The sequence below is a fragment of the Castor canadensis genome, chromosome 3 (assembly GCF_047511655.1).
Source record: "Castor canadensis chromosome 3, mCasCan1.hap1v2, whole genome shotgun sequence".
Classification (NCBI taxonomy): domain Eukaryota; kingdom Metazoa; phylum Chordata; class Mammalia; order Rodentia; family Castoridae; genus Castor; species Castor canadensis.
Window position 1 is genome coordinate 1,174,927 of NC_133388.1, and position 72,089 is coordinate 1,247,015.

Sequence of the window (72,089 nt, forward strand, 5' to 3'; positions counted from 1 at the left end):
GGCTTGTTTATTTACAGTCCCGGGAAGGATTCCCTTCCCCCAATCTTCAGCGCTCAGGGTGCCCCACCCTCTTTCCAGCGTGTCTTAACTGTTCTTATTGCTTAGTACTCAGTTTCTCTTTTTTCCTGGGTGGAGGTCAGTCTGTTCAGGGGGCTATGCTGCTCTGGCCCAGGCTTGTCTGTGGGGCTACCGCGGTACCGCGAAGCTCACCTGGTCCGCGTCTTCCCACGCCCTATGGGCGCCGGCCACTGGCGGCCCCGGGGGCCCTCCTTGTTTCTCCGTTTAACGTGAAGTGGAGAGTCTCTGCACAGACTGGAGATGTGGAGGGGTCAAAGTTATGCCTTTTCTCGGTGATTATGCCTGCAAAGTGTGTCTCCAGCATCTCTCCAAGATTTCACTATAGGAGGGTCGCTTTCTGCTTCCTACCTCTAGCCACCATCTTGGAATCTCTCTGTGTTTTTCTTTTTTCTCCAAAGTCTTTATAGATATCCAAGCACAGAAGTTTCTAAAATTGTAAGAATTCAGAAAAATAAAGCCTCTTCCTGCTCATGTAACTAAGCCCAGCCCTGACACAGCAGCTCTCAGACATAAGATGAGCCCTGGATTCCCAGCTAACCCATTCAATGATCAGCACTGAACAAAGAACACTTACCAAGGTGTAGGATATAAGATGGGTTTTCCTTGTCCCTATTTTTAAAGTGATTTATGCAGAACAAGGGACACTGAATGTCTATGAAAAAATGAGAGGAATAGTGGGGTTTTCTGACCATCATTCTCTGTTTGCTCCTGTCCTGAGTGAGGTGCAGCTAATGAATTCTTACAGAGGCTTGTTGCATCCTAGGGGTCCCTGAGACTTACCTGGATTCACCTTCAGTAACTACGTTGATGTACTGTGTCTGTTTCTCCAGGGAAGAGGCTAGAGTGTGTTGGAGTAATTAGTTACAATTGTGCTAACACAAACTGGGCAGACTCTGTGAAGGGCAGATCCACCATCTTCAGAGACAATCCCAATAACCAGCTGTACCTGCAAATGAACAGCCTGAGAACTGAGGACATGGTCAGGTATTACTCTGCAAGGAACACCATGAGTTTTCTTCAGTGGGAGCCCAGACATGAATATTTCTGCAGGGGTGCTCATGACTAGCAGTGGGTGATGAAGTCCAGAGAGGGTGATGCAATAGCAGAGAGTTCAGAGTCAGCTGCTGAGCAGGTGCACATGGAGTTTAAACTCTGGATTCCTGTCAGGCTCTGACAGATTATTGGATTCAATCATCTATTGTTGTGTTGGATGGAACTAATTGTTTTTGTTATCAACTCCTTACCTTGTTATCCTAACATATTGGGCCAGTATTTCTTTCTGTTGACTCAGCTTATCCATGTGAATTTCACAATGATGAATACTATCCCTCATGTTTACAAATGATAATGTAGCACAGCATACTAGCACTTGTCATTAATGCAGATAAAACACCCTCAAGATTCCTGGCAACATGTGTAAAACTCTCTCATTTTTTCCTGACAGGAACCCATGTCTTGGGACATGGAAAGTATTTGTGCTGTGTGTGTCCTCTAGAACCATTGCAGCTCCCAAAGCTCCCAAAGCTGTGACTAGGTCCATCAACAGCAGAGTCAGCAGGTGCTGGGGCTTCCTCAGCTCAGCACTTTCTCTGTGCATGTGAGGAAGTTGGTTTGCGAGTAGAATGAATATCTCAGGAATCCTGTGCCCCTGATCTGTGATGATTTCTGTGCATTTTACTGCCCTGATATTTTAATTGATACAGGGTGAGCCTGGGGACTTGGAAGTGATGCTTCAGTGTTGATACCACATATAGACTTATGAAAATGTGACATCTGCATCATCATAGGATGTGATTTCATTTGTTTCATTCTGTAAGGAAAAAAGTATTAATTTTCTGACACCACTAGTCTGTCAAGTGGTATTGTCCCAAATTTAAAGAAGGTTATACAAAATGTTTTCCATATGGGAGAAGGAGGAAAGTGTAGGAACTATAATATTTAAAACAAAAACAAATCTTGGATAGCTTGTGACATCTGAAGAACTCACACATTAATAAAATTTACTTGGGAATTCCTAATTAAAGGTGAACAGAAAGTAAAATGGACATCAAAGACATCCCTGGAAAAGAGAAATGTGAAGGGGGGTAGTCCTGTGGTTATCTCTAGGACAGAGCTGTTCCTGCTGGAGCCAGGAGGATGCTACTTTGAAAGTTTTGCTAGAGTTATATTCCTGGAAGAATACCAGCTATTGCAGGTTCCAAAGCCAAGAGGAAAGGAGGGTTGCAGAAGGGAAAGACATACTTAGCCAAGGGACTGCAAGGGTGGGGAGAAAAGTAGAGAACTATGGCAATTGGTTTGTATACTGGAAGAAACAGACTGTGCTGTAGAGTACTTGAACTGAAAAACAAATTTCCTAATCTTCATTATTTTTTAAATAAGAAAAAAATAAACCCAAATCAAAGAACAAAACCAGAAAGCAATCCTGGTAGAAGCCAATAAAAAGGACATAAACACACACACAATATTTAAGCACAGGGCAGATGACAATTCTCAAAGCCCAGCTACAAATTCCCAAAAGTAGGTTCCATCCTGGGACACCCGAGTCCTTTTAACTATACATATAAAATAAAAGCACCTGTTGAGTAAAATAATAATTTCAGACAAATCCAAACATTCTCCAGCTCTTCCCCTCTTTCCCCAAAACAGCCCTCAGGTATCTGTTCTCCTATTGCATGACCAACAGTCAATCTTCCTGGAGTTCCCTCAAAGCGTCTTGACAAGGATCCTTATGTATGAATGTAGCATCTAAAAACATCATGTTTTCTGGGCTTCCTGGTCCATGGGTGCCCATGTCAGCAGCCATGCCCTGTGTCCTCAACTGTGGGGAATCTTCATGGATATCATATTGCCTGAAAAGCCCAGAGGCCAAAGGTGGGTTTAGAGCCAGGCAGGCTCTTGCAGCATATCATGCACATGGGACAAGCTGGGTTGATTCTCAGGATGGGCTGCCCAGTCATGGTAGATTGTGGTGTTGATGTCGTATGCTACTGAGGGTCTATATTGCTTTGCTGGAGAAAGGCTTATGGTCTCATTGGGTTGTGCCACGTCATGGATGGAGTTGTACCATGGGGCATCTTCACAGTTCTGGCTGGTCCTGGACCACCCATGCCAGGTAATGCTAATCCTGTTGGTCACCCATCATTCCTTGCAGGTGCAAAAATCCAGGTCCAAGACCTAGGATAATGGTGTGAACCATCTCCTTCTGTCTAGCTTCTCAGATGGAGTAATGTAGGGCTGATAAAATTCAGGTATTCTGGTCACTCCAGGTCAGATGTCCTCCCACAGATTTGGGTCTACAAACACCAAGGACATACTGCTCCCCAGCACAGTTAAGGCATCATGACCCCTGGGCCTCCAGACTTGCATAGTGCTGCACCTGCTGAACTTTGGGGCAGGATGGTGGGAGAGGCCAAGTGTGTCTTTGCTTGGGAAATATGTCCCTACTGGGAAGTTGTGTTGTCTCCCACAGGGGCCTCTGTGAGGGAATGGAAACTGCACAGGAGGAGACTGTGCTGGAGGTAAGCCTGGGGTAAATCTATCCCTCCCTAAGGTGCCACCAGAGGCTCCTGGGACCTATGCCTCATGATAGAATTGTATGACATCAAGAGAGGCCCCATTGGGACCCCAAGAAGAGGCATGTTGGGTCCCATGGTATTCAGAGAAAGCATCTGAATGGAATGAGAAAGTGGTTAGGTCATCCCCATTGGGCAGTGAGTTGGCATCTGAACCATGGAGTTTGGACCTAAAATTCAAAGACTCTGTATTGATTCCCATTATTCATTGATGGTAATTCAGGAGAATAAGCTGGAGGGGAGTTGTCATTGAAGCTGGCCACAGTCTTGAGAGCCTCATGGTACAATGGAATGGGTTAGAACTGGGCATTGCAAACATGGACATCATAACTGAGAGAGAGTTCTGGGAAAAGGTGAATCTGGAGGCTTAGTGTAAGGTGAAAGATGTACTAGAGGGAACACTTCCAGAGATATTCACAGAGTCATGCTGGTAGGCTGTAGGAGGTCAGGGGCCACTTGACTCCATACTTCCCAGCATGGCGTTGGGGCCATGGTGTAGAAGGCTTTGTAGTTTGGAGACATCCCAGGAGTCCGGAGGGGAGGCTTGGGAGAGGATGTCCAAACAGGTGATGGGGCAGGAAGTGACAGATATTTGAGGTGAACAGGAAAAACAGCATCAGACCCCAGTACTGGGGGTGATTTAATGGAACAGCAGCTGCTGGTCCTGCCAGCATACATGACAGTTGTGAGGGGGTGAGAGACGGCCTTGAGATTCCCCAAGGGTGAGCACAGCATGGGGGACTGGACTTGGTGCATCATGGGCAATTTCAGAAGATTAATGATTTTGCCCACTGTTTGATGAGGCAGGGGCCAGCCCTGTTGAAAGTTTCACCGCCCTCTAAGAGGTTGCCCATTGATATCTGTTTTGGAGTGGCATTCATTTGCTCAATGTTTTCCCCTCTGACACCAAGAACAAACCCCAGGGGTCAAACCCTCGGCACATTGGTGCCAGTCAGTAGCCTTGTGACAGCCTATGAAATACCTACCTGTTTTTGGGGCCTATTCCTACACATCCTAGCAAAACATTCCTCTCTTCCACAGAAAATACATATTCCTTTTTTGCTTCCCCAAGGGAAAAAACAACACTTCCTTTAAGGCAGCATCTAAAGCTGTACCCTGGATATGATTGGCCCAACATCTACACAGATTCTAATCATTTCCTGCTGAGAAGCTCTTTGTCTATTTGGGTGGAAGGCTGCTTTACAAGCCTTATTAGCATTCTTGAAAGCCTTCCATTCTACCAGTATGTTTCCGGCTTTGGTATCAACCACTCTCCTGCCTACATTTTGCAGTAGGCATGCCACAAACTCTTGATATGGCTCAGCAGGACTTTCAAGAATGCTAGTTAATTCCCAAACTTTCTCTCCTTTCCTGTGTAGTTCTCTCCATGCCCCTGAAGGGGATATTGTAATTGCTTATCTACGTCTTCAAAAGGTCCTCTTCCCATTAACACATCTGCAGTTATTTGAAGTCCATGAGCCAAATTTCGTTTAGCCTGCTCCTGACATAAATCTACAAAATCTGTTTGCCACAGCAAATAATCACCTAGAGAGAGGCATGCATTAGCAAGCCCTGTCTTTTCCTCTGGAGACACAGCAGTGTCTCCTATCACACTGTAATAGCCCTGTGTAAATGGCTCTATAGAGCTATACATTGTTCAGCCTTGTTTCACCTCCTTTAAATTTTAAATGGAATCTTTTCATGAAATCTCTGTTGCATGCCAGAGTTGTTAGCATCTGGCCTTCTGAGCACAGGGTAACATTTAAAACCAGCTGTATCCTCTCCCTGACCTGTGAGGTTCCTGCCAGGCAGCCTGCAGGGGACACTTAGCAAGAATAGAAAAAATTTTTGCCTGTGGAAGTACCCCCAAATGCATGGTTCCCTATGCTTGGTGTGCCTCATTTGACATTAAATCAGAATCTGAATCATTGTTGGATTGAATTGTAATGTTATGGGAAACCTATTCTCATAAGGTGGGGTGGATTGCTCAGTGGCTTCACTGCCCACATGTTTTTCCTTTATGGGATACTGCCTTGGTGATTGTAAGGGGTGAGCCCCACATGCCAGTTCAAATACTGAGGAAGCTTTGTGTGAGGGAGTAGGCCCCAAACAATCTCTAATCATAGACCACAAACCAAAAGTAAAAATGGGCATGCATTTGGGACTTTCAGCAGCATACGTGCCTTCAGCCTGACTCCTACCTTGTTCCATGTTTCTAAATTTATGGTACCTCTTCAGGAAACCATGGGCAAGTATCCTATACAATATCTAAAAACTGCAAAAGTTGCATCGACTTGACTCTGCTTCCTCTCATCTTTAACATAGCTTTTAAAGCCTGTATGGAGCACTCTCAGTCCTTAGACACACCCAGTCCTATGGCTTTATACTTGGCTGTACTCATCTCACCCTCCACCCCCTCTTTACTTCTCTTATGTGTACACTTGATGGAGAGTGTCTCCTCATCTCAGGCTTCAAGTTCCCCAGTAGTTAGTTTCCCATCCAGCTGTCACTTCCCTCTCAGGTCCCTGTTTGGGATGCTACCTCTAGCATCACACACAGGCTTGTCCTAGATATCTAACTTGTGGTGACTGGAGATGCAGAAAGGACAACAGAGAAGACAAAATGTGTATAAAGCTGGGGCCAAGTAGGCTGTGTGCTCAGATGGACACACACCACCACCGCCCATCTCCAGTGTGTTTATTAAATCAATAGCAAGACTGGGTGGAGAGGCATTTCTTGGGGAAGGGGACGTGACCCGTGATCCCCTTGGCAACAGGAGGGACCTATGACAGCTTCTCTCCAAACATAAACTTTAAAGGAAAAAACGGTTGTACTGCATCTTGCCCACTTCTGCAGCTGAGACTGTGAAAATTAAGCGTGCAATTTTACTGGGCATAACTATACTCGTTCCCTGCTGCGGTTTTGGGCTATGCCAAACTCAAACTTGCAGCTTGTTCAATACACCTGTCTGCTCCCTTGACACTAACTTCATTTTAAGTGAAATTAGACAGGATCAGATACACAAAAGAGACATGTTTTCTCTCATACATGGAAGATAGGTCCAATGATAAACATGTATACAAAAACAAGCATGACCATATAGAAACTCAGTTATGGACCCTGTTTGTAACAGTGGAACCCAGGGAAAGAGAGAAAGGAAAAGAAAATCATAGAGCCTCAGTAATACTGCAGGAGATATAAGGATGTGTATTGAAAGCTGTTGAAAAACAGGGTGGGAGGTAAAGGGGTAAGGGAGAATATTCTAAGGGATTGAATGAACCAAGGTAAAGCACACCCAGAAGTTTGCATACATTGTAAAACCCCTTTGAACATCAACTCAAATATTAAGTATGAAAACCAGGATTGTAAAACATTCACAGTGTGTGGGGATTACTAGGGGGAAGGGGGTGGGTAAGGATAGAGATTAAGGTGATGTTATATGATTAATGAAACAGAACTAAAATACCTCCAGCAATAATTTTATGTGGGGTGGGGATTGGGATGAGAGGGAGGAATGATGGGGACAATGTAAATAATATACAATATAAGAATAATTGGAACAGTCACTATAAATTCCACCTATAATGAATATAATAAAAAAAATTTGGAATTGAAGAAAAATACGTACTATGGATTTCTAAATGTTATATGGGTTAACTTCAGCTTACTATTCACTTTGAGGCAAGTTTCCTGGAGACATCCACTCTGAGAATTATGAAAAATAACTACTTACAAATTATAATGCTGGCAGTTACAAAATGCAGGAGAAAGAGAGAAATTGGGTAACTGGTTCAAGAAAGTGCAAGATTAGACAGTATAAGCAATGTGGAATCATAGATTTGAGACTGATATGCTCTTACTGCAGTTCTTAAGCACACTTGGCAGTAGTGAGGCCCAAGGGCTCAGGCTTCCCAGTTCCTTGGGTTTGCTGGGCTCAGCCCATGCTGAATTCAAGCAGGTTGGACTCGAACACATACTGCTTTCCCAGACAGGCTATGCACACTGACAGACTTACATTTCTGGGGTGTTGGAAAAAACCTTGCTCCCTTCGTTACATGAGTCACTATTGAAGGAGACTCAGTGTTGGCTCCTCACTCTGACAAACCTCTGTTTAAATTCCAGGACTGTGTGTTGCATCCTCCATAGTTCTTTCACTCATTGTCCTTGCAGAACTAGAACTGTGTGGATTCTGAAAATGTTGGCCAGTTTCCTCTTACAGAGCAGTGGATCAGACTTCCCCTGCAATTGCCTTCAGTATCTTCTTGAGACTGACAAGTGTAGATTCAGAGAGCAGAGAGAGCAGAGATTGGCAGCAGATGTGGGCAATGAAGGCTGAGGAACCAGGGGCCTTCTGGGCTTCTCCCTCAAGGCTTTATACTTAGAAGATCCTAGCACCCTAAGCCTATGAAGGGAGGGACATCTTTGTCCATCTCCACAATTCATTTGGCCCAATTCTATTGAACAATAGTACTTGGCTTCTTTCTTTATATACAAATCTATCCCTCAAGTCATTGCTTGGAGACACTTTTAGTTCCACTTGACTTCATTCCACAGAAGGAGAGACTGGTAGACAAGAAGTGAATGAATGAAGATTCTGATAATAGTCTAGAGAGGTCTTGCACATCACTATTTTACAGTACACTGTTCTAGGAAGAAATAGCATCAGAATGTCAAAATCAAAATATGTTGTAAGATGCTTGTGACATCTATGATACTGCCTGTGCCTCCAATCAATGACAATTTAAACACACTTTTCTTTACTCTCAGGTGTATTTTAGCCTACAATACCTGGTAAAAGAAGGAACAATTTATCTGTTCTTATCTGTGGAGCAACAGGAATTTTCTTCTCCTCTCCACCATCATACAGGCTTTGATGACTGAGAGGATCAGGTTCTCATGGTTCCAGGTTCCAGAACTTTTTCACTGTTCTCATGGCAGTGATGTTTGCACAAGCGGGCATATTTTTCGTTATGTGTGCAATATAATGGTAAAATACATAAATTTAATATGTCAATGCATCAATAAAGCTGTTGCAAATAAACACAGGTGCAGAGGTGGAGAAAACATCCACAGGCAAAAAGAGTGTTGTGGACAGGGGACAAACCACAGTCATGCAATTGTCCCATAATTCCTTTACATTTTCCTAAGTTAAATCCTGAAATGAAGCAATAAATAAGTGGATTGTACCAGCATAAGTAGGCAGGTGAAGTTCTGTCCAAGGGATAGAATCAGGAAAACTATGTCCCAGTGATGAGAATCAGAGTTCATCACACTGGGTTCAATCTTACCAAAGTGATATCTTGGTCACATTTAATCCCCCCTCCATGTTTCTGAGCTTATAGATGCATTCTAAAGTGCTATGGACACTCCAGGACATTCACATCTATTTGCGTCTCTGACACTTCTAACAAATCTTGCTATATAGCAGGAGGACATGAAAATAAGTCCTCCGTCTGATCATGAAAACCAGCACAGCACTGACACTGCAGATCTGAGAGAAGCCCAGCCCTGGATTCCTGCTGATCCCACTCAGTGATCAACATGGAAGACAGACCATTCACACTGATGTTTTACAGTGTGATATTTTTGAAGAACAGGAGATACTGAGTAGGGGAAGCGATATGAGTGAGGGAAACAGTGTGTATGTATGACAGTTTCTGACCAGGATACTCTGTGTTTTCAGGTGTGCAATATAAGGACAGATTTCTGAACAGGATTCTATATGATTGCAGGCGTCCAATATAAGTTGCAGCTGATGTAATATGAGAGGGGCCTGGTACAGCCTTGGGGTTCTCTGAGACACCCCTGTGCAGCCTCTGGATTCACCTTCTTGGATTTGGGGAAATACAAAACCTGCCAGGTACTTGGAAGGGAATAGAGTTGGTTGGACGTATCAACTCAAATGGTGAAAACCCATACTACACAGACTCCATGAAGGGTAGATTCACCATCTACAGAGACAACAAGAACACATTCTCTCTGAAATGAGCAGCTTGAGAGGTGAGAATATGGCCACATTTTACTGTGTTAAAGACACAGTGACGGGATCTCTGTGTGAGACGGAATGCTAACCTCCAGTCAAGGGCATTGAGGACTAGCAAGGGGCATTCAGCATACATGAAGCATAGGGTTGGCATCATAAGCAGGTGCAGAAATGAGTCAAGGACTGTTCCTGTGTGCTTTGGCTACATCACCATTTAAATATCTCAGGGAGTCATAGTAGATTTATGATCTATTGTAGACTTTAGTTCTGTTTTGGCCCTGTTGTGATTTTCAAATACTAGATGTATTCTCAAATAAACATAATTCAGAATGTCAATTTGGGGCTCAGAAGTAAATTTGCTGTGGTCAAGGCTCTCTGGTGAGACTTTTCCTATGACAGCACAGAGACTAAGAGGGAGTCCCTGATTTGGACACATTTTGGGATTAAGAAAGCAAAATGGGATTGAGCTCAGTGCAATTGATGCATAAAACCTAACAATTTTCAATTTTCCCCTGCTATGAGGTACTTTGATGAATGGTCTCAGAACAAGCCAATTTATAATATTTTACACAATTTATTTTGCTTTTGATTATAATCTTTCATACATCTCCCTTTATATCTTTGGTGACCCCTGAGTTCTAAATCCCAGACAGCAGTGTACCTTCCTGAGCTCAGGTATGCTTTTGTCCATGGGGTCCAGGGAAAGGCTGGTGTACCTTGTCAGTCACCATATCCCAGGACTCTCCTACTTTCTTATGTGTAAAGATTCTTGTGGGAAATGGAAGTGGACATTTCGAGTCCACAACATGAGAGGTGGAAATTGAGATGATCTTGAACTGCTCAGTCTGTCATGGAGTCACCTCCATCCCAATGCCTTTGGGGAGACTTGAAGATGGAATTTGCCATTGTGCTGTTAGCTCTGGGGACAGCATCTTGTTCTCTTTTTGCTGTGTCCTCATGGCTCCACAATAATGGGTTTCTTCATACTTTCAGTGAATGTTTCATCTATACAAAGTACATACAGTTTCCCACTCCAGGTGCTCATGAACTCCAATCCCTGTGCAATAACCTGTGGGCATCTATGCAGTGACTGTAGAGTAGGACAATCAGTAATGCATGAGCGACATGGGTGATTTGAAATGAAGGTGGCCATCATGCATTGGGAGAGCACAAAAATGGGGTCCATTGACTGAGTCCACAAGACCTAGGGCAAATCGACTAATGTCTGTTCATTAAACATGTCTTCTCCACATGATCTTCTGTTCAAGATTTTGTGATTAATGAGTAGTACAAAGTTCAGGGGGTTTCATCCTTATGATCCATATGAGAGAGGGAAAGGAAACTGTTACTGAATGTGGATAACAGGTTTTCCACATGTTACTTATGGAAGATACTGTTGATTTCTCACTGTCATGTTTTGCTAACTTTGTAGAAAATCAGTCACTGGAAAAGGTGGGATTCTTCCTGGTCCTTATGTTTCACGTGACAGCTGTTCACTGGAGCCATGCTGCGTTTTTCTGCAAGACTCTATGGCATGTGTTGACATCAGGGAGTGTGACCACTCTAACTTCAATCTTCTGGAGCATTGCTGTGTTGGTCTCAGAGCTATCTTTCATGTGCTGATGTCAGGTAGTCTGATCACACTGGCTTTCTTCTTTTCCCTTATGATTGCCTTCAGTATTCAGCATCTTTTGTGGCTGCAAAAGTTTATTGCTATCAATTTTTATACTGTTGAAAATATTGTCGTTTGCATTGTAAAAGAGTAATAAAAATGTTTATCCTTTTTGAAAAAATGCACATTATCCATATTAATTACTCTATTCATAAATATGTGAGAAATTTCCACATCCCTGTGTCTTCTGCAGTTTATTTCATGCAAGTTTTATGAATTTCCATGTAGAACACACCTCCTCAGTTTAAATTATCCCCAAGTGTTTTGTATCTCACAGCATTTCAGATAGAATTTTTTCAATTTCTATTTCAGATAGTTGCCCGTTGGTGTATTACTGATATTACAAATATTACTGTGTTACAAATATTACTTATTTGTGTAAGATAATTTTTGTATAATTTATTAAAATTATGTATTATTCATAAAATTTCATGTTTTCTCTATATATGATTATATTTAACAGAGTACTATATATAATGTATAAAAAGTGGAATCAACCAGATACCATTCAATGGATGAAATTTGAAGTAAATGAGATATTACAGAAGTGAGATATTGATCACCCCAAAAATCGAATTCTGATCTTCTGCAGACACATGATAGAACTGGAGACCATTGTTTCTAGTGAAATATGTCAAACATACAAAGACAAATACCACATATTCTCACGCATTTGTAGATTCTAATAAATAAAGAGTGCAGCAATGAAAGGGAAAATTGGTCACATGAGTCTAGGAAAGGCAGGTGAGAGGGAAAAGAGAATGTGATCAATAAAAAGTGGCCAAAATGGTTAGAATGGAGAAATTACTGCTGATTCTTGTTTAGCACAGTAAGCAATCAAAGGTTAAAATGATCTAAGATATATTTCAATAGGACCAGAAAGCAAGGTCACAAAATTCCAAAACTTAAAAATTATTGATATTTGAAGAGATTGTTTTTATTACATTAGTTTGAATTAAGTTTTCAATTATTCATTCATATCCCCATAAAGATTTACAAAATTAGGCAAGGTGATGTATTTCAATCCTGTAATCCCAGTTACTCAGGAGGCAGAGATTGGGAGGATAAGAGATTGAGGCCAATGCGAAAAGCTTGGTGTGGTGGTGTATGCCTAGAATAACAATTGTCACAGGACCATAGACAGAAGGATCAATATTCAGACAACCTGGGCAAAAACACTAACTTATAACAAAAAAAAGTGGCTCCTCTGGAAAGGCACTCTCATACTAAATGTAAGGCCTTGAGTTTGAACCCTGGAATCTCAAATCTACCAGGAGATACACATACTATGACTAAATTAAAATTAAAAAGTTAACTATGTTCTGCCATATAGATGTGGATCATTTTGCCAAACATGGCAGTGTTTCTTTGTGTGAATGCTGAACACTAACCTATTCTGCAAAACCACCACGTTTCCATTATATGTTTCTTGTTCCAAAAAACACTGAAGTTAATTCCATATTTGGCTGCTGTAAATTATCTGTGCAGTTATTGTGTACATGACTTTGACAAAATTGCTTCCTATCCACCAGACTTGTACTCATTAGTGGATTTGTGGGAGCTTAGTGATGGTATCTTTTCCTTGGTCAAACAGTTTAACAGCATATATTAGTTGTACATGGTATTTTATTGTGTTACCATGTACCATGGTTAGGTTCATCTCCCATTCCTCCATTCTGTGTAAAATGATTTCCAATGTTTAATTGCTCTCTTTTTAGGCAGGTATATAAAGTGACTCAATCATATTTACCCTACTTTACCTCTATATTCACCCCCACATTTTCCTATTACTTACCCCAATAAAAGATTTTTAAGAAATTTGTACTTCATTTTCATATTGCGTATACATTGTCAAAAGTGTATTTGCCATGGAATTTCATGTGTGAATATATTGAACTTCTATCAGATAAGCACTTCATTATTCTCCTTTACTCCTTCCTCCCTCCCCAGCTTCAGTGAGTTTCATTATGACTTCACAAACACAGACACAATGTAAAATCACAGTTTGCTTTCACTTGGCATTTTCCTGATGGTTAGAAAATTTGAGGATGGTGTATGTGTGATTTGCCCATATGAATGTGAAATATCTATTTAATTTTGTTGCCCATTGAGTAAGTTTTTTCCTTGCTCTTAAATAGTTGGAGCACTCTATATGTTTGGTCAGAGACTCCTAATGAGGAGAAGGCTTTTCAACAATTTCCTCACAATCTGTGAGTGGTCTTCACTTCATAATACCTCCCTGGGCTGTGAAGAAGCTGGGCATCAGGATGCAATGCCATTTGACCGTTTTGACATTTCTCCCTGTGCATTTGGGTTCTGACAATTATTGCCAGTGTTGAAGGATGGGGTGCCTCAGAGACAGAGAACTCCACCAGAGTCACCAGGTTATTATCACTGGCAGAGAAAGAATTCAGAGATGACACATAATAAGGAATTATGGGGAAGTTTCATTACAGAGGAAAGTACACCCTTGAGAGGGAGTGAGTACTTTAAGGGAGACTTTCTTGTTACAGGTTTTACTGACTGGAATTTACATGAAGATAGGGGATGTGGTAGAAGGTTGCATGGGTTATGTTATGATTAACACAGCTTGATAAACAATACTCATTTCTTTGGCATTTCAACATGTGTGTTAGAAAGGCAGAAAGGATGTTGACAGATGTAGCTATTATTTAATTAAATAAGTTCCACAAATATAGGAGTTCAGAATGGCCAGCCTTGGCTTTCATGTGTGTGTGTGTGTGTGTGTGTGTGTGTGTGTTTCTGTGTGAGTTGCTGAGCATATGGGTTGTGTATGTATATGTGTGTGTGTGTGTGAGTGCAAGTATGAGTGTGACTGAGTGTGTGGGTGGTGTGTGCACATATTCATTCATGATTAGCATCTTCAGCACATTTCACTCCTGACAGATCAGATGAGGCTAACAAGAGAGAGAGAGAGAGAGAGAGTTGAGCTCTCCAAAAGATCAGCAAGCAGCGTTCTCCCAGGAGACAGGGCTCCCCATTGTGTACATCCCACATGCAATTCCCCAATCACATCATTGATGAAGCTGCACCTTCACTTAAATTCAGGCTCTTCTACACACTGGAAATATTTTCTGGGAGTAAAGGACATCCTCCCTAAGAACATGACACACTCTGGGGTCTTTGTTTTCCTGCTGGCAGCTCCCAGATGTGAGTGTCTCAGGGTTTCAGGCAGGATAACATGGGAATGCTTCCTCTGAGCTCATGACTCACTCTACTCTCTGTCTCCAGGTGTCCTGTCCTAGGTGCAGCTGCAGGAGAGGGACCCTTGCCTGTTGAAACCCCCACAGACTCTGTCCCTCACCTTTTCTACCTCTGGTTACTCCACCTCAAGTGATCACTTGTGGAGTTGGATCCCACAGCCCACAGAGAAAGAGCTGCACTGGGTAGTGCACGACTATAGAGATGAGGACATCTACTACAACCCTTCCCTTAAGAGTTCAGTCACCATGGCAGTGGATATAGTCCAAACCTGTTCACCTTGCATCTGAGCTCAATGACCATGGAGAACAAAACCGTGTATTACTGTGACATACAGTGACAGGATTTCACTAACCTGCCTGCAGCGGACAGAAGGCCTGGACTTTATGATTCTCTCAAGTCTCACCCAGCCCTGGATTCCAGAACAGAATCAGTCACAGGAGGGAACAGCCAGACACTTTCTATTTAGTTCAGTGGTTTTCTTTCATCTCCAAAGTCTCAGCAGCCTCTAGGGATGACTTTCTTTGTTTTGGCTCATGTCTCTCACTGTGGCAGTAAATTAGTAAGTGACTCTATTTAAGGATTCACTGGGACCATTCACTAGGAACATATCCTTCATAAATTCAGCTTTTCCTCCGTGACAAGCAAAATAGCCCAAGAATTCTCACTATCCCTGAACTGCTGTTTTGGGTCAAACTTGTCCCTGAAAATTCAAATGGAGATACCTAAATGACAGTAGAATCTAATTTGAACTGTGTCATTTGAAGAGGTAAATATGATTGAGTAAAAGCTTGGATCCAAAAGGACTATGGACTTAATTGGAAGAGAATCTAACAATAGACCTCCCTAGTTATTTGTCTCTGTCTCTACCTCTACAATTCCCTGTTCTTCCCTCTCACCCTCACTCCATTCCTCTCTCCTCCTCTCTGTTCTTTCTCTCTCTGTTGCCCTATCTATCCCCATTCTGCTTCCATTCACCCATTGAAAATTCCATAATCTAAATGGGCCTCTATGTCCAGAAACTACCCTGGAACTCATGGAGTTAAAAGGAACCAAGCACACTGGCACTTTTTTCTTTGACTTCTATTCACCAGATGTCTGAGGAAATAATTCTGCCATTAAGACACCCAGGCTCTGGCATCCTGTTTTGAAAGGATGAGCTAGTAAAAACTATCAGGAAAGAATTCCTCTGAACACTCTCCCTGTTGCTGTGCCTCCCCACACAGACAAAGGAACACCTGCCTTAGTTGGGTATGATCAGTCCTCCTTACCTCTGCCCATCAGGTCCCTTTGCTCCCTGGGATATTGAATCTTCTGCACCACATGCACACTGTGGCCCTCAATGGACAGGGTTTTCTCTTCTCTATTTATTCGTCAGGGTCATGGATGGAGAAGCAGCAGACCACATGAGCTGAAAACACACCTCACAGATTCTGCATTATGGAGGCAGGAGGTCAGGCACAGAGCTGAAAAACCTGCAGGTCTCTAGTAGGTGATAATCAGCATACAGCTCAGAAAGCAGTCCTCTGGGTGGTAGTAAGAAAGGTTCTCCACTACCACATGGAGAATCCAGGTGGATTATGACAACCAGATGGATGTAACCCTGCATCCTGCACACTCTCTCCTGTCCCATATTGCACAATGAATGTCAAACCAAAATCAATTTCTCTCTCAAACACCTAAATCCAGACTAAACCTGTCCTCAGACCTTGAGTACTGCTCACTTTCTCCCATTGTTCCCTCATCTTCCAATTCAGAAAGTTCTGTGATAATTTGACCCTGAAGGTATCGATGTCCCCTTCACTGGGTTAGACACATGTCATGTGTCTATGAACACTCGAGGGAAGTGTCTCCTGCCCTGTAAGCCCATGTGTCATGCAAAGTCAGGATTTCCACCCACAAGGCTCCAATTATGGGTAGTCCACTATCACATGTGTAATATACTTCTGGTGATCCCAGATTACCTCATACTAAAGCACTTGAAGTCAGAGGATGTACAGGTTGTCCCATATGCATAACACCAATGTGTTTAAGGCCATCAGAGGATGTGTGCTGACAGTGGTCAGTGAATGGCCTGGGTTGGCCATTCACCACTGAACTTTGGTCATAGTGAAGCATCTGAGTTCTCAAATTTTAAACAGCATGAATGAAGGTTATTTTGCACCTGAAACATTTGTGTACTACTAAGAAATCCTAACTGAAAATGAAATGAAGACTTACAGAGTTAATTTAAGCCATGGTAATGCAAAAGGAGAAATATTAAATGCAATGACAATGACAATGTTCCAAAATGTTACAGATATGCAATGAATCAAGGTGATTTGTGCACTGCTAGAGGCTTTCAGATGAGGGAGGAAGAGATTTCACAGACTTGCTTCCCAACACAGCTTCTTGTGATAGAAGCTATGCCTGCAGCTATCTGGGTATTAACTGAACAGTCAATCATTGCAGGGTGCAGAGCATAAGGACATTTCTCTCACATCTGTATTGACTCTTATGAATGTCTTAGTGACTAAAATTGCAAGTTACACTTGTAACTTAAGAACCAGTGTTGCTGTAACAAGGTTCCCTGAGTTCAGTCCTCACAGGGGACACTTAGGCTACACTTACACAACAGGGGCACTCAGCTGAGAACAAGCACAGCCTCAGCACCAATGGCAGATGATATTAACATACTCACATATGAACATTTCTTCATTGTGGTCTTGTTACTACCCAATCACTACCTTCTCAGGACATCAGAAATGATTCTTTTCTTTCTTTTATTTTTGATGGGTTAGGTAGTTGCTTCTTATGCAGTTACTCTACATCAGCCACACCTCAGAACCTATTTTTATTTAGATTTTTTTTCAGATAAGGTCTCATGCTATCTCTTGGAGTGGATCTTGCACTGTCTTCCTGGTAACACCAAATGGAGCTGAGAGCATTCATGCACGCCATATTGCCAGGCTTCTTTGTTACTAATGTGGTGTGATGTTACAGATGTGGAGTTACTAATAATGTGTGACTTCATAAGTGTTTCTCCCACAAACAAGTGAGCTGAAGGATTCTCCTGACATGGGAACCATTTAATGTGGATCCCAGACTGCATTACAATGCTAGTCATTGAGTGCAGCTTTCTCTGAATGACATGGCTTATTTGAAGCCCTCAGCCTTCACTAAGGGCCAAGCAGTTCATGACCATCACTGTAGGCTGAGGATGTCTTTTATGGAGGGAAATTTCTTTCCACCTTAGTGTCAGAAGAAATCCAGCTTCACTGATGACTCTATATTTTTCTGTTCAATTTTCATTTGTCAGATGTAAGTTTTTGTAATAGTGGTATATTGCATGCGACATAATTTACCAACTTAAATATTTTCATGTACTCAGTTAAGTGTCATCAAATTGATTCTGTCATTCTTTGCTCACCACTGACCTTCACCTGCACCCTTCTCCTCTTCCCAAACCAGAAGCCTGAAACCATCAAGAAACTCCTGTCATGTTCTCAGCCCAGTCCTGCAGTATGTTCTACTGGCTGTTTCTGAATTTTAGTGTTTTAGGACCCCTGTGTAAGTGGCTCCTACGTTATTCCTCCTTTAGTGACTGGCTTATTTACCTTATTACCAGTCATATTTATGTAACAGGAAAAGTTTCACTCACTCAGGTTTTCTTTTGTCATGGCTACTAGAAAATAAATCCAAATATTTGAGTGATCAAAAGATATAAAATAAATGAGTAAAGCCTCTCCTTTTCCTAAAACTACACTTTGTTTTTGTCATCATGGATAATTGCAAATGGAATCCCTTTCCATTTCCTTTCCTGCAATATTCTTAACATATAAAAGTGCTATTGACACTTTTCTGTTGATTTTATGAACCTAAATGTGCAATCTAGCCAGTAAACTTTTCTCATGATTATCACCTTCAGATGACTGGAAGTTCCCTGATTTTCTTGTTCAATTTTAATTTTCTATAGAGTCATTTTTTCCCATTTTATTCAAAATGATCCATTCACATATTTTAGAATTTTACTCTATTTTTACACAAATTTTAACTGTGTGACCTATGGTTACACAACCTATGGTTGTTTCCTATCTCCAGGTTTCCAGGCAAAGGTCACCTAGTGCAATGAGGGGAAGGAGCAAATGGTCTTTCCAGATGCTCAGCCTTACCTGTGTCACACACACTCTCAGCATCTGAGTATTTTTTTGTCCTGGATATGAATTTGAGCAGAGAAGGTCCTGGGTTGTATTGCTGTGATCTGGGCTAAGCGGAGCACATTCAGCGTGATCATATCCAGGGAAACAGACAAAAGCAAGTGTTGTTATAGCTGAGCAATGTGACAGGTGAGGACAGTGCTGGTATTTCTGTGTCCAAGCACTGTAATCTTCATGCAGTGCAAGTCCAGACACAGTCCACCTTGCAGAGGTGCTCATAACCAGCAGGGGGCATGCAGGTTCACTATCGTTGCCCAGGAATCACAAAACAATCAGGAAGACGATGGTTTTATCAGCACCACCAGGGGGCGCCACGGAATATTGAAATGAACCTAGGACCAGCGTAGAGGAACACCAGGGACCAGCAGGGAATCCTCAGGAACCACTCAACCCAGGTCTCTCCCAGGAAGTAAGTTAAGAGCTGGTTTCAAGTCAATGAATTTTATCCCCATTGCTTCCTAACATTCAGACTGTAAAAATGTTTTTATTTTGAGTTGATTAACTCAACATAGATCAAGGACCTTAATATCAGACCCAAAACTCTGAAATTAGTACAATAAAGAGCAGGGGAAACTCTGTAAGCAATAGGTATAGGCACAGACATCCTCAATAGAACTCCAGCAGTTCAGCAACTAAGAGAAAGAATGGACAAATTGGACTTAATAAAATTAAAAAGCTTCTGCAAAACACAAGAAATGGTCTCTAAACTGAAGAGACCACCAACAGAGTGGGAGAAAATATTTTCCAGCTATACATCAAAGGACTGATAACCAGAATATACAAGGAGTTCAAAATGGTAACTGTTCCAAAATCAGTGAAACAATAAAGAAATGGGCAACTGAACTAAACAGAAATTTCTCAAAAGAAGAAATTCAAATAGCAAAATAACACGTGATAAAATGCTCACCATCTCTATCCATAAAGGAAATGCAAATTAAAACCACATTAAGATTCCACCTCACCCCTGTTAGAATAGCTATCAGGGAAAACAGCACCAACAACAGGTGTTGGTGAGGATGTGGTGAAAAAGGAACCCTCATACACTCTGGTGGGAATGCAAGTTAGTGCAACCACTCTAGAAAACAATATGAAGCCTTCTTAAAAAACTAAACCTAGATCTGCCATATGATCCAGCTATCTCACTCGTAGGGATATACCCAAAGGAATGCAAATCAGGTTAGTCCAGAGTCACCTGCACACCCATGTTTACTGCAGCACTATTCACAATAGACAAGTTATGGAAATAACCAAGATGCCCCAGTACTGACAAATAGATCAAGAAAATGTGGTATTTATGCACAATGGAATTTTACTCAACCATGAAGAAGCATGAAATCTTATCATTCACAAGTGAATGGATGGAACTGGAGGACATCAGCTTAAGTGAACTTAGCCAGGTTCAGAAAGCCAAAAATCATAGGTTCTCCCTCAAATGCATACTTTAAATCTAGGGCAAAGGTAGTAATGTTGTTGGACTTGGGTCATATGACAAGGGGAGAACACATATGGGAGGAATGGGGATAGGTAGGAAAACCAAAACTTGAAAGTGTTTGATGTTCCCATTGCAGAGGAGCTAATATAATAACCTTAGAGAGAAAGAGGTCAATATGGGAAGGAGACCAAGAAGAAGTGAAGAGGTCAGGTAGAGATGAGTTCATTTGCATTGTAAAACACTTGTGCATGAAGCAGTGCTAGGAATCTCTCTGTATAGCTATCCTTATCTCAGCTAGCAAAAATGATTGTCATACTTATTATTGCTTATGTCTTCTCTGCAACAAAATTGGAGAAAAGTGCAGAACAGGTTCTTCCTGGAAGTTAGGGGTGTGGGGGTGTGAGGAGGGTCTGGGAGGCAGGGGAGAGAAATGGTCCAAACAATATATTTACATATGAGTATATGAATAAAGCAAAAGGTTTTATTGTTAAAATATACTTTCCCTCCACTTTTAGAGTGAGACATTTGTAAAGTGATTCTAGACATTTGACAGTCTAGGCAATGTAATAAGTGTAAACTGGATTTTCATGGTGAGAATCATAGTGATCTCAATTTCATAGAAAAGTTAACTCACAATAAATATGAACATTATAACTGCCCAAGATATACTGAATTGAAGGTCAGTCTTCATCATATTATAGCCTTTGTGCAAGTCAATGGAATCAAAATGGACACTTTTTCTATGCCCAACACCAAATATTTATACATATAAATAATTAATTAAAATAAATAAGTAAATAACACCCTGACTAATGGATGAAAAGTTCTCATGCATGTATGTTTGATGACAAGAACTACTGACCAATGTGTTAGCCACATCCACATCCTGAGATACAAGACATTTCCAACTTACACATAAAAATGCACTTTAAGAGTTTTCTATGGAAACGGTTTTGTGGAAACTTTCTGTGTTATTGAGGGCAGGTAAAAACTTTGATCTAAATTTTGTTTATACTCCAGCTGCTATGGAGGTGAAATTAGGGAGGATCATTGTTGGATGGTTCCCTTTGAAAAATTGGCAAACCATCATCAAAACAATAAGCCAAGTCTAGGGTACATCCAAGTATTCCCATGTTTGTGGGAGTCATAGATAGGATGATTTCGTTAATCCTATTCTTCCAGCCTCCTTGGATAGGAAAGGTGGCCCTCACAGCCTGAGTGGACTTCTCAACAAGTCATGAAGGATCTCCCTGAAAGACACACATGTTCCAATGAACTTTCAGTATCTGCAGAGATAGCCAAAATTTCCTCATGTTTATGTAATCTATTTTGAATAAAGACCTTCAAATGTTCTGAAAAGGACCCTCCTAGGTCCCTAGGTAGATCAGCAGACAGAGGAAGAATTGAATCCTATGGCTTAGTCTGAATTCATGTGAATCTAAACAGTGAGCTTCTTGAATTGCCACCAGTTGGTTGTGATGAACTCTCAATCTGGTTGAAAAATATACTCCTGACATTCTATCTTCACTGGGGAAAATGATGTTGGCATCCTGCCTGCCACAATAATAATGATGTTACAGTGACAGTGTAGGCTAGTACCTGAAATATAATAATTGAGGCAGGTTATGGGGTCTGGAGACAAGTATCTAAATTTGATTTTAAGGAGGAAAATGGGGATGTACTCTGAAGGATTATTAAGTTGTCCTTATGGAGAGTTATGGACATTTCTCCATGAGTGGATGTTCGATGTGGGGATCTATGGTTCTTTAGTAGTTTAAATCCAGGAAAAACCTATGAAGAACAAGAGGAACTTGAATCATAATTGAAATGATCCTATAGAATTTGCAGAATTCTCCTCTGAGGAATGGGGCACTGAAAGCAGATTGCCTATGTCTCTTCCCCAAACATGCCTGTTTGTGAATAAGGCTAAGCACAGGCAGCATTGTCTACAATGCTGGACATTGAACCCAGAACCTTGTTCTTTAAGAGATATCCCACTAGAGTCTCATCCCCAGCCTTTTGTTTTACTTTTGTTTGTGAAATCCAGTATTGCCCAGGATAGTGTGAAAATGTACCTTATAAGAATGTGCTAAAATGCCTGACCCACAGACATTATTCTAATCCGTCTTTGTCTTCCTGTCTCATGTGCGTCATGCAACACAGAATGACCCAAGCACATCAGAGGTCTTGTCCTACTCTAAAAGCAGCAGGGTAACAATCCAACAAGGCCCGGGTCACTTGTGAAGACAATCACTGAAAAGGGAATACAGACAAAGCAGGTGTGCTGGTGACAGTGCTGGACAAGGTAATCCAGAACATGAGTGGATGACAGAGATGGAATGAGGACGTGCACTGAGTAGGTGATTGGAGGATGGCAGTCATTTCCTGTAAAGGTAGGAATGTGCATGACCCAACTTCCATCATCCTCTAAACCTAAATACCCTCTTACCACAAGAGTAAACCCCTCTTTATTTATAGATCAGTGACACCTCACAGGTTATGGCAGGACCAGGACAGCCTGACCTCAGTCTCTACCTATGTATAAGAATAGGACTCCCAACATGCAAATTATTATTCAAGTATAGATTGAACTCCCCCCTCAGACCAAGGAAACTCACAACTATCTCCTCACACAGGGCTCAGGTGTCTGGGGAATGCAGGGTTGTGGTCTAGAAAGTGAGACTTTTGTGTCTTCTGCTATGCATACTGAAAGTGTACCATGGTGTGTATCCTCAATGTTGCAGATGTGGCTATGGGAGATTGTGACCACAGTTGACTAACAGGGATGATTCTCCTTATTCCCAGGTGTTCTGGGCCTAGTGTGGCTGCAAGAGTTACGACCTGGCCTTTTGAAGCAATTGCAGATGTTGTCTGTCATGTATCATATCTCGGGTTCTCCATCACAACCTGTGGTTATTGTTTGACCTGGTTCTGGCAGGACCTACTGAAGACCCTAGAGAGAATGGGGAACATATGATATGATGGAAGCATTAATGACAGCCCATTCTACACGAGCTTCATGTCCATCTCCAGAGACATGTCCAAGAACCAGTTCTCTCTGCAGCTGAGCTCTGTAAATGCAGAGAACAAAGATGTGTGTTATTGTGCAAAGGACAAAGTGTGGGACTCCACTGATACAAACCTCCCTGCAGGGGCACTCATGACCCTCATGTGGCAATCAGCTCCCAGCAAGCTCAGCTTCAGGACCAACAGTGGGTGCAGATATACACATGAACTTTTCTTCCTGAAGCTCTGGTTTCTACCATGAAGCTCTTACCAGACACCACCATGCACTTTGATGCTGGAAATCTCTCCTGTTTGAGATCATCAGAAATGTTTCTTTTCTATTTTTTGCTTTTGGTGGCAGTGGTGATTGAACTCAGAGTCAAACTTCGTATGCAATTGCTCCTTGATTTTAGCCAAAACACCACACCACTTTTGTTTTAGATCATTATTTCAAATTCAGTCTCAGAATATTCCTTGGGATATATTCATTATAGAGGGTGGTATTCATAACAATAATTCCTATTAGACTTGTATTGTACATTGGTCACATGCTTCCATCATATTCTCCCCTCAATCCTCTCCCTGTCCTTATTACAGCAATTGCCAGAGTTTTCTTTGCTCTGTTTCATATAGGTATATGAAGTCCATCAACCATATACCCTCACCTTAATCTCCTTTATTCATCCTCATCTCTCCCACTAAACCCCAGTAGTGACATTAACATGTCAGTTCATGCAATTCTGGATATATTTAGAATGATGCAAGAGAAATAAAAAGTAGTCTTGAAAGAGAAGTGTAATTATCCTTGTGTATTGTCACTTTACTAATAATAATACAGTTCAAAATCTATCATTGTTAAAAAGGCTTTGTATGCGAGGAAGATACAAGAAAGGACAAGTGAATGATTTATGTATAGTCCACTGGTACTTTTAAAAAAATATTCATTTATTCTCATATGCATGCATTCTTTGTGTCATTGTGTGAGGTACAGGGAAATTCACTGGGCATTTTCAATCTAATTTTTTCACTCTCTACCAGCCAAGCTTCTCAATGTCATTGTTATTGTTACAAACTCATAAAGAAATTGATGGGTGAATTTCTTCACTCTTATTATATTTTGATTGATGAGCAGAAACAAAAATTGCATTTATTTGGAAAGAAGAGTGTTTAATTTTTCCCATTGAACTGTTTTATGATGAAAGTAGGAAAGATTGTGAAATTAAGAAACATTCCTTAATAAATAAATGATAATTATGAAAATCATCAGAGTTCAAGCCTTGTTAATGGTCACTTTTGAGTTATATTCGTCTGAAAATCTGAATGAATGGTTATACTTAAATTGGAATGAAATTAAAAGCTTGTCATTAACTGTAGCCTAACAAAGCCCCATGTATAAAGGTAAAACACTGAAGATAATTTATTGTAGTTTAATAATATTAGGTAGAATTGAGTCTCACTGATGTCAGATTTGACTTTGCTTAGGTAAAATCTCACATGAGAATAGTCTTGGTAAAACAAGCAACAGAATTAAATGGTTGAAGCAGTGAAGGATTGCAGGGTCTGGCTGGCTGGGAACCTCTCTCCTCCCCCACTCTGTATTTCTCTCACACAACACTGATCATGTTCACATAATTACTTACACTCATACAGCAGAAAGCTACATCCCTGAATAAATATGACAATATTCCTACAGGGCACACTGTTGTCTGTATGTACCACCTACAGAACCAACAGCAGAGACTGGAGTGATATTGAAATTGGTTTGCTCCATGTTGGTAGGAATGCTCAGAACTTCCTTATATGTCATACAATTAACATGCATGTTCTTGTGATAAAGGAGATGTGTATAAATGTAATTTTCTCTGTCAAGTAGGAAATGGCTCAGTCTAAATCTTCTCTGAATGTGTTGTTTCCAACTTTTTCTCCTGAGCTAAGTGGTGACACCTGAGCTCCCAGCCTGCTCTGTTTTAGATTATCACCTTCCTGCCATCCTGGAGCTTCAGAGTGCTCCCCTGTTGGCCAATCTTCTGCACACTTTCCACTATGGCATCTCATGGGAGCATCCCTGTGGGCAGAAGTCTGATTTAGGAGGAGGAGGGTGAGAATGTGACAGAAGCAGGGACCTTCTGTCCACATAAACCCCTGACCACTGAAGGACTAGCCAACAAATGTAAATCTTGTCAATCACTTTCCCATTGAATGTTCCCTTTAAGTTCAGTCCCAGTGGCTCAGTCCTTTACTGCAGCTATTTGGATGGAGGGCATGAGTAGCATCATCATTAGTTCAGATAAAACACAGCCAAGGTTCCTGGCTATATCTGTTTAACTCGGCCTTTGATTCCTGACAGGAACCTGTGTCTTAGGACTTGGAAATAGTTGTCCTCGGAGGGTCCTCGAGGTCCAATTCAGCTCCCACAGCTGTGTCCCTCTCCATTAATAGCAGCGTTCACAGGGGCAGCAGGGACTGTGCAGTGCTGGGGCCTACTTAGCTCAGCACATTCACTGTGCAGGTGAGGCTAGTGGGGATGGGAGTAGTTGAAAACTCTCAGGGCCCTGTGCTCCCATTCTATGATGGTATCAGTGCACTCTCATTTTAAGTGATGAAAGGTAAGCCTGGGAAATTGGAAGGATTTCTTCAGTGTTGACACCAGAAATAGACTTATTATGAAAACGTGAGCATTTGTGGTGAAGGCACACAGAGGGAATCACTGGGGGTTGCTTTTCATCAAGCACCATGAATCCTTCCTAGACCATATGCCCCAGCATCTACAGAATTCTCCTCTGATGATTTGCTACATCCCTGAGAAGGCTGATACAGAGCCACAGCAAAAGAGTCAGTTCCCCAAATCTAGACTTTTGGAGATTATATGACAGAGAATGTCTTAGTGTTGATACACTGTTAGGTGTGAGAATAAAATAAAGATGAAAAAAGCTAATAGAGATGGAAAATGTTATCAGTGGGAAAAGAATATTGGACAATCTGTTTAAAATGTCTTCCCCATGCTGAAGAAGTACCACACTTATAACTGGGCACTGTTTCCTCTGGCCTGTGATGATTGCAAGTTAAAAGGTTGAGATCCAGAGAACAGTGATTCCAGGCTAACCAGGGCCTTATACTTATTGAGAACCAAAGACAACAGAAAATGTCTAGGCATTTCATTCATGCAGTAGTAGTAAATTTTAAATCAGAGGATCACTGTCCAAGCCTGCCTGAGATGAAAGCACAAAACTGTCTCTAAATTACTGGAGCTAAAGTGCTACAATTGTGGATTACACAGCAGTGTGCCTGCCTCACTAAGAAGAATCCCTAATTTCAAACCCCAGCACCTCCAATAATAAGCAAGTCAAAACAGCCACAAATACAAGCACCAAAGTGCACCATCCTGAATTCTTCAAGGAACTTATAGAGAAAATATATGCCGGTCTCCTCCCTCCGTATGAAAGTACACACTTTGCCTTAAACATTCCCACATGAATTGTGTCCTCAAACCCTGTACACTCTGCACCACCCTGATTTCTGTTTGTCTGGAAGTAAGAAGCCTGGGGAGGAAGCAGGAAACAGTCCCTGAGTGCCAGAGTCTCCAGTTCAAATAAACAGCACAAGACAGAGCACTGTCCCTGGGAAAGGCAGAAGAGGCCAAGCCCTCTCTCCCCATTTCTATCTTCAGGAGTCTCCCCCATACAAAGCAAACCCCAAGCTCAGGTTGAAAGCCCAGCCGTAACTGAGGAGCCCCAGTAAACTACTCACAGGATGCTTCTAAGACAATGCAAGTCCTGTGGCTGCTCCTGTGTCTGGTGGCAGCTCCCTGCTGTGAGGGTCTCTGGGGCCTCAAGAGAAGGACCTGAGAATGGGGTTTCTGATGGTTTTAACTGATGGTGATTTTCCTCATCCACAGGTTTCCTGTGCAGCCACAGGAGTCAGGACCTAGCCTTGTAAAGCCGTGGCAGACTCCATCCCTCACTTGCACTGCTCCTGGATTTGCTTTAACCAGTTATGATATGAACTGGATCTAGAAGACTCCAGGAAATGGCCTGAATGGATGGGTTCATAAGGACAGGTGGAAGCACACATTATAACTTAGGACATTCATTAAGACTCAGCATCAGCAGGGACACCACCAAGAGTCATATTTCATTATCAATGAGCATCATGAGCGCTGAGGACACTGCCATTTATTATTGTGCACGAAATGCAGTGGCACAGTGTTGGGACGCATACACAAACAGTATGAACTCAGACACAAACCTCCCTGCAGGGAGCTCATGTCCAGCAGGAGGCGCTCAGCACACGGAACACAGCAGCCCAGGAGCAGGTGCAGTGGGATGCATGAACTTTGATTTCTGAGGCTGTGATTTCTCACCACAATACACAGTGGTTCTGTAGACAGCTCCTGCCTCAATAATTTTTCAATTTTTGAGGTCAGGTTTTGGGACATTTCCTATCTCAGTAGGATCTTCACAATCATAATAAGGAAACCTAAGTTTTCAGTGAATTTAACTACATTTTACATTAGAAAACATGTTTATAAACATTTTTGCCTCAAGGGTTAGTATAGCAGTTTTGAGAAACGGTGGGGTATTCCTCAAAAATCTAAACACCCTTTTAACACATGGTCCAACAGTTACACAGCTGGGTACATGCCTGAAGGAATTGTTTTTTGTATGTCAATAAAATTCCTGAATTTGCATATTTAGAGAAGCACTAATCAGAAGCAAAGATGTTCAAAAATGCATATTTTGACATAGGAATGTGCTGAGTACAGGCAATGATTCTGGATCAGGAGAATGTTACCATAGGTGAAGTAAGTCAAACTGAGAAAGTCAAATCCCATGTAATATCACAACTCAGGAAGGAAGAGGGGGATGAATAGAGTGAAGAGGGTCATGGGAGCAAATATTCCTTCAGGAAATCAAGTCCTAATGTTCTATACCACAAGAGGGTAAACATAGACTACATTAATATAATATATATTTCTGAATAGTGGAGTAGAATCATTCATAAGTTCCCAACACAAAGAAATGAGAACTGTTTGAATAGATGGATAAATAACTTTTCTGATTTTATACATACACATTGTATGCAGGTACAATAGACTATGATGTATCATTAAATATGTGTCAATTGAATAATTTACTGATTTCATAATTTAATAATTAGTCTACTGGTATAGTTCAGGTTATAGCACATGCCTCAAATGCAAGAGGCCTAAGTTGAATCTCCACAATAATTAAATAATAAAGAAATTGCTGACCAGTGTGTCTGCAGAAGAGACATTGTATTACTGTAAGAAATGTTGCTAATACAAACATATATATTTAATGATAACGTGTGCAATACATAAAAGATTAATGATAATTAATAAAGTAAACAAATACAATATAGAACTGTGTATTCCTGTAATGTAAAACACATTACAATTTCAAGTTTGATTCATTTAATTTACCTTACAACGTTCAAAATACTTTTGTCCCACACATCAGGTTTCAGTAAGCAAAGAAGCTATCTGCTAATCACGGATGCAGTATTTGGTGGGAAGTGAGTCCAGCAGTTGTCAATGATCAGGGAGGAAGTGGGCATGTCTCTCAGGACAAATTCTGAGTAGATTTTCATGGAGGCAACAGAAATAAAAATGAGTCTTATGGTAAGACAGTGTTAATGAACTTTCCATCCTGGGACTATACCAAGACTGTCCATCCTCTCATAGAACCACAATAACATCCCCAGTCCACACAATAATACCTGCATGAGGAGTGGGCACCTCAGCCTCTTCTATGTCAACCTATGCATTTTTGAACACCTTGTTTCCTTGTGAATAATGCTTCTCTAAATATGTTAGTGAAGGAATTTCTTTGATATACAAGTCACAATTCCTTCAAGCATATACCAAGCAGTGTAATTGTTAAAACATGTGCTCTAAATTTCTGAGGTGACTCAGGACTGGAAATGTCCCTAGGACAGTTGGAGTTGGGAAGATGTGGTTTGGATGACTTCCTAGGTTTTGGTGTTGTAGAGAATTTCTAAACACCACAAACCAGTGGACATTGGGAATCTCTGTTTAAGTCACTACCCATGCCCACCATGTCCTAAATATTAGCTGTAAAATGGACAAGGGTGTCCAACTGTTTCTCTTTAAATTCCACAACAGTCCTTAGCTACTATTGTCAAAACTGATGATTATCATAATTTCCACACATTGATGTACATTATATTTTTGAATATATTTTACATTACCTGATCAAAAAATATCATGTTGCACTATGTTATTTCTTCTGTATAATTGTCTGTCAGTTACCAACGTTCGTAAGAATGTAAGCACCTCTATTCAGACACAGTTATGTGAGTTTCAGGATACTCTGTCCCTTGCAAGTCTACCCAAATGCACAAACACATTGCTTTTGACTCTGTCTTGATCTGCCTGTTGGATGTTCTCAGTAGTTTGTGACTCACAATTTTCAAAACTGGTACAACAGAGATAAGGGGATGTGTCTGTGTGACTTATCATTGTTTCCTTTCACAAGGTGTCCAAGACAAGGATCACCTCATGCAATTGTGGGAAGGATTCTTGGTCTCCTCCCAAGTGATCAGACTCACCTATGTTACATACACACTCTCAGCATCTGAATATTCTGTGTCCTGGGTTCAACTTCCACCAGGAAGTTCCTTGAGTGGACTGGTGTGATCTGAGATAAAGGGAACACTAACTATAGCCACAGCTTGCAGTCCACAGTCATCATATCCAGGGAAACAGATAAGAATCCTTTCCTGCAGTTGAGCTTTGTGACATCTGAGGGCAGTGGCTTGTATTACTGTGCACAAGAAACTGTCATCTCCATGCAGTTTAAGCCTAGACACAATCTTCCCTGCAGATGTGCTCAAAACCAGCAAGGGGTATGCAGGTCTGCCAGAGTTGTCCAGGACTCACAGGAACACACAGGAAGAGCAATATGTTCTCACTATCACCAGGGGCCACCCAGGACCAGTGAAAGACCCTCAGGGCCAGCAAGAGAGGACAACCAGGGACCAGCAGGGGATCCTCAGGAAACACTCACCCCAGGTCCCTCCCAGGAATAAGTTAAGGGCTGGTTTCCATAATGAATTTTACCACCACACCTGACAAACTGATTCCTGACATTCAGAGTATAAAAATGTCTTTATTTTCAAATACAGAAATTCCCTCCACTTTTATTGTAAAATGTCTTGAAAATGAATCTTTACTTTCCAAGTCCCAGTCAATGGAATAACTAAACTGTGCTATCATGGTGGGAACTCTAATTGTTTAGAAGCAGTGTGATCTCCATTCCATAGAAGAATAAACTCAGCATAAATAGGAGCATCATAACTGCCACAGTTATTCTGAATTCAAGTTCACTTTTCCTCCTTCTGTACCCTTTGTGAAAGGTGATGGAAATAAAATGCACACTGTTTCCAATCTCAACACCAAATAAATACAAGAATATAAAACATATTTAAATATATAAGTAAAATACAGCGTGGAGTATGAACAAAAGGATCTCAGCACACATGTCTGATAACAATAACCACTTACCAATGTCTCCACCATATCCACATCCTTGAACAAAGGGCATTGTTACATTACACAAGAATGCTCTTTAGGACAATTCTACTGTAACTTTCTGTGGTGTTTAGGGCAGTGGAATCTATTATTTAACTTTTAAAAACAATCATCATTGTTTTAAAATACCTTATTTTCTAGTTGGTTGAGAGGTATACATAAGGGTACACAGTTAAAGGTCTGCATTGACTCCATCTCAACATGAAACAAGGTATCTAGCACATGCCTGTAATCCCACCTATGTAGATGTCATAGGTAGAAGGAATGTATCCACCATATTCTTCCTCACCCCCAGGACAGGATATGAGATCCCCAAAGCATGAGTTCAGTTCTCAATCTGTCATGAGCTCTCTGCAGGACCATGCTCCTGAATGGTTGATTGCTGGGAACATACACATTGCCCCATGATTTCTGTGTTTTTGGCTGTGACATCAAGAATGACCCTTGTGTTGCCCAAGAAAGGTTCATCCTGAGTTACTAGGTAGATGAGGATTCTTGAACCCATAACTGTCCACTGAGGCTTGGGTCAGAAATCATTAGAATCTGAACCATGAGTACTTTGTTCTTAAATCTGTTGTTTGTGATGAAGTCTCAGTTCTATTGGAAAAGCACTGACTCATGGACTCCTGACATTCTCTTTTCTCTGGAGAAGCGATGTGTCCATCCTGCTCTCCAATCCTAAGGATGTTAAATGAGACATTGTGGACTTGAACCTGAGAAATAAAAGCAGAATTAGGCTAAAGGAGACTGGAAGCAAGTTTCTGAAATTTCTTTGAAGAAGCAGCATGGGGCTAGGATCTTAAGGCTTCATAGGTGTCTGAGTTGACTGCTAAAGACATTATCACTGTACGGGTGGCATCAATTATACATGTGTTTAGGAAGGAAGGATCAATGATTCACTTAGTATTTTAAATCCAGGAATAATCTATGCAGAACTACTACAGGAAGCTGAAAGTTAATGTGAAAGTCCCCAGTGCAGGAGCAGAATTGATATCTGGAGACTGGTCATTGAAAGCAATTTGCCTATTTCTCTTCTCCAATTATTCACAATATCCTTGAATAAAGCACACATAGGCAGCATTGTTTTCAGTCCTGGAATATGGACATGGTGTCTAGCACTTCAAGTGCTCTCCTACATGAAAAATGTCCTAACAATTTTTTTTTAAATTTTAGTTGTGACGTTCATTCTTCCTACAATTGCCAAGGCTAGCCTTGAACTGTGATGCTCTGTCCCTCAACTCCCATGTACTGGAATTATATGTATGTGACTCCATGCTTTCACCACAGACAACATTCTATCCAGTCTCTATTGTCCTGGCTGCTATATCCTTTAGATAACAGATGAATTGAATCAGAGTATGGGAGGCCTAGGCTTCATATAATAGCAGCAGTGTGACAATGTGACAGGTTCCAGAGCATCTAGACCTTGGTTCCTCCACATATATAAAAAGAGGACTCTCCACATGCAAATTATCATTCAGTCTCTAAGTTAAATTCCCCTTCAGGCAGGTGGAGCTCACAGGTCACTCCTCACACAGGACTGAGGTCTCTGGGGAAGGCAGGGCTGTGTCAAGAAGATGAGACTGCTCTTTCTTCTCCTGTGCTTGGTGACAGCTCCCCAAGGTGAATTTCCCCAAATTCACACATGGGTCCATGAGAAGTTCCTAACTGTAGGTAACTGACTGTAATGATTCTCCTTGTCTCCAGGTGTCCTGTCCCAGGTGCAGCTGCAGGAGTTGGGAACCAGCCTGGTGAAGCCCTCACAGACTCTGTCCCTCACCTGTGCTGTCTCTGGTGCCTCAATCACCAGTCATTACTGGAGCTGGATATGACAGTCCCCTGGGAAAAACATAGAGTGGATTGGATGCATAAGTTCTGGTGGTGACACAAGCTACAACCCATCCCTCAAGAGCCGCATCTCCATCTCCAGGGACACGTCAACGAATGAGTTATCCCTGCAGCTGAGCTCTGTGACCACAGAGGACATAGCCATATATTACTGTGCAAGACACACAGTGAGGGGAACTCAGTGTGAGTCCAGACACAAACCTCCCTGCAGGAGCAAACATGACCACCAGGGGGCGCGCAGCTCACAGCAAGCACATCTTCAGTCCCAATGGCAGGTGCAGACAGACACATGAACTTTCATTTCTGAAGCTCTGGTTTCTACCCAGCCACCTCCTACCAGACTTCACCATGCACAGTGATTGTAGATATATCTCCTGTATTTTTTTAGTGATAGTGGTGTTTGAACTCAGTCATGTGCTTCCTATGCATTTGCTTTACCACTTCAACCACATCAACAGAATAGTCTTGTTTCAGATGGGCTCTCATGTCTTTGCTGGGGTGGGTTTTGCACTATGACCCTCCTACCTAATCTCCAAGGGAGCTAAAACCACTGGCACACAAAACCATATGCATCTTGTTTCTTTGAAACTCAATCTCACTAATTATAAGTGATGTTATAATAAAAAATGGTATCACCTACTTTTACTTTTATGCTGTTTGTCCTCCTAGTCTGTAAAAACTACTTTCTACAGCTTTCAAAAACCTTATTAAATTTGTAGATTTGTCAATGAATTATTACTAGTGAACCGTTATAATATACACTAATAATGAGTATTTTCTTGCAAGTTTATTTCTGATTTCCTTTAATTCATTGAAAATCTCATTAGAATCTCTTTAGGCAGACACATTACTCTCATTCCTGATCATTACTGGATGCCTGAATCACTTGTAATTATGTGCCTAATTTCTCTTTTGTAGAAAGTTTTACTTATGGACTTTTTGTGATTATAATACATTCCATATTCTTATATAAATTCAACTTTTCAAATTTGAAAGTTGAATAAATTTTGAATTTCTTGAATAAATAGCACTCTGTAGTATTAGGTTATGTTGGAAAAATAATTTTTTCTTACTAATGGAATTGCCAGAACATATGATAGGCCTGTTTTTAATTTTAAAGGAAACTTCAAAAGACTTTTTGTAAACAGTTGTTCTGGATTCAGGGTAGGATAGCAGAGTTGATACTTTCTCTGATTGACTTTGAACAAAGAAGAGAGAAAGAACATCGGGTAACTTGAAGGAGGGACAGTAAGGATGGAAAATGGGGAAAAAGAAATGTCACAATCAAATTAGGAAACTGACTTAAGGTACAGGCCCAGCTCACACCATAAGAAGGGGAGGGATACAATGCTTATTCCACTTAGTGACTTTGTTGACAGACTAGCAGGTCTAACTGTGGGACCATAGAGCTCCAAGTGCAAGTTCTGTGAACCATGTGATTCAATGCCTCCTCCTACCTAAACACAAATACTGCTACATGGCATCTGAAAGATCTTAGACCATCAGCTAGAGCACTTAGTCACTCAGTCCTCTGCCACAACTACACAAACCATTCTGGAAACACTGCTAGTCTTGGAATCTGTAGGTCCTGTGCATCAGTGAGATCCTAATCATTCCACAGGCTGCGAACATCCTTGCACCAAAGGCTCATTCCTGTTAACAAACAAGGGAAATTTCTTAAGTGTGAACAGCACAGATGTGGACAACTGACCTTCACCTGCCCTGGCATAAACAAACATGGAACACCAAGCAGCACACTCTAAACCGCATGAGGCTACAAAGAGAGAAAGGCAGAAAGAAAGAAAGCCTGCAAGAATGACAGAAAGAATATAAGAAAGATGGAAAGATAGAGATAGAAAAAGGTATTAAGAAATAGAGAAAGGAAAAGTGAAAGAAAGAGTAAAGAGTGATAATGAAAGAGAGACAAAGAAAGACAAAGAGAGGTAAAGATAGAAAGAAAAAAAATAAGGAGAAAGATAAGAGGAAAGAAATAAAGTAATTAAGAAAGAAAGAGACAGAGAGAAAAACAAATACATAGGAGAGAAACAAGAATGAATGCAAGAAATTAAGAAATGAAAAAAATAGACCGAATAACAAAGAAAGGAGTGAGAAAAAGAAAGAAAGAAATGAAAGAGAGAAATAAATAATCACAGTCTCTCAGATGGAAAACTGTGTGACTGTTGTCATTTGAAGAAAATTGAACCTACTTCCACTCTTCACTGATATGTAATCTAGTAAGAAATAAAGAACAATAGAAAATGTTTAAAAAAAGGAACATTTTAAAATAGATTAATGTCCTAGTGGGAGGCATTAGTTTATGGGGCTCCTCATGCACATGTGGTTGATACCAAGGGACTCGGTGAAGTCTCCAGGGCCTGAAGTAGTTAGTATGAATGCTAGTAATTACAAATTAAAGCCATCCTCTATGTTTTTCTCCTCCTCTTACACTGATTGCCCCTCAGGTTCCGCCCTGTGATGCCACCCACCCTGCTATGACAAAGCATGCTGCCTCCCTCTATGTAGCTTCTTGAGATTGGGGATTTCAGCCAATTACTCCACCTGAAAATCCATCAGAGCCCAAACCGCACAAACATGTGCAGGGATTTGAATGAAGACTCTGAATTCACATGAGATATTATTCAAAGTGTATTCTCTATGTGACATTGAAGTCAACTATGGAAAATGGAAACCAATGTAACACAACATAAAGAATGTCACGACATGGTTGGACACATGAAAGATGAAGTGAGGATAAAAGGATAGATTACAGAGGAACAAAGGGAAAATAAGAGAAATAACTGTTTGTGGGCTTTACTTTGTTGACAACTCTGTATTTGTTCATGTATATGTGTACTTGTTAAATTCACACTTCATATATATATATATATATATATATATATATATATATATATATATATTTGGTTATATACATTCTTAGTAAGTGGGGTTGCTACACATGAACAATACACGTCATTAGAGAAAGAGTGTGTGACATGCGGACAGTGACAGGAAATGTTAGAGATTCATTAAATTGCCTCTGTATGAAAAAAGGTTCTCTATGTTTTCTCACAATGAACACTAAAATGCAGTATAGTCAGACATGTTCATACCACAGCAAGGGGTTCTGCAAACCTCACCAGGCCAGTCCACTGTGTTCAGGATCTAGAACAGAGGCAGTGGATTCATTTCTGAGAGTCATAGGCCCAGAGAGTGTTCCAAGACAGGAGATCTTGTTCACATAGCACATTCTGAATTCTCTTCTAATGTCTGTTCTGTAGAAAGGAAGTAATACTAAGAAATAAAACATGTTTGTAAATGCACAGAAATAAAATACAATGAATGGTTCTAACTGTACAACTAAAAGAAAGACATATTTTCACCTGTATAAATGCTTAAGTGTCATTTATGTGGGCATAAGTGATTCTGCAGTGGTCTTCAGGACCAGATCTGAAGATACTCAGGGAATTCTAGTGAGACTTTTCCCATCAGAAAAGAGATGCCATCAAAGTCCCTTGAGTGGGTCTCCAGGACTAGACTAGTGTGTGGGATGCATAATGATTCAGGACAGAGGTAAACCAGGCTCACTGAAACATTAACACAAATGAATTTTAATCTCACCCACCTCATTATGCATAATAGCACTCAGCAAACCTAAGACTGAATTGTCTGTGTTAACAAATGCAGTTAATACTCCTTAGGTTTCTTTCTCTCCATTCTCTGTCTTCTTCTAGGGGGGAAAGACATATTCTCCTGTCTCACTACCAGCCTGGAAATCATTTATGTGGACTTCAGATGTGGTTTCTGCAGGACATGGGGAAAGCTGCAGAAGGTTTCTGACACACGTGGCCCAGGGAAATCTCTTGATCTTTTCTATCTCAACACATTTATAAGAGTAAACCTGACAAAGGCAAGATATCTCTTTCAAAACAGGAAGTAGAAATGTAAATGATATTATTCTGATATGTTTCAGGAAATTATAAGCTGAGATACAGGACACTGAGGCAGATTAACAGAAATCAGCATTTATTCTGCCAGTATTGTCCCAGGGGACTCATGTCCAAAGGCTGAATTCCGAAAACATATGTGTCTCTTCTTATATACCCTTGCAATAGCTTACAAAAGCAAATAGCAAAGATCAACCCACATATGGCTGTATGTGACATAATTGGATACTTCATTTCTCCAGTGCCAGGTGACCTTCATGTTTCAATTCTTTAATATTTAGCTGTCTGCTTTGCCATCCCCTTCCCCGTCTCATTGTCAGAACACAGTCTGTCTGTTTCTTTTATTCACTCCCACCTTGCCTGCTACAATCTGACCATCACAGATTCACCTCCATCACTTGTGTCCTTGGAAGAGAGACTAAGGGATACCTAGGACTTCTGTGACCTCTCAGATGTGGGAATGGACAGGGGTAACTCAGTGTCCCCAAGGCATATATATAGCTGACCATAAAAGAGAGCATCCTGGAAGTGTTGTGCAGGAGCTGAAGTTACAGCCACCATGGAATTTCATCTTATTCTGTCTAGCTCTGGATAAATCAGACACAGCCATGGGGTGTAGGGAAGTCCTGCTGACTCAGACTGAAATGTTATTCATGAAGTCTAATACATCTGCTAAACTCCTTCATCACAGTGTCTTGAGTAGTGTGTGGTGGAATAAACAGAACATAGATCTGACAAGCTGGCAGCTAGACTAGACAATTATACATTGTTATCTCATATTTTATAATTGACCATAAAACCAGGTTCTGGTCACAAATACTGTTCCTAGAATGTTTTAGTTCTCAGGGTTAAGTGAGAGGAATACCAAGGATGGACTAGGTTTTCATATTATGCATTTTTAGAAAAAGTGCCTTGTGAAAGAAAATGCAGATGGTATCACTGAGGTTGAAAAATCATCCTATGGAATTTATGTCTCCACTAGAACAAGGGGAATTTGGGTAGATTTTTCAAAAACCCAGGTTTCCATTTTAGGCAACACATCTAAGCTAAGAGCAGCAGATGTGCCAGGTTGTGACATTAGCACAAAAGGAAGATGGACTTCTGGAAATAGAGGGTGCCTGGGTCTCTCAATCTCCCTACAGCTGGAGATACCACAGATGCACCTCAGGAACCACCTAGGAAGCCAGGCCGCCTGTACATGTAGATAAAATGCCATAAGATATGGGCAGGAAACAATTCTGTGTACTTTAACTCCAAAACATATTCTCAACTCTTGGTAAGTCCTGTGGATAAATTCAGAGTACCTGGAAATGAGCCCCAGAATGTCTCAGGACCTGTGCTTGATACCACAGTGAACTTTAAAACAACAAGGGATCACAGAAACTCTGTAGGGCACCGGATAGCAAAGGGTAAGGTCATAACCTCTGGATGAGAGGTGGAAACACCAGGGGATGATCAGCTCCATATATCACAAGGTTACAGCACAGGAGGAGGAGCCCTTAGACGCTGAGAAGACAGATCTGAAGAGCCTGGATCTCCTTCCCCCTCCACTTCTGTGAGTGTCTCTCTCATATTATTCAGTGACATAATAGGTTCTATAACTCCTTCATATAATTCTTCTTCAAGCACTTGTAAAACATGTAATATTTTATACTTCTAATGCATAAATTCTCTGATTATTCTTTACATGTTTATTGAAGTACTAGCCATATGTCCATTCACAAACTTGTATGACCACAATACAAGAGCACTCGTTTTCCATTCCTGTCTTTTACTTATTTATTTCTGCAGTGCTGGAAAATGAACCTACTTTCTCATTCATGTTAGGAAAGCAGTTGTAAAACTAACTCCAGTGCTGTTGTTAGCATATAGATTTTTAGACAAAGTTTCACTAACTACTCCCTGGGATTAGCCTCCAACACATGATCTTCTGGCCTCTGCTTCCCAAGTTGCTGGCATTACAAGCTGGCAATGCTACATGTGGCTTAGCTCTCACTTTTGATTCTTCCTTTTCCCAGTCCCTGCCCAAGCTGGTGTGTATAAATATCTATTTCCTGTTATGGATTTTTCAATTCTAGATAATTTTTCACAAGTAGAATTAAACAATAATGTAAGAATTTCTATCTAGGTTCAATTGTTTATAAAAATAATTGTGTTATTGTTAATGTTGCATCAATTTTTTTAATAGAAATGGTATGATGAATCTGAGCTCATGACTCACTGTGGCTCTCTGTTCCCAGTTGTCCTGTAGCAAGTGGCTAAATGTGCCAGCTACCAGGGAAGGTTCTGCAGTGGTAAGGCATATCTGTAGAGATGGGGACATGGGATACATCCCATCCTTCAAGTGTCCAGTCACCAGGACAATGGATACATCCAAGAACTCATTTGTCCTGAAGTTGAGCTCTGTGATAATGGAGGACACAGATGTGTATTACTGTATGGGATTCACAGTGAGGGGATGTCAGTGAGAGCCCTGACATAAACCTCCCTGCAGGATACAGGGGGCCTGGCCTGCCTAAGATGGTCAAATTTCACCCAGCCTTGAGTCTCAGCCCAGAAGAAGGTGCAGGAGGCAGCATCCTGGGACTTCCTGTTGAGCTCCATGATTTTCTCCTCTTTCCAACATTTCAGCTGCCCATGAAGATCATTTTGTTTGTTCTTTCACAAGTTCCCTCACATCCTCACTGTGGCAGTAAACAAGAACATGTCTTTCTCTGTTTAAAGATGCTTTGGAACCAGTCACTTGAAAATTGTCCCTCACCAATTTCTATATGACCTGCACTTCCTCTGTCACATAAAAAATATCACAAGTATTCTCATCATTCTTTGGTTGTTGCTGAGGGCTCAACTCTGCCCCATAAAATTGACATGGGGAAACCTAAGTGGAAATGAAGTTTTACTTGAAGTGTTGCATTTTACAGGTAATTAAGGTTGAATGTGTCCATAAAGGCTGAGACAAAACAAGTCTGTGACCTCAAGAGAAAGAGACTCTGGCAACAACAGAGCTCCCTTTCTCTCTCTCTCTCTCTCTCCATTCACCTATGGCAAATGGTAGAAATATTGAACCTGTGGACATAGGCTGATATGACAGTCATCATAATCACACAATGCAATATCAATTACTAGGTTTCAACATGTGATTGACCTTCCAAGAATCTAGGAGATCTGCACGGCTTGGGATTCTCAGGGCAGCTAAGACAATAGGAGCTTTTTCAGACTGGCTTCCGCACACAGCCTTCTGTTATGGAATCCCAGACTGCACCAATTTGGGCATTAAGGGAAGAGTCAATGCTCAAAGGCTGCAGAGAATGGGGACCCATCTGTGTTGACTCTCATGGATTCTTCAGTGGCTACACTTGCAAGTCACACTTAGAAACTAGGCACCAGTGATGCTCTCTCAAGTTTCCCGATCTGCATCCTCACAGGGGACTTGCAGGCTACTCTTTCACAGACAGGTAAGTCATTGTCTTCTCCTGGCTCTGTGAACCATAGTGTGGCATCTGTATCATTAGTGAATGCAAAGAAAAATATAAAAGTATATAAATTATGGAAACTATTAAAGTTGAAATTTTGTAAAAGAAAAGATTGAAGAACCACATAAGAACATACATACAAGATTGTAGAAGAGACTGAATCATATAGAATTCTGACTCTCAGGGCTTGAAGTCACAGTAGATGAATTATGAAATAGTTAAACATTTGATAGGAAGATGCTGCATATTTTAGATATTCTGAATGCGTGATTACAAGAAAGGAATCAGTCTCTGTTTATTAATGAGTTTCAAGTTATTACTAGTTTACATTAGATTAGTTTTTTTGACTATTCTCTTCCAAGAAATCAATTGATGACCATGGATTTGAATTTTATTTCCAAAGAAAACTCAGTAAACAGGTACAGTGGAGTATTATCTGAAGGGCTCCCCAGATCCTAGGCACAGATCAACCTTCTGCTTCCTACGTTCTAGGGCTTTCCTTCTAGTTCCACATGATGACCCATTACCTGACCCCTCCCATATGCCAGCCATAGGGGCGAAATCTTCGAATATTTTCTAATAATCTCATACTCTGGTCAGTTCCACTCATGCAATGTACCGCATATTCAGGATAAATAGAAGAGGTCTGCAATATGTCCTGATGTGGACGTGGTCTCTTTCCTGTCTGCAACATGCATGGAAACATGGGCACTCCCTCTCTCTTGTTCTCCCTGGTGGATATTCTCAGTGATGAGTTACTTGTGGGCTCCAAAATGGGACACTGGGGATGAGGAGATGCTGCTCATGTGACTTATGGTTGTTTCCTATCCCCAGGTGTCCAGGCCAAGGATCACCTAGTGCAATGGGGGAAGGGAGCCTTGGTCCCCTCCCAGATGCTCAGCTTCACCTGTGATATGTATACATTCTCAGTCTCTGAATATTCTGTGTCCTGGGTATGACTTCAACCAGAGAAGGGCGTTGAGTGGATGGGTGTCATCTGGGCTAAGGGGTGCACTAACTACAGCCCCAACTTACACTCCACAGTCATCATATCCAGGGATACCAACATGAACCAAGTGTTCTTACAGCTGAGCAATGTGACAGCTGAGGACAGCTATGTGTATTACTATGCCCAAGGCACTGTGACCAGCATTCCCTGTGAGCCCAGACAAGATCTTCCCTGCAGAGGTGCTAAAAACCAGCACAGTGTGCTCAGGTCCACCAAGGTTGCCCAGATATCAAAGGAACACTCAGAAAAAGTAGGGCATTCTCAGCACCACACAGGGTTACCCAGGACAAGTACATGTGTTCAGGACCAGCAGAAGAGGACCACCAGGAACCAGCATGGGATCCTCAGGAAACACTCACACCAGGTCTCTCCCAAGAAGTCAGTTAAGGGCTGATTTCCAGAATGAATTTTATCACCACACCTGGCAAAGTGCTTCCTGATATTCAGAGTATAACAATGTTTTTATTGTTGAAATATACAAATTTCCACCACTTTTAGAATGAAATGTCATGAATATGATTCTACAGTTTTCAAAGCCCAGGTAATGGAACAGCTGTGAACTGGATTATCATGTCGAAAACTCTAATAGTTCAGAAGCACAGTGATCTCCATTCTGTAGAAGAATAAAATCACTATTATAACTGTCCCAGATAATTCTGAGTTAAAAGTCACTATACATCATGTTATAATTTTGTGAAAGTTGATGGAACAAAAATGAATACTTTTTTCAGGCCCAACATAAAAGAAGCAAATACATATAAATATTTACTTAAAATAAATAAATAATAACCTCGTGGGGTAATGGATGAAATGAGCTCATGCATGTGTGTCTTATAACAAGAATTACTCACCAATGTCTCCACATATCCACATCTTGGAATATAAGACATTTACACCTTATGCATAAAAACCCACTTAAAGGCATTTTTATGGAACCTTTCTGTGTTGTCCAGGACTGATATTACCTTTTCTTTAACCTTTGTGCATTTTCCATCTGTTAGAGTGGTGGAAATAGGGTGGATGTTTGATGGATGATATCTTGCAAAAATTAGTGAACCCCCATTTAAACAAGAAGCCATGCCTATGATACATGCCAGTATTCCTGGCTCCATGGAAGTCATAGATGGAATGATTTCCTAAACCTTATTTCTCCTGACTCCCTAAGATGGAAAGAGTGGCCCCAACAGTGTGAGTACAGTTCTCAACTCGACATGGAGAACCTTCTTGAAGGATACACATGTTCCGAAGTATGTATCTGTGATTCATTGAACAGGGTAAGTTCAGGAATAGCCTATGGAGAATAATAGCAAGCTGATAGTTAACAGAATGGTCACTCAGTACGTGCACAATTTTCATGTGTAGAGTGGGGCACTGAAAGCAGATTGATTATATCTCTTCCCCAAAATTCTCACAACTATTAAGTGTGATCCTCCTGCTTTGATCTACCAAGTGTTAAAAATATTAAGGAATATCAGAATTTATCACCATGTACATCCCCCAGACATCATTCTACTCCCTATCTCTATGGCCCTGGATCCTGTGTGCTTTAGATCACAGAAAATCAGAGTACAAGTAATTCTTTATTGGCCTCATTTGAGAGGAGCAGTGTGATAATGTAACAAGTTACCAGGACACCTGTGAACAAATCCAACTAGATTCTACAGAGATACAAAACAGGAGATGTCCTGGAATCAGCCCTGTGGGAGCAAACAAACAGACTCCATGGACAAAGGAGTTGGCTGGAGAAAAGAAGAGGGAATGGGTATGGGGGAACATAGTAGTGCCATAGAAAGATGAGATCATCTTCAGACCTACCCACATCATGCCTTCAAAAGCAGCTGTCTCTATTCACAAATGTAAATACTTCTTGAAATCTCAAACACTGAGATCTCACAGAGCAAGAAGTACCAGCGGAGCCTATTTCAATCACTTCACATTTAAAGAAGACTCCCCACATGCAAATAATTATTCAAGCTTTATGTTAAATATTCCTCTAGGGCTCCAGAACTCACAGTTCTCTCCTCACACAAGGCTGAAGTTTCTGGGGAAGGCAAAGCTGTTGTCTAGAAGATGAGATTGTTGGATTTTCTCCTATGCCCAGTGACAGTTCACCAAGGTGAGTGTTCCCAATATCACATATGTGTTCTTGGGAAAGTTGTGACTGCTGTTGACTGTCAGTGATTCTCCTTGTACCCAGGTATCCTAACCCAAGTAAAACTGTAAGAGGCAGGACCAGGCCCAGTAAAGCCCTCACACACCATGTATGTTCCCCATTCTCCCTCTGGTTATTCCATCACAACTAGTAGTTACTGTTCGGACTGGATCAGTCAGCCCACAGGAAAGGGCCTAGAGTGGACAGGGGAGATATGTTGCAATAGTAACACTTATTACCCCCACTACAAAAACTGCATCTCCTTCTCCAGAGACAAGTCCATGAACCAGTTCCTCCTGTAGCTGAGCTCTGTGACCACATAGGACACAGCCATGCATTACTGGGCAAGATGCAGAGTGAGGAGATTTCAGTGAGAGCCCAGACACAAACCATTCTTCTGGTGCACGCTGGATCAGCAGGGAGCATGAATATCATAGCAAGCACAGTCAAGCACAAAAACCAATTGCAGACAAACAATTTTCTTCCTGAAGCTCTGGTTCCTATCCAGTCATCCTGTACCAGACATCACCATACACAGTGATTCTGATGTCTCTCCTGTCTCAGAATATCAGAAATATCTCTACACTGATTTAAGTGGGTGTTGGTAGTGGTTGAATTCCAGGCCATGTGCTTTCTGGGTAGTTGCTCTACCAATTATTTTTTAAATAAAATTCAATAGAACTTTTGAAAACTGCTGTACTAGCTACAGGGCAGGATATCACAGAGGAAACTCTCTTCTCTAGAGCAGTTTTACTGATAAAAGTCAGGATATCAAGGAAGACACTGTAATATGCATTGAGGAGAAGAGCATCAGGAACTATGAAAAAGAGATGGGTCAGCTGGAAAAATGAAGAAGCAAAAATGTCACAGATTAATATAAGAAATAGTCTTTTTGCCCATTATCAGCTTCCTCCAATGTGGGTAAGGGACCAAAAACTCCCCCACAGTGCGTGCTAGTTGTCTTTGGTGATGGTGGCTGACCTAGCTTTGAGATAAGACTTATTCCCTCCAAGCCTTAAACCCTGTGTGTGAATATCTTGTGAGTGTGATTTATTCTGTATGTCAGGCTAGCATAGGAAAAAAAGCCATTTTTTGCTCTCCATAACATGGAAAGCTGTAGCAAGTCACTGTCTTGAGAGAAGAAACACATTGGAGACTGAGTTTCATTGGGGACATGAGAACAGGAATCATCCTTGATCAGTGTGTGCATGCGAGAATGCCATTAGATGTGCTAGTGCAGAATGAGTGATTCTGAAAGTGAACCCCAGAGATGTTTAAACAACAAGGAGCTCCACTTGTGAAATGCAAGGTTGTGGTGGCCACACCTTCCTTGGTGAGTAGGAAGTCCCCTCACATGAGGCCACTGTGGAACAGAGCACTGGCTCTGTGGCTGGCATTGTGCTTGATCTCTAAGTGTTAAATGAAGCTGTAGATGTTTTTGTTCAGGTGCACTGAGAACTCCGAGAACTACATGATTTCTCTTGTCCCCTTGCTCAAGAGGTTTGGGAACTTCTGTGTGAGTTCTGAAAGTACATAGAGTGGGTTCCAGTTGCTGCCTTCTTAATATGTGTGTTTTCTGCCCTAACCGGCTTAGAGCTCCAAACATGGATCCTGTGAACTATGTGATTTCCATGTGTAAGGGATCTTGTGAATTGCATCACAAAGCACTTACCCAGCAGGCAGGGAAATAAATCCCTCAGTTCTCTACAACCAGTGCAGAACTGCAGGCTCAGTTTACTCGCCCTCTATGTAAGCCACTCAGCGAAAAACCAGAGCTTAGATGCTGTGGGGCCTTACATCAGTGAGATCCTGCCCAGCCTATAGGTTACAAAGCTCCTTGTACCCAGTTCACAGGATGGGAAGCCTCTAAAGTGCCAGCAGCACAGCAGTGAACAACAGACCTTAAACTGCCCTGATCTCTATCAACAAAGAACACCAACCTGTGCAGTAAAGGCTGCAGAAGACAGCAGCTACTTTTCCCATGTCTCAGTCATGCTAGTCATGGAGAGCACTACCCTGATTAAGTGTGTGAATATTTGTAATTCAGCTGAATACCAAGACCAGTGCTGAAGAACTTCACACCAACCCTCCACTTTCAATAAAAGTCTAGGCTTCACATGTGTAAATCCCAACACAGAGAGAAAGGAAATATGAGAGAAGAACCAGGGCACTACAAAATACAGCAACTTTTAAATATGCACTCAAGTGAAGGTGAAATCAAGGAAATCACAGACATAGAATTCAAAGATCCTGCAAATGAGTAAATGAAGACTAAGTCATGAATTGTGCAATAACGTATGATTCAACCACAGAAAAAAAAGAAAACCTGTCCTTTGTGACTCAAAGGATGGACCTAGAAGACATTAGATTAAAGGGAGTTTGCAAAGGACAGAAAGACATGTCGCTTATCGTGCTGTCTTTTGAAGGATCAGCACTGAATAGCAGCTGAGGTAGAGTAATTACTACCCATGAATGGAGAAGAAAGGAGACCAGAGTGCCAGACAGGGCAATAGATACAAACTTACAAGCAGATGAACAAGTAAGTACCATGTTCTATGGCCTAACAGAAAAAACACGGTTACAATACTGTATTCCATGTTCGGGACGGCTTTGACAGAGGGTTTGAATTATTTCCCTGTACAAATTAAAACTGAAATGTGAAGGACAGGTAATTGCTGAGAAGTCAGTGTAATATGACTTTCAAATGCCTTGGATCATCACACTGTACTCAGTGATGTCTCCATAATACACAATCATATTGATGTAAAAAGAAAATATAAATTGATGATGAATGAGACTGAGGCTAGGGTTAGGGTTAGGTTTATGGTTAGTGTTATGGTTAGGATTAGGCCTAGGGATAGGTTTAGGGTGAGGGTTAGGGTTATTATTAGGCTTAGGGTTAGGGCTAGTATGTTAATGTTAGTTTTAAGGTTATTGTTAGTGTTAGGCCTAAGGCTAGGTTTATGATTAAGGTTAGGGTCAGGGTTCAAATTTGGGTTAGTGTTCTGGTTAGGGTTCTGGTTAGGGTTAGGGTTAGAATTAATATTATTGTTACAGCTAGGTCCAGGCTTATGATTTGGTTGAGGGTTAGGCTTTGTGTTAGGATTAGGCCTGGTACTAATATTTCATTAGGTTTAGATTTAAGTTGAAGGTTAGTGTTATTGTTATTATGCCTAAGGCTATGGTCAGGTTTAGCATTTTGGTAAGGATTAGGCTCAGGTTTAGTTTTGGGGTTAGGTTTTGCATAAATGTTAGAGTTAGGGATAAGGTTAGGGTAGAGCTATTTTAGGGTTGCATCTAGGTAAAGGGTTAGAGATAAGATTAGTGTTAGGGTAAGTTTAGGGTTAGTGTTTTGCTTTGGGGTATGGCTAGAGTTAGGGTTAGTGTTATGGTTAAGTTTAGGCCTGTGGTTAGGATTATGGTTTGGGTTAAGTTTACTGTTTTTGTTAGGTTTATACTAGGGCTTGATTTAGGATGAGGGTTATGGATAGGTTTAGGTTTAGAGTTAGGGTACAAGTTAGGGTTATTGCTATATTTATGATTAGGCATAGAGCTGTGTTAGGGTTAGGTTTAGGTTATGTTTTAGGGTTAGTTTTAGGGTTAGGATTACAGTTAGTTTTACTGTTATTTTAGTCTAGGCCCTAAGGCTATGTTTAGGAAGAAAGGGTGACAAAGATAAAGTGTGTATATATATACAGAGAGAGGGAGAGAGAGAAAGAGAGAGAGCGATAGAAAGAGAGAGAGAATAACCTCTATGGTTATTTGGTTTAGACTGCATAGTCTGGAGATGTTTCATTCCAGGTTTTCCAGTGATCTAGTGGGTGAAAGTGGAGGCTTTAAGTCTTGGTTTCTTTGTGGGATTCTGGTCACTCTGCACAGGAACATGGACAGCTGATATGGGGGCTCTGGTCATTTCTCTGTGCTGGAGATTGCAAGCAGGAATTTTTATTACATCAGGTGACTGGGTTGGTGCCAAAAGATTGGGCATCTTGCCAATGCATGCCTTTTGGAGGCAGCCTCAGGAACGCTGATGTTCCCATCGTCTGGACTTTGTGTGGCCATCCTCATAAGAAGAACACTGACCTGCCCTTAGCTCCTTAATGCTGGCCTGAAGATGTCAGTAAATATAAACTCTGAACTTTCTTTTGCATAGGTGAAAAGAAAGTAAAGTGTATTCCCTTCATGGGAGACACTTAAGGCACAGGGAGCCCATTTCAAATATGTTAGTTGTTGATTGACATTTTTCACGATTGTTGGGGAAAAATCTGCTCCTCCTTCTATAGTAAAACATTAGCTTGCTTGGTTGTTATAGGAAAGATAAGCATCTCAGTTATTCATTGGTATTTTCTCAACATAAAATTTCACAATAATCCAGCAACTAAGACAGGGAGGATATAACACTAATACATAACAAGAAAACAATGGTAAGTTATCATATTAAACATGGAAGGAGAAGAGTGTGGTGTCCACACATCTAGGCCCCAGTACATCTGAAGAAGAAGTGTGATGATGGGGATTTCCAGTCACCCTCTCAAATACCAACATATTTTATACCATAAGGACAAACAAAATCATTCTAAATTCATGATGGCTCTGTTGAATAAAAGGCATTTTCTTATACACTTCTGGAGAGCTTATTGAATAATGGTAATTTAAAGTTAGGAATATGGGTAATGAGATTTTACCTTTCTAAATTCTTACATGTAAGTTTCTAAGATTTGGACACATAAGATTAAATCACTTCACATGTCCTTATTTGCATATCATTGAAGACATAGAATTAACTGCCAAAAGAAATATAAAGAAACAGGCACTGTGGTACCTCAAAAGTACACAAACTGGCCTCTGATTAAGGAAAGGGGGGACCTTGAAAACTTCCTTTCATTCTTTTCTGAGTCTTCTTTCAATGAAATGCTGCTGAAAAAGAAATGATATTTTCTTTTCTTTCAGTGCTGTGGTGGAGCCCCAGACCTCATCTGTATTAGGCAAGAACTCTACAGATGAGCTCCATGTGTTCCTTTGTTTATTCAATTTTTGTCCTTTCTGTTTGTCTGTTAGATTTTACAGAGGGTCTTCACTATGAGCCACACTTTTTTCTGAAGTCCCTATGTACTCAGGTATAACTTCCCCCTGCTCTTCCTGCCACAAACTCCTTGCCACTGGGATATCAGCCTTGCAATTACAGGCCTGCATAAAATAAAAGAATTTTTTCCTAAGATCCAAACATACATATCACCATTTATTTGCAATGTACTGATTTCTGATAAAAAATCTGAACTACAAGTTGCAAATAGAATCTAACCTGAAATTCCGTTACCTTCCTTGTGTGTATCAGCAAATTTTCACTGAGACTGGTGCTAGAAAAACAGCACTGATGCAGGTTCCAGGACAGTGGAGAAAATGCATGTGAAGAAAGGTGCCTCAAGAGGCCTTTTACAAGGCCCTACTAGGGGCACATGATTGACATGTCATCTATTCCAATCATACTGATCCAATCACATTTGATCTCCTAATCTCTCAGATGCAAAGCTGTGGGATGGTTCAGTACCACTTCTACCATCTGAAGAAATGTAAATCTCCCTACAATCTTTACTAACATAAAGTTAGTAGTATAAAAGGAAAATAAAAATAAAAACAAAGGTAACACTTAACAATGGGTCAATAAAAACCACATGAATCCAAACAGTGTAGATTTCCTATCCTATTTAATTGTGATGGTACTGGGGTTTGAACTCAGGGTCTTGTGCTTGCTAGGCAGGGGCTCTATCATGTTTGCAGTTCTATGGATTCTTTAAGTAAAATAAATATATATGCATATAATCATTTTACTCTGCCCCTCATATATTTAATTTACTTACTGCTAGTATATTTTATTACTCTTTCATTAGAGTTTTTTTCTTGTACAGTGGGTACTTATTTTGATAGCTTTGTGTAGGCTTGTATTGTTCATCAATTGGATTGCCCCATATTCTATCTCCCTTGACTCCCTCTTGCCCCAAATGAATGAATTGCAATAAGTTTCATTGCTCTATTTCCTGTAATTATATGAATTCAATCACCTGTATTCCTTCCCTCACTGTCATCTCCTTCCTGGTCCATACCACGCTCACAAGTACCCTATTCTGTGTGCACAGTTTGTGGCTAATAGGATTCCATTTTATGTGTTTTCTAGATGCAAAACTGTCCCTTTTACTTTGCATTTGCATGATAAATTTTGTGTTTTCAACTGGTTAGCAGTCTGCAAAAAACAGAAACTAGATCCATGTATATCACCCTATACCAAGATTAACTCAAAATGGATCAAGGATCTTAATATCAGACCCCAAACTCTTAAGTTGATACAAGAAAGAGTAGGAAATACTCTGGAGTTAGTAGGTATAGGTAAGAACTTTCTCAATGAAACCCCAGCAGCACAGCAACTAAGAGATAGCATAGATAAATGGGACCTCATAAAACTAAAAAGCTTCTGTTCATCAAAAGAAATGGTCTCTAAACTGAAGAGAACACCCACAGAGTGGGAGAAAATATTTGCCAATTATACATCAGACAAAGGACTGATAACCAGAATATACAGGGAACTTAAAAAACTAAATTCTCCCAAAACTAATGAACCAATAAAGAAATGGGCATGTGAACTAAACAGAACTTTCTCAAAAGAAGAAATTCAAATGGCCAGAAAACACATGAAAAAATGCTCACCATCTCTAGCAATAAAGGAAATGCAAATTAAAACCACACTAAGATTCCACCTCACCCCTGTTAGAATAGCCATCATCAGCAGCACCACCAACAACAGGTGTTGGCGAGGATGCGGTGAAAAAGGAACCCTCTTACACTGTTGGTGGGAATGTAGACTAGTACAACCACTCTGGAAAAAAATTTGGAGGCTACTTAAAAAGCTGGACATCGATCTACCATTTGATCCAGCAATACCACTCTTGGGGATATACCCAAAAGACTGTTACTCCAGAGGCACCTGCACATCCATGTTTATTGCGGCACTATTCACAATAGCCAAGTTATGGAAACAGCCAAGATGCCCCAGCACTGACGAATGGATTAAGAAAATGTGGTATTTATACACAATGGAATTTTATGTAGCCATGAAGAAGAACGAAATGTTATCATTCGCTGGTAAATGGATGGAATTGGAGAACATCATTCTGAGTGAGGTTAGCCTGGCCCAAAAGACCAAAAATCGTATGTTCTCCCTCATATGTGGACATTAGATCAAAGGCAAACACAACAAGGGGATTGGACTATGAGCACAAGATAAAAGCAAGAGCACACAAGGGAGGGGTGAGGATAGGTAAGATACCTAAAAAACTAGCTAGCATTTGTTTCCCTTAATGCAGAGAAACTAAAGCAGATACCTTAAAGCAACTGAGGCCAATAGGAAAAGGGGACCAGGAACTAGAGAAAAGGTTAGATCAAAAAGAATTAACCTAGAAGGTAACACCCACGCACAGGAAATCAATGTGAGTCAATGCCCTGTATAGCTATCCTTATCTCAACCAGCAAAACCCCTTGTTCCTTCCTATTATTGCTTATACTCTCTCTACAACAAAATTAGAGATAAGGGCAAAATAGTTTCTGCTGGGTATTGAGGGGGGGGAGAGGGAGGGGGTGGAGTGGGTGGTAAGGGAGGGGGTGGGGGCAGGGGGGAGAAATGAACCAAGCCTTGTATGCACATATGAATAATAAAAGAAAAATGAAAAAAAATTGTGTTTTCATTGTTGTTTTGGGACACCTGAAATGAGATGATTGGACAAAATTGATTTGAATAATGTTTAAATAAGTGGAGACAGAGGGAAAAGGTCATAATTCATACGTTAATTTTCATTAGAGAAAATCTAGGACTGGGAACAAGGCTCAAGTGGTAGAGTTACTGCCTTCCAAGAACAAGTCTCTGTGTTCAAATCCCCAATACACATCAGAAAAACAGAAACTATATCGACATTGTTTTAATGTATTTTTCATGAATGCTTAGTTAAGTGTTTTTTAATTGTTTCTATTGTTCCTTTTTCTACTAAACACATATTAGTAAAGACTGGAAATAGATTTAAATTTCTTCAAATGTTTAAAACTGGTAAGCAGCAGTCATACAACTTTCCATAAGGGAGATCACAAGATCCAATGAGATCAGATCAAGATGATTAGATTAGGTGACATGTGCAATCCTTCCCTTCTTAGGACCTCCTCACCGTGCAGATGGAACCATGTAGAGACTCTGAGGAGTAAATTATCCTCCAGCCATGTTTTATACTGCTTCTGATCTCTGGCTCATTATCCTTATCTTGATATCCTCCAACTTTCCTTTGTAGCATCCCTTCCTAGAAAGGTCATTGTAAAACAAAAATATTATTTTCAAAACTGTATCAACAAATCTGATGAAAGTCCATGTGCACTCCTTATAAGAATATGGATGTGATTTAAAAACACTTACATATGTTGACACTTGAGAGCACCCTGTAATATGGGTTTGACAATAATAGCTCTCCTTTTCTACATGCAGGCAAACTGGAAGACCTAGTGGCCTTTGGACCACAAGAAAGAAGCAAAAGTTGCCCCATCCAGTTCAAGGACAGGTCCATGTTCCCAGAGACTGAGGGCCCAAAAGACAAGGAAACAGGAACCACAGAATCCCCAGAATGCTCAGAAGCTTTGGAATTTCAACCAGGCTCAAATAGAGAAGGAAAAGAGGCAAGGGGTAAGACTTGGTGTGTGTGACATTAGAGATATCAGAGATGGTGTTTCTCTATGTCTCCACAGTTTGCAAAGACATTTCCATGCAGTTACTGGGATATTTAAGAGAAAGTGTCAATAGCTCCGTTTCCCCTAGGGAGCCATAGACAGGGCCCAGATTCATTTCATTTTCAATGACTGACAGGGTAAAGGAAAGTCTAGTGGCTTAGCAGTCCACAGGCAAAAAATTTGTAGTTCCCATGAGCACCATCTGTGGAGATAACAGGAATTGCCTGCAGTTACAGGGAGGGTCTTACATGAGGAAAGGAGCAGACTCAGCACAGGTCATGGGACTGCACTGTGTGAGTTACACCAAAGGCTGGACTGCTATTTCAGTTCATATACAGGGTATAGCCATTTATCATTGTTTCTTCCTCACCAAGAAGAGCTGCAGAGGAAGGCTAGATCTCGGAAATCCCAGGATCCCTGAAGGGGGACATGGGCACAATTGGAAGAAGATGACAGAATCCTGTGACTATCTAGGGTGAGTCTTCCCCCTTGTGTTTTGCTCATTTTCTTTTCTAGGTGAACCAGATTTCTCACCTCCATATCCATTGTGTGTGCACAGTTTGTGGAAATCTTCCTGGGTCTAAAAGGATTCCACTTTATTTGTCTTCTAGATGCAACACTATATCTTTATCTTTGCATTTGCATGATTCATTTTAGGTTTTCGTTGTTCCTATTTTGAGGCATTTCAAATAAGATGATTGGAAATAATTGATTTGCATTAAAATTAAATATGATGGGGACAGAGTGGGAAGGTCATAATTCATATGTTAATTTTACTTATAGACAATCTAGGGCGGGGGATAAACCTCAAGTGGTAGAAATTATGCCAGGCAAGCACAAGACTCCACGTTCAAATCCACTACTATCAAAAACAAAGAAAGATAATCTACATTGTTTTATGTGTTTTTTATTTGTCTACATTGAATTTTTAAAAACTTTTTCTACTGTTCTTTTTTTCGTAATAGATATGTATTAGTAAAGAGTGGAAGTAGATTTAAATCTCTTGAACTGATTAGACGTGGTGAGCAACGAGTCACACATCTCTTCATCTAAGAGATTGTGACTGCCTTTTTCCCTATCTTTCCTTTATTTTTTTCTCCCCCCTCTTTCTTACTATCTCTGCCCTTATCTCAATTTTTCTTTTTCATTCATTCTTTCATTCTTTCCTTTTCCTCTCCTCTGTCTCTCTTTCTTTATTTTCTGTTGGTCTCTCTTCATTTCTTCCCTTCTTCTTTTCTTTCTTCCTTCCTTCCCTCTTCCCTCCCTCTGTATCCTCTCTCTTTCTTTCGTCCTTTCTCCCTCTTTCCTTTATCTTCCTCTTTCTTTAGATCTCTATGTCACACTTTTTGTAATTCTTTATCACATTCTGGTTTTTCTTTCTATCTTTCCTTCCTTCTTCTTTACCTGTTTCACTCTATCTCTGTATCTCCTTATTTTCCTTTCTCCCTTTCTTTGACTCTGATACTTCCTCTCTCTTTTTTCTTAATTTCATTCTATCTTTTTTTTATTCTTTCTCTCTACTTTCCTTTTCTTCCTCTTTTTTCCTTATTCTTTCTTTCTCTCAGCCTTTTTTCTCTGTCAAATGTTTTTCTTTTTCTGTCTCCCTATCTTTATTTCACTCACTCTTTCTATTCATGCCTAATTTCAATTTCTCTCTATCTCTTCTTGTCTCTGTTTCTCTCTTTTATCTTTCCCTATTTCATTTTGTTCTGTTTCTTTCTACCTTCCTTGTTTGCTCTTTCCTTTATTGTTTTTCTCTCCTCTTTCTTTTTTTCTTTTTCTTTCTGTATTTCTCTCTCTTTTTCTTCTTTTCTCTCTGTTTCTTCCTATTTTAATCTATCACAAATCTCTTCATTTTTCTCTCTTTATTACTTTCTTTTCCCTCCTCTTCCTCTGTCTCTGTTTCTTTGTTTACCTCACATTAATTTTCTTAATTTCATTTTCTTTCTATCTTTCTCTTTCTATAAATTCCCTGTATGTCTATATCTTTCATTCTTTCAGGCGTTTGGACCTGAAATTTGAAGATTCTGTGTAGTGATGCCCATTCCTGGCAAGTTGGGAGAATAAGCTAGAGGGGATTTGCCATTGAAATTGACCAGTGGGATGGCATCATGTTGTAATGGGTTAGACCTGTGCATTGCAAACTTGGACATTTCAGGTATAATAGGGAGTGGGTTCTGGGAAAGGGTTGGCTCTGATAGCGTGGAGTAAAATGTAAGGTGTACTAAAGGGAACACTTCCAGGGATATGTACAAAGACTGGCTGGCTGCCTGTATGAGGTGGGGAGGGCACCTAACTTCATGCATCCCAGCATGCCTGGGAAGGCCATAGTGAGGGGGGCTTTGTAGATGGAAAGATTCCAGGACTCTGGAAAGAGGCTTTGGAGAGTAAGTCCATCCAGGTGAGGGGTAGGAAGTGATGTAGACTTGAGGTGAATAGAGGAAGCAGCAGCAAAACCCAAGACTGGTTGCCTGCCAAATATATCCAAGGAATTCTACCCCAGGCCGCACTGGAGAGTAGGCGCTGTATTGAGGCTAGTGTGGTTACTGGAAAGGATGAGTTAGTTGTGGCAAATGACTGAGCTTTGTGTGGGTCTTCTGGACATATAAGTTCTCTGAGATTCCACAAGCCACTGTTGAAGGGAGGACTGTGAGACATGGGAAGGAATGGTATGGGCACATGCCATACTCCTGCTTCTGGTGTTCACCAGATGGCAGGGACACCATCTTTTGCTGGGCAGGAACCATGTCTGATCTACCTGGGAGTAATTTCATCATCTCCTCAGGATGTGGCACAAACTATCTCATGTTCTGAGGTATCATCTGAGAGTTACATACCATGTTGACATTTAGATTGACATTACACTTCATCCCCGCAGGAGTCATCCCCAACTCAAGTTCCTGACCAGGACCTGTCTGTGGAGGCATTCCTTTAGAATGAGACCCGTGGAGAGACTCATAAGGTCTTCCACTGATTTCTAAGGAAAATGGGATTATTCCCAGGTTCCATGTGGTTCTGAGAGCCTTGGATCATCCTGTTCACTTCATGCTGAGCCTGATGCCTTCCATGTTCATGCCTGGTGGGGAGACCTAGCTGTTTCTCTGCCAGATGCTGTTGAAACATCTCTTCAGGCAATCCTTAGTGGTATGGAAAGTGCTCAACTCACCCAGGACCAATGAAGACACCCTGAGAGAAGGAAAATTTCAATCATCCAGGATTATTGGAACATTGCCTGGACAATTGACTAAAGAAAGACCTGGGCAAGACGCTGAATTGGAGACATTTGACTCCTACATTTTTGAGTTTATCATTTCTGCAAATCCATGGAGGCATGTCTTGCTGCCTGGCATGTTGGGGTGGGAAGCCATGCCCCATGGTGGCAGAACATGTGAAATGTTGATGCAATCAGGAAGTGTGTCTGCCCTCTTGGGTACCCAGTTTTCAGCAGGAATCATCTGGGATGGAATTTGATGCCCCCAGATCACTCCTCTCAGTGAAGTGCTGGAGGAAGCACTGCTAGAGAACCTCTTGTTCCTTCTTCCACCACTTCTTTTAATAAAAGTCCTTCTGCAGGTGCATGGGAATCATGTGGCCGAGGTCATTAGTTCTTATAGACACAGACTGAGAGTTTATAGAAGGTGGAACCACTTCACCTGGAGAAAATGGCATATCTCTCTATGCTTGAGGGCCAAATGGAGCTCCCACATCAGTTTCAGGCCCAGGTCCTTTACCTAGACTTGGACTGAGCTATCATGGCCTGTACTGGTACTTTTGATTTTTTTTCTGAGGTCCATCTAATACCCCAGAGTTCTTCTGTGGTCCCCCACTTTGAGGTCCTGTGAATTATTTCTCCTCAGAAATATGGATGGATATCTCTGAGAATTTGTAAGGAGCGTTCCTGGCACTGCAACTGCTCCTGTGATAGGCCATCAGGGTTCTCTGCCAGAGTCTGGCCTCACCACTTGATACTGGTATGTGGGGGAGATTTTGGATCTTTTGAAGAGCTGTTGATTCCCTGGGGGCAGAGATCACTGCTCAATTATTAATGAAGCTGACATGACCGCCCACAGGAGGAACAGGCTTAGGTGGTGGTGTGGAATGGGTAGCATTGCTTACCATCTGGTGTTCTGAGAATTCTGGTCATGGTTGGCTGTTGTGGGAGAGGTTTTGAGTTATTCTGAACAGAAGATACCTGTTTGTTCAGAGGGGCTGTGCTTTTCTCTGTCGTGCTGCTAGAGATGTTATAGGTGTGGCAAAAGATGATAGTTTCAACCTGGCCACTCAATACACCTCTGTAGCTTTAGGCCTTCTCAGTAGAAAACATATGTAACACTTTGGGTGGACTTTTTTGAGCAGGTGTGGGCTCAGGGACAGTAGTTTGCCCTTGAGAAGGAGTGGGAGACCTAAGGGCTATAGCAGTTGATAGGTCATGGATTGTGGGGTTTGATGAGGATTATGAGACTTTATATGGTCAGCAGAATTAAATTAATTCATGCCAGAGTCATTGTTGGGAGTCCCAGGATGTCTCTGATCAAATGAGTCAGTGGAATTACTTTGTTCTCTTTTCGCTTTGCACTTGGTACCATTTTCAGCTCCATTATTTAGCCCCATGATTCCACCTGGGCCAGGGAGTGTTTTATGGGTACAGAATCCATTCTTGGAGACACAGGGAGAGGGCTGGGATTGACTGGGTGAAACCCCATTTTTACTGTGATTTTAGAATTTGGAATCCAGCTGAGGGTTTTCTTTTTAGGACATCACTGTAGGGGCATGAACCATCACCTCCTGCTTTGACATAGGGCTGCTCTCTATTTTCTGATTGACAGTTCCTCACTTTAGGGTTGCTGGAATGCATTGATTGAAATCATGAGCTGGCAGTCACACATGGAGATGGCTAACAGTGTTTCTCCAGGGATGCAGAAAAAAGCAACTGCTGGGAGAATTAGCAGTGCACCACTGCTTGCTTGGTGTTTCTCTAATCCTTGGCAGCCTGTATGCATTTTGCCTGGATTGGATTAGTTATATAGAAATAAAGCTAATAGCCATACAACAGAATACCAGGCATCTGTGAAAGGCTGATTCCATGTCCAGAGATATTTCAAAAGCATTGCTTACCTGCAAATGAAGATCCTGAGAGCCAAGGGCTCAGCCTTCCTTTACTGTGCAAGAGACACAGTGAGTAAACTTTAGTGAAGCCCAGACTCAAACCTGCATTCAGGGGCACTGAAGACCAGCAGGCAGTGCTCAGCACAGAGTGCACTCATGGTCAGACTCAGGAGCACATGAAGATATAAGTCTAGGGCTTGTCTCCTGTGTGTTTGCTTTGCCTTTTTGTTCACATTTTATAAGGATACTCTCTATCATATGATTTACTCTATTCTCTGTTTCCTCTGATTATCAAAGGTTCCGTTTTATTCCTCTTATTTAAAAAAATATGTATGAGACCCATTATCACTTGAAGAACATGTATAATTTCACTTTGGGGTCTGAAATGACTGTTACATTATCAGCAGGATCTGATCCAAGAGAGATCAAAGCACCCTTGTGACACTTTTCCCATGTGACTCAGGTCAGAATCTCACTGGGTTCCCTGATTAGGACAGAGTTTTGGATTCATTTAGTTGAGAAGAGCAAGTTCAGAACAGGGTCAGATCACTGACCCTTAAAACCTAACAGGTCTCAAATCTTTCCTTCCTTCTCCTATAGAACTGTGCTCATCAGACTCAGAACTCACACAACTGAATTATGTTAGCTAATTTTTGGTCTTACTCACAGACTATCATTCCCACATCTTCCATTTTTCATTTTACAACCACAAAATTTTACTTTTCACCCTTGTAGTTTAATTCCTATGGCTCAGCACTTACGTGCCACTCATTGTGACAGCCTGTGGCTCCTATATTCCCCTGAGAAAGGCAGAAAGGACTTCTCAGTATCCATATATCAGGACCCTTCCTCTGAATTCTGCACAAACCATCTGGTGGGGAAAGGAATTGAACCTGAAGAGTGTGGTGTAAGACTTGCCTGACAACATGGGAGCTGAACTTTCTCTGCTTTGCTTGTCATGGAGTCACCTTCATCCCCTGTGCCTTTCAAGAGACCTGCAGATGGGACACCCCATTGTGTTGTGAACTCTGAAGAGAGTTTCTAGGTCTACATGTGCTGTGTCCATGTAGCCACCTACTGCAGTCCAGCAGCAGTGGGTCCTTTGATTCTGTCCTTGGGTGCTTGAGCAGTGAATAACAACAGGATCTAGGGTTGTGCCAGGCAGCAATGTCATAATCTATTTTCTGAAGAGTGTATTTAAGCAGTGCAGACAAGATGTAAGGAGTACGTGGCAGTTCCCAGATCTCCCTTGACCTCTGTACTAAGATTGGTTGTCACATTGCTATGGCTATGAACCCAATTGCAGAACATCATGTTCTTGGGACTGGGTCTTCCTGGTCCCACACAGAGAAAGAAAAGGGGAGTTCAGCAATTATCCTCTTGGACTGTTGCAACCTATCTTAGGCCTGTTGCACAAAAGCTACAGTGACTCTGTTCTTTTCCAAGAATCCTTGGGGGACCTGAGGGTTTCCCACAGCTCCCCCATGGTGATTGTCACCCTTTAACAGAATCCTGCTGCATGAAGGATGACACTCTGTCCCAAAGCCCCAGATCCTGTCTCCCAACACTCCATGACTCTTGCTTCTCATTCTCTGTTCACTTGGTAAACGAAAAAACAATTTCTTATTTTTCCCTTCATCACATTATTATCAAGAAATAGAAAGTTTTATGTCTTAAAAATTTTGCATATAAATCAATTGTGCCTTAACATGAATTCTTCCACTAAGATCTATCATTCAATCATAAGGGATTCTTATGTAAACTGAGACCGATGTAGACCTTTCCTTTGTTGAGTGACTGCCACGATATGTTTGGACACATCTGTGTCTCATTTTTTATGCAGGAATCTCTTAATTAAACATGCAGGTGAGTATGATGTCCCATATTGGCCCTGAGATTTGTTCAGACCAGAAGGTCCAGAATGAACAGTGTGCAACTTGTTAAAGGAGAAGAGAGAGAAGAGGAGGAATTCAAGGCATACAGGATCTCTTCTCTTCATGACGTTTTTGTTTGGGTTGGTTATATACTCTATGGAAAAGATGCTTTTGTGATTATAATGCACTTCACTCGTTTAAAGAAATAAGATTGTTCACATTTGAATATTGAAAGTATTTTCCATTACATGAACAATTAGTAGTCAGTTAGAGCATATTATAATTTAAATATAATTATGATAAAATTATCAATATTAATTAAAATGTCTGAATCTGCCTCTAACATACAAAGAAGTTAACAATTTAAACAAATTCATTAAATAATTCATTTTATTTTTTAAAATTTTCTGTAGCATTGAAATTTTAAACCCAATGTATAGATCTTACTGTACAATCCCTATATAACAATGCTATTCATTCATTGATTTATTGATCTATTTTTCAACTTTTATTCTGGAGTTTTAGCTCAGGGTCCTAGGCATATATTCATGTGCTTTAACACTAAGCTATACTCCCAGTGTCATTAAGTAATCTTTTGAAACCACACATAATATTAACCAGATAGGAGATGTCAGTGGATTTGGTGACAGTTACAGATCTAACTGTAAGAAAAGCCCTCATTTCCACCAAACCTTAAGTCATGTGTGAGAAATTAATATGACAATATCTGGTACATGCATCCAAGGTAAAATAATAAAAATAGAAATGTTCTGTATCCATAGTCACAAATATTTATCATTTATTTTTGTTGAAACCCTATACGGAGTTCTTCCTCTGTTATTTTGAATTGTACCAGACATTATTGGAACTGTAGTGAACCCACTGTGCTATAGAACAGTAGAGTTATTTCCTCCAACAGTATTTGGAAAAGGTACGCCTGGCTCTATCTCTTCCTGCAACTTTCCCAGTCTTCAATGAGCAGTCCTGATATCTCTCTCACTCCTATGTGATCCATTATTTTCTTCTGCATGTGAGTGAGATCATTTGGTATTTCTCCTCTTCAACTTGGCTTACTACAGCTATGATATTGTCCTTCAGTTACATAGACATTATCAAAATGGAAGGATGCCAGTCTTTTTGGACTAAATGAATTTCCATTGTCTACAAATTACACACTTTTTGGTCTACCTATCCACTGCAGACACCAGGTGGTTTGTGAATAATACTTCAATAAGCAAGTGATTTTATGTCATTCAGTCCTTTATATACACAAAACAATGTTTATATATATATCCTTATTATTACATCTAACCACATGTAGGATCATAAAAACCTATGAAGGTTTCTTTTTAATTTTTAACGAAACTACAATACAGTTTTTGAAAACAGTTTTACTAGATGCAGGGTAAATATCAGTGTTGAAACTTTATCTGTCTGACTGTGTATGAGAAGAGTCATGATAACAAGGAAGAGCAAATGAGATGAAGAGCATCAGGAACCATGAAAGAGGAGTAGAACAGCTGGAAATATGGGGAAACAGAAATGCCAGAAAGCAAATTAGGAAGCCAGGTCACAGGTCCAGGTTCAAATTCCCACCCTCAGTGGAGCCACCAAAGCTTAAGCTCATGCTTATATTTATAAATACAACTTGATTCACAACCGCGAACCAAACATATCAAGTGCAATCTGAAGTTTCTGGTATATGCTTCTGTCAAAAACACAACTCTGGGCCATAGGAATTGCATTAACTTCCTGTGTACTGCACTTCTTCCTCAGGATCTTGACATGATCTTAAATTCACATTTCACAAAGTCCCAGTAATAAAATGGAGAAACATTAACACAATGCAAGAATAATGCAGAGAACACACGAACTGACACGAGTAAAGTGGTGAACAAGATCATGGTCACCTCCGCTGGCCTTAATTGTTTCAACTCTGTTGGTCCATACTCACATCTCATGACTTCAGCAAGAAGCTGAGGACAGGACTGGGATTTGAGATTCAGAAAGGGAATACACCCTTTCTTAGATCCAAGTCTATGGGAGGAAGCTCCTATAAGAAACACCTCCCCTGTCCATTGGATCAGGATGGTGGAATTCACTCCTTCCCAGGCTAAGACATAGGTGATCACTGTGCTTTATCAACAGAAACAGAACGACTATTTTCTGTATAGCCACTATCTTCACACTTCATAGCCTCATGTCTGGGCTATGTTCTATAGAGATGGATTAATATGGACAAGAGCCACATCACCATCTCCAGAGACATGACCAAGAAGCAGTTCTCCCTGCAGCCGAGCTCTGTGACCACACAGGACACAGCCATATATTACAGTGCAAAAGACACAGTGATGCAAAGTCAGTGAGAACCCAGACAAAAACCTCCCTGAAGGGAACAGGAGGCCTGGACTGCAGGGGGCAATCAAGGCTCACATAGCCCTGGGTTGCAGCCCAGCAACCTGTGCAAGAGGGAATGCCATGGACTTCCTTTGGACTTATTGGTTTTCTTTCTTTCTTCTCCAACATCTCTCTTTTTTGAAGTATCTCTCCTCTCACATCCTCACTGTGGCATTAAGGAGAAAGTGACTTTCTCTGTTCATGATCAAGATGGGAGTAGTTAGCAGTGCAGTCCAGAAACACATTGTCCCTACCTGTGTCATTTCCCCTCACATCAGGAGAATACCTGTCTCATGCACCAATGATGGGAGCTCCCCATTTCTGATCCTCAAGGCTCTAAGTTCCCTGGGCTGTTGAACCTCATCATCAACAGGGACACTCTGACCTACAATGGGCAGGTATTCCTCTACTGTATTGAGGCTTTCAGTAAAGGATTCCTAATAACCTGAAAATACATGTTCAAAGATTCCCATTAAATGATGCTGGAGGATAAGCTTAGAGATGAAAATCACACCCATGAATGCTAAGCTCTGTGCAGGATGGGCCTCGGAATGCAGCACTGGGGTTTGTGTGCAGAGACAAGACCTTCCACTTCAACATGGAAAATCCAAGTGGATAATGAAAACAGATAGATGAAGTCCTACTTCCTGCAGTCTCTCCTGTCCTGAATACCGCTCCCAAAAAACCAAACTCCACCATCTCCTCTCCCATAGCACATGAATTTAGAGTAACTTCACTTCTAATCCCAGAGATCCATGGAACCAGAGCTCCATGAGGCATTTTCCCTCATCTCCAGTCACAGGAGGAGATTCACTGAAAATGACACCATCAAAGCATCAAACTCCTCATTCCCTAAGACACATGTCATGTCTCCATTCTTTCATGCACTCTACAGGGATCTGGATCATACCCTTCAGAGCCCATGATCATGTACTCATATGATTCCATGTCACACAGCTTCCACTGCAGGGCTATTCTGCCTCATGTGGGGCACAGAAAGCTCCTGACTACAGGGCACATCTCACTGAACACACCCCTCAGGTCAGAGGATGTCCAAATGTCCCAATCTGGTGACCAAGACCATGGGAATGTGTGTGAAGGCAGTGGTCAGTGAATGGGATGGGTAGGCAGTGGATCCCTACCTCACAGTGGTATCCAGTGACTAGAGCTCATGTTAAAGCCAAGCATCTTATATCTCCATTTCTCCTGATCTTCCTTCAATTCGCTTTTCCAAATTATACACACTTCTGTGCACTAAGCCCATGTGGCACAGGTGTCCAGGGACATGTAAGTCATTATCAATGATGTCCACTGCTATTTATGTGCTTTACTACTAGTGGAATTTTATAGTTCAACACTGGGATTCAGCCAGATGACCCATTTCTCCATATTTGATGTCTGTGATAATTTCATGAGCTAATGAGTTAGGTAATCCTCTGTGATCTTATCTTACGTTTATCTTTTGAGTTTTCAGAAACCTGTGGGTTTCTGAAGCAGGTGAGGGAGACTGAGGTGCAGTGTGACCTATAACACAGATGAAGTCAGCATAGATAACATCTTCCCAATAAGTGAGAGAGCTTGATACTATAAATTTGGTCCTATTGCATTTGAAATCAGAGCTTTCTGCTTCCTATGCAGGCACACTATCAGTTAAGCTTTCCTTCCTGGTCTTTTTGAACTGATTATTTTGGAGAAAGGGTGGTGCTTTTCTGCATCCTGGCCCTGACAGTGATCATCCTATTTTTCACACCCCCTGTATCTTGGATGACATATCTGCACCACAAGGCTCATAGTTACTCCACTGAGATGTGGTCACACAAAGATTTTCTTGTCTAGGCTGGCCTGGAAACTTGATCTTCCTTACTTCAACTTCCCAACTGTATGAAACCAGTTCCTGGCTTACTAAAATTTGATTTTTTTGATACTTCAGTTTGCCTATGTGTTTAACTCTATATATGAAAACTTAACTCATCCAGTTCTGGTTTAGTGATTTTAAGCACAGTTGGCTTTGGTTAAGAAATTTTCTTAAGTTTTCATATTAACATTACTCTATGCAACATTTGTATTTTCAATGTCTGCCGAAGGACCCCTGTGTCAGAGGATTGTTCCCTAACCTGGTATTATAGAATTGTGAAAGTGTAAGAGATGGGCTCTCGTTGAGATTTTGGGTCATTGGGTGTGTGCTCTTAAAGGGGATGTAAGGCACTAGCCTCTTCCTCTCTATCTTGTTACCTGGCCATGATGTGACAGGTCTTTCCCCATCAAACTTTACTGCCCTTAGTCTACTATCCATAGCAACAGCTGAGATCAATAGTCTGCCTATCATGGACTGGAGCCTCTGTAGTCAGGAAACAATAAACCTTTTGATTATCAGGTCCTTGTCATACTGAGGAAATGCCTCACACACTACACCAATGAAATTTTCTTTATTATTAACTTCATGTCACACATATTCCTACCTACTGATTTGTTTAGAAAATATGATCTCATATTTCACAAACATGTTATTACACTTTGTCATTTTTCTTCATGGACTCTGTTTGCTGTTATCCTGTGTTCAATTACCACAGAATTACAAACATGCTTGGATGTGGTCCTGTGTTACTCTACAGCCTAGTTCCTCCTCCTGGGCCATTTCCCTTCTCTTCCCTTTGAGAAGAAACACTAGGAAAAGAGTGTAGCTGAAGAGAATTTGTCCAGGGATTAAGATGATCAGAGAGGCTATTATAAGATCTGACCCTTCACTAAGAATCTACAAGGCTACAGAGAGGATAAGGGCTTTGTGCATTGTCACAAAAGATGTGATAGTTTGTAATTTATCACTGTAACTTAAAGCTCAGCCTCTCTCCAAGCAGAGGGTGAATAGAAATCATAGTTGACTAACAACAAAGAAAGAATTCTAGAGTTAATTGAAATCCTAATATATCAAATGGTAGAAGTAGCAAAGATCTCACAGGAACTGACATGATAGTCACCACCAAACTATGCAATGTAAGTGAACTATGTTCAAATTGTGATAGTTATGCCAAGAACAAGGTGATCTGTGCACTGCATAGGATTCTTAGGGTAACTGAGGCAGGAAGAGCTCTCTCAGACTGGCTTCCCCACACATCTTCCAAGGATGCAAGCTACAGCTGCATCTATATAGATATTAAGGGAAGAGTTAACTCTCAAAGGCTGTAGGCTATCATTGTCATCATGTGAATACATAGTTTAGATTTACAGAAACATAGACATCATAGCCTACTGTGTACCTAGGCTAGAGTGTAGCAGGTTGCTCCTTTGCTACAGACCTGAACAACATGTTACTTACCTGAATACTAGAGTAAATTGTAGTAAAATGGCAAAGTTAAGTACAAGAATATCTAAATATAGAAAAACATTAAATATTATATGCAAAATGTGGTTTAGCACTGGTGGATCACACCTGTAATTCTAGCCACTGAGATCAGGAAACCCCATAAAAAACAATAGTTGGGCATGGTGATACATGCCTGTAATCCCATGCTATTCTGGAGACTGAGAACAACAATATCAGTTGCAGGCCACCCAGGCATCATTCACAAGACCCCATGCCAAAATGATGTTCATTTTTGTGCATGACTGTCAGTGAGGTGAAGTTGGTATTCCTAAAATAGAGGATCAAGTGCAGGTAAGCCTGGGGAAAAAAGAAAAATAATGTAAGTGGGCATAACTCAAGCAGTGCAGTGCTTGTCTAGAAAGTGTAAAACTCGGACTTCAAATGCCATTATTATTAATGACAACAATGATGATGATAATAAAAAGGTGAAATTGTCCATGCATAGGTCATATATCAGTAAACTGTTGTTCTTATAACAAACATTTGAGACCAGGCAACTGAACCACCAGAAGACATGCATTCCTCTCATATTTCTGCAGATTTAAGGTGTGACACAGTGTTAGCTGGCTGTGGAGCTAACCTCACCATGATGGAAACTCAATGGCAGAACTGCGTGAACCAGGAGGATGACACAGTGAGACGGGTTTCAGACAGCCAACAGGGTTTGGGCTTATTATTGCATCAACTCATTCTCACGGAAACTAACAACATTCCAAAAGAATTACTTCAATATCTGCCTAGACTAGCCCCAAGAATGGTGGCATTCCCTGTGGATACACCTGATAAAATACCCCAGATCCACACATTACTACAGCAGGTGGACACAGGAGGGCAATCTATGGGCAATCATGGCAGGCACATGCCACATGTTGAGCCAGCAGGACTGAAATTGGTCAGTTAGTCAGTTTGTGGAGGTGGATTGGAGTCCAGGGCAACTCTGAGTGCACTGTTCTTGATTCAGGAGCACTGCACCCTCAGGGCAATAACTTTGTAATATACATTTTCCTTCTACCATAATAAATTGACTTCAAAGTATTCCTTTTATTTATCAACTAAAATGTACACTAACACTCACCTGTGCCTAAACACATATCAGAACCTCCTATAACACTTTGACTAGCCCCATCCATCCAGTAATGGATGGGTTCATTAGAACAACACATAAGGAGATGTCATCTCCTGATCAGCTTTTACTTCTGGATGTATTGAGACCATCTGTGTCTCTAATTAATAGGACAGTGCTCTTTCAGAAATAATGAGGGTTTTCTTGGTGTGTGTCTTTTTCATCATATAATTAATTAATTTATTGTTGCAGCATGAATGTTTCTGTCTACTAATGACAACCTGTCAGTATTGAAAGCCATATTTGGAAGCAGTGAGAAGAGAATATTGAGCTCTGGACAAGCTTCTGTTAACCCAACTGTGAGTTTCCCTGGAGGTCATTCCTATACTTCTTTGGTACACTTTCATTTTCTCCTGAATTTCTTCAGCATTCCAATACTGTTCCCTTCTAACAAAACGTCATTTGTCAGTTTATCAGGAACCTCCTAGAAGGTCCTCCATGTCACCCTTATTCACACAGAACTTGGAGATATTGGCCATGTCAGCCATAAAGGATTTAATTAGGCTCAAGCAAATATGATGCACTATAAATAATCTCAAGAAGTAACACTTGGTAAATACATGAACTTGCACCATGTGTATTCCTTACCATTATCTATTACTATGTCCTGTGCAAAACTGGGTGCATCATTATTTCATAGACCAAGATTGCATAATGTTTATTTACAACAGAGTCACCATAAACATGCAGCCATAAGTTATGCTATGACACCATTACAGCTACAATATCACAGGTTATTGGATTATCTCAGCTCAGTCATCTATGGTATCACTACAATACATTTAGTATTTCATATGTATGGTATCTGCTTGAACATAAATATCTAAGTGATGTGATCATGATGTTAGCAAAACCATTGATAATAAAAGGAAATTCTTGTAAGGCTGCAGGTGGAAATTAGGAACAGTGTGTTGGAAAATGGTAGACAGGATACCCTTGAATAAAGAGGCAAAGAACTTTGCTGAAGTGTTCTCAGGGCCTTGTACTGCAGATGTTAGAACTTAGGAACAGTTGATGAGGATATATGAGCAAATGAATATCTAAACAAAGTGTTTAGGCTTTCACATGGCTTTCCTTGATGCTTATAATAAAATGTAGAAAGAGAGAAAATCAGTAAATGTAATATAAAACTGCAATTAAAGATTTGGAAAATACTGATCTGGCCATGCTGTAAAGAATGGAGTGGAGAGATATGTTTGGGGAGAACAGGCTGAGGACAGGCCCATGTGATAAGAAGGCTGACGTGATGGAAGAAACCAGGTATTGTTCAGTAGTCAAATGAGAGGAGCATGCAGAGATACGAAAGCAGGGCAGTGTCATGGTGACTGAGGGACATGGCATGACCTCATGACTCTGTGCAGGATGACCTCAAGTTTCTGAGGTATACATGGTTGTGTAGCCATCCTCAGACTCCCCAGCTGTGGGTTGCTATAGTTTGAGCAGGTGCAGTATGGACCTCAATGATTGCTTCTGTAGAGGTCACAATCCATAAACCTCCATGGTGACCACGTTGGGATTACTCTGTAAGTACAAGTAAACCAACAGCTGTGTGTAGAAAACAATCTCCATCTAGCTTGTAAAGGATTTCCAGACAGCATGAGGAACAGCCAGAGAAACAAAGAGGGAAGGCATTGCAGACTGCTTTCAGAGTGTACAGAAAGTCCCAACATAGAGCAATGCATGAAGGGACTACAGGGTGGATATTAAGACTTCACCTCAGCTGGACACCAGCCTTCAAAGCCAGTCTATGAGAGCTGCAGCAAGCATCTCACATGCATGAGGGAAATTTCATCAAATGCACTAAGTACACTGTGTGAGAGCACTGTACTGAAGAAGGCAGGAGTTCTTGCACATGTAGAACAGAATGAATATTTTGAAATTTCTCCCATGTGCAAGGCTGGTAACATTCACACAAAAAACAAATGTTTTGTACGTGCACAAAATAAAATACAATGAAGTATTCTAAATATACAACTAAAACATTTTGAGAAGTAAGAAATCACATTTTCTAATATGCAACCAAGATCGTCACTGTCCTCCAGAACTCTCCTATCTCCTCTGGACACTGCTCTTTCTGAGACTTTCATCATAGAACTTGCTATATAACAGGGGGACATGAACATAAAGCCTCCCTCTGCTCATGAAAACCGGCCCAGCTCCAAAGCTGCATCTCTGGGGGAGGATCCCAGTCCTGGATTCCCAGCTGATCCCATTCAGTGATCAGCACTGAGCACAGATCACTCATCATGGAGTTGGGGTTGAGATGGGTTTTCCTTGTTGTTATTTTAAAAGGCGATTTATGGAGAATCACTGACATTGAGTGGACATGAGTGAAAGGAACAGTGGGTATTTGTGAGTTTTCTGACCAGATTCTCTGTGTTTGCCGGTGTCCAGTGTGAAGTGCAGCTGGTGGAGTTTTGGGTAGCATTGGTGAAGACTGGTGAGTCGCTGAGACTCTCCTGTGCAGCCTCTGGTTTCACTGTTCTGATTGCCACATGAAATGGGTCCTCCAGGCTCCTGGGAAAGGGCTGGAAAGGGTCTCATCTATTAGTACAAAAAGTAGTTACATATACTATGCATACTCCGTGGAGGGCAGATTCACCTTCTCCAGAGATAATTCCAGGAGCTTTGCTTATTTGTAAATGAGTAGCCTGAGAGCCGAGGACACCGCCGTGTATTACTGTGCAAAAAGCTCAATAATAAGACTTCATGAGAGCCAGACACAAAGCTCCCTGCAGGTATGCTCATGACCAGCAGGGGGCGGGCATTACACACCTAGCTGAAGGTCTACCCTAGCACAGCTGCAGAGAGAGATTAAGTCTTATTCTTTCTCTCCATAAGACTGTTTCCCATAGGAGGTTCTGGTTTCCTGTTGCTATGCTTAAGCACTTATTGTCTCTGAATTTTAAAATGTATGTTAACTAGATGATCCCCAGAACTTCATGTTAAGGGAAATAATCGAGACTCAGAATGAGAAGAACTTCATGTTTAATCTGATAAGTGGGATCTCTGGGGGAAAATGGCATTGGAGCAGAACGGAGAGAAGCAGAGAAGAAGGAGACCAGGTTGTAGGAAAGGGGGAACGGCATAAATGGGGATCCATATGATCAAGGTATACACTATTCATACATGAAATATCACTCTGAAATCGTTACTATTTCAATGTATAATTTCATAGTTCTATGCAGTAATATAACTTTTAATAGGAAGACATGCTCACCTGTTTAAATGCCCTGGTGACCAGATCTTAAAGATGTTCATCTTTTGAGTCTTTTCCCATCAGAAAACAGATCCCATGGATGTCTCTTGGTTATGTCTCCATGACTAGGACAGAGTATGAGATTCAGACTGCATCCAAGAAAATAGTGAATTTAAATCTCACCCTCCCACACATGCATAATTGCACACATCAAGTTGAGAACGGATGGAATTTTCTGTTTCAACAAATCTTAGTTTTCCTTAAGTTTCATTCTCTGTGTTCCTCGTATTTTTCCTACAGTGAAGGATATAATCACCAACCTCAATACAAGGATAGAAGTCCTTACCTGGACTTCACATGTAGTTTCTGCATGTCACATGGAAAGCTTTTGACAATGAAATCTTCAGATTCACACAACACAAGGAACTGACACTGTCCTGTCTACCTCAACTCATTTAAAACCATAAACATAAGCAGTCAAAGGTAAGATGCCTTGATCAGGACAGCATGTGGAGGTAGAACGTGTATTATTCCTATTTGACTGTCACAGAGTCACCTCCATTACCTGTGTCCTTAGGATACAGACTTAAGGACACACAGGCCTTCTGTGACTACTCAGTCGAGGCAGTGGGCAGGGGCAACTCAATTAGTTCTATACACTTACATCTGACCATCAGAGAGCCACCATGGAATTTCATTTTCCTCAGTTCTGCTCTGAATAAATCAGACGCAGCCAGGGTGTATAGGGAAATCTTACTGACTTAGAGTGAACCGATGACCATGGGGTTCAACATGATCTGTTATATACCTTCACTGCAGTGCCATGGTTAGTGTGGTGTAGAATAATTGAAGCCTATATTTGATAAGTTGGCTCCTAGAATAGACAATTATGCATTTTATTTCATATTTCATGTTTGGCAGTAAAAACAGTTTCAGTTCACAAATACCTTTCTTAAAATGTTTAATACCAAGAGTCAAGTAAGAGAAAGACACAATGGTGGATTAGGTTTGCAAATAATGCATTTTTAGAAAATTCCCTTGTAAAGGAAAATGCAGATGGGATAACTGAGGTTTGAAAATCATCTTATGTCACATATGTCCCACTGGAACAGGAGGGATTTGGGATAAATTTTCTAGAATTCCAGGTTTCCTTTTGTGGGCCTGCATTAGTACTTGCACACCACTATGCCAAGAGCAAGGGAAGTGTCAGGTTGTGCCTTCTGCCCAACAGGAAGATGGCCTTCAGAAGGCTGTTGGTTGCTGGGTCTCTTACCTTCCCTATAGCTAGGGATATCACAGGTATGCCTCAGGAACCATTTGGGCATTCAGTTCACCTGCACATGTGGGTCAATGCCAGAGCATAGGAACAAAAAACAATTTTGGGTAATGTGAATACAAAACAATTTCCAAAGACTTCATAGGTCCTATATGTGAATTAGGAGAATTACGGAAAAGATTCGCACAGATTGTGGAATAGGCACTGAAAAGAAGTCAGTGGGATCCCAGACCAAATATCACTGCTGGGGTTCCCAGTGTGGAGTACAGAGAATCAAAGTGGGTGATCAGAACCAGCGAGAAGAACTGAGTACAACAGAGCATTATCTAAAACACAAATGGGGCATAAGAAATCTGTGGGGTACTGAGTAACACAGGAGATCAGTAGAACATCTGAGGGGTGTGAAAACACCATGGGATCCTCAGGATGCATCTATTGCAAAGGCCCAACACAGGTGTATAAGCACTGAGACCTTGGGGAGAATGAACTACTGAGCTTCTAGATTTCCTTGTCCCTAACCGCTCCTCTATGTATGTCCCTCACTTTATTTCATCACATCACAAGTTCTATAACCATTTCATAAAATTCTTCTTCAAGACATTGTAAACCATATAACATTTTATATATCAAATGACATAAATTTTCTGATTTTTGCATATTTATTGAAATGGTGGTCATGTTTTCCATTAAAAATTTGTACAACCACAAATAGAACAGAATTTAGATCATTTCTAAATTCTTCAAAAGGAATACGATGTTCATTAAATATTCCTCCCATCATTCCTTTATTTTTGCATCACTGTGGAGTAAACACACTGCTTCAACATGCTATGAATGCAGCTGTAAAACTTCATCCATACCCAGCCCTGTTGTTAGCATGTAGGTTTTGAGATAGAGTTTTCATAATTTTTTTCTGGAAAAGCCTTGCAACTCATTTTCTTCTTGCCTCTGCCTTCCAAGTCGCTGGGATTATAGCCTTGAACTGCCACACTTGGCTCAGCACTCACTTTTGATTTTTCCTTTTTCTCCTCCCTGCCCAAGATTGTGTGAATAAATATGTATTTCCTGTCTTTGTGGAATTCTCAATTCTGGATATTTTTTCAGAAGTAGAATCAAACAATAATGAGTACAACTTATTTTGTTAGAAAAATAATTTCTGTCTTGTCAATGTTCTGCTAATTTGTATGATTATGATAAAATTATAATTATTAGCTAGTGTTGATGAAGATGTGTTGATATAAAAACACTCCTGTAAAACTGATGTTAATGTGGAATTACTTAGTCACTCTGGGATTTTAACTATTTCTTACAATGTTAAAATATATTTAACATATGAACCAGGATTCTGTATTTATTTGTATATTTAAGAAAATTGAAAGAGCATATGCACACAAACTTAAATAGTAGAATTATTAAGAGTAGTCGAAAAGCAGAATCATCCTGTCTCTATCAGTTCTGGAAGTCCTAACAACATACAATTAAACATAAAGTGGAATAGTCATATTCCGTATGGAGGTTTGTCATGAGACTACAAATGGAAATACCATATAACCCTCTTGTGTTAATGACTTCTGTTGGTGCAAGTGGTTATATACCTTTCAGAAATGGAAAAATTCCTGAACACATACAACATACTAAACTTGAACCAGGAGAAAGAAGAAAACCTGAACACAGTAATAATGAGCAATGTTACTGAATCAGAAATGAAACATCTCACAACAAGAAAACTTCAGGAACCAAAGATAAATACTGAACTTCACTACACATTTAATGAATAGTGCAAATTTTTCCCAGACTTACAAAATCTTTAGCTTTCATTTAAATTTATTTCAATCAACA

General features: G+C 40.8%; 2 pseudogenes; both read right to left on the reverse strand.

Annotated features, from left to right (window-relative positions):
* Positions 1-3,062: 3,062 nt before the first annotated feature.
* On the reverse strand, positions 3,063-55,972 carry LOC141410460 (B-cell CLL/lymphoma 9 protein-like; annotated as a pseudogene).
* Positions 55,973-55,995: 23 nt separating this feature from the next.
* On the reverse strand, positions 55,996-56,769 carry LOC109702653 (B-cell CLL/lymphoma 9 protein-like; annotated as a pseudogene).
* Between the last annotated feature and the right edge of the window lie 15,320 nt (positions 56,770-72,089).